The sequence below is a fragment of the Tenrec ecaudatus genome, chromosome 10 (assembly GCF_050624435.1).
Source record: "Tenrec ecaudatus isolate mTenEca1 chromosome 10, mTenEca1.hap1, whole genome shotgun sequence".
Taxonomy (NCBI): Eukaryota; Metazoa; Chordata; class Mammalia; order Afrosoricida; family Tenrecidae; genus Tenrec; species Tenrec ecaudatus.
In genome coordinates this window covers 136522540-136594138 of record NC_134539.1, presented here as the reverse complement: position 1 = coordinate 136594138, position 71599 = coordinate 136522540, and the positions used below count along the sequence as shown (strand labels likewise).

Below are 71599 nucleotides of genomic sequence, written 5' to 3'. Positions count from 1 at the left end.
GTAATGATCAGGAGGAAGAGGAGTATGGAAGTGAATTAGAGGGCATGCCCTCAGTAGATTCATGGGCATAGAAAGAGGATGGCAACATTGCAGGTCAGCACGTTGTTTCTCAGCAAAGCTTGGTGAACAGTTTTCTTTATCACATGAGTAGGCTGTGTGCAAGGGGGTGGTGGAAATATGGTGTTCGGTGGGTGCTCAGTCTGTGGCAACTGGGTCTTGGGCCAGTCCATTAGCAGCAGGAAGTTTGGCAGCAGGTGGGCTCACGGCAAGGGCTGCAGCAGCAGGTTGGGCGGCAGCAGTTGGTCCTGCAGCAGGTGATTAGGGAGCAGGTGGGGCGGCAGCAGGGCTGGCAGCAGCAAGGTTGGCAGCAGCTGGAGCCACAAGAGCTGGACCCACAGCAGGTGGGCTGGCAGCAGCAACTCGGGCGGCAGCAGGGGGTGCAGCAGGATGGGTGGCAGCAGGGCTGGCAGTACCAACTAGGGCAGCAGCAGGGCAGGCAGCAGGTGGTGCAGCAGCATGGGCAGCAGCAGGGCTGGCAGCAGGTGTTGCCGCAGGATGGGCGGCAGCAGGGCTGGCAGCAGCTGGACACACAGCAGGATGGGCGGCAGCAGGGCTGGCAGCAGCTGGACACACAGCAGGATGGGCGACAGCAGGTGGTCCTGCAGCAGGTGGGCTGGCAGCAAGGGGAGCAGCAGGAGTGGGTCATGGTGTCAGGTGTGGAAGGTGGGCTTCTGTTCAGAGGTGAGTTTCCCAGATTCTGAGCACTCCTCCTGTTTGGGGGCTTTTATACACTGGACCCCCAATAATGGGACCAATGAGGCAAACCTTTCCTTGTTATTGTTTACAATGCTGTTTAGCAAGATCCACAGTCATTTGCCCAAGAAGGAAGCGTTTCTTATGTAGTAGGAATCTTCTTCATAGAAATGACTGCATCTATCCTAATTAATAGAGAACTCATAATCATTTCCTTCCAGAACAGGAGAGGCAGCCAATGTCCATGGCATCATTTGACTATGAACCATCGATTTAAAGGAGAGGATGTATCATTTCATCACACGACAGTTCAAACTTGTTTTGGGAAGAGGATAGATGACCAATTGGCACCATCGACTTTTCTCTCTTGGGGTCCCTTGTATTGGGATGCATCTCTGAGCATCGATCTTGTTGGTGAGTCTGCATTTATGAATCTGGACCATATTTTATAACAGTTAGAAATTAAAATATACTTTATAAGGGTTTAATCTCTGGGTGGCCCAAATGGTTAATGGGTTTAGCTACTATCAGAAAGGTTGGAGGCTTGTGCCCACCAGGAGGGGACTCAGAAGAAAGGCTTGGAAATTTACTTCTGAGTTGTCAGCCCTAGGGGACCCTCTGACGCACATTTCTACTCTGACAAACATAGGGTCACCATGAATTGGAATAGATTCAAAGACAACTGGTTTGGTTAACTGGTTTGGTTAACTGGTTTGGTTTGCCTGCACACACAATCCTGAAGCAGTTATCAGTAACGAGCACTTGATATCTCCACTTCCGTATCTCATTTCTTACTACAGGGGACTGCGCTCAATTGTGATTGATGTAATCACTTCTAAGTTGAGCTCCAAATGTCTACAGAAACTTGTTACTGGACCTACCCTTCCCTCCTCCTCCTTCACTGTCAGTTCAGTGAGACAGACATTATAGCCTCTTCAATGGGCTCAAACTCATCAAAAATGAGGGTGGTGGGGCAGGAGAAGAGCTTACTCCACCCAACTAACAAGTGGCAGGACAGTCACCCTGATAAGAACTTGGCCTTGAATTGTACTTTCGATATGCAAAGACCAAGGTTTGCACATGGGTCACCGTATCCTATGTATTCACAGAGCCAAGGCAGAACAAGGTGCCTATTCTCATTCTTATTCTCGGATGCTTCGTCCAGTCCATATTTAACTAACTTCTTGATAGAAAGCGCTTCAAGACATTGCTGGCACACCTGGCCCTGAGACAGCTTTATTAGCTCTGATTGAAGCTGTGGCAAAGGATCTTGGCAGTGCCTGTTGTTGCAATATTCTTGGCCTTGGCTGCCCAGGTGGATGATCTCCCTGTTTACAGATCACGCCGAATAATCTGCCGCTGTTCCCTGAGTAAGGTGCCCTGGCGGTGCAGTGACTAAACCTATACAAGGGCCAGTGCTTTGAATCTACCAGCAGCTCTGTAGAAGTAAGAAGCGACAGTCTGCGTCTGTCACGATTCTGCACCCAATCCAAACCCACTGCCATTGGATTACAGCCAACCCACAGCAACTCTACAGAGGCCTCCCAAGACCGTCCGTCCCGCGGAATGCTCCTTTCTCTAAAGATTACAGCGTTGGAAACCCTTCCGGAAAGTTTGACTCTGCCCCATGGGGCCACCGTGAGTCAGAATAGACTCGCTGGCAATGGGTCGTCGTAGTTGTTGCAGTAGGTTTAGTTAGATTAGAATCATATTGAGGGAAAGGATGAGATGGAGCATTATTCACCTCTCTGTCCCTTTGTCAAAAAATGGTGAGTCGTGGGAATCAATAATGAGGAGAATGAAGTTTCCAAGCTTGAAAACTTGTACTGATCATAATTGGTACTGGGATTGGAGAACTGAGTCTGAGAAGTGACAGAATAAGCAATTCTACTTCAGACAAGTTAAATTCAAAGCCATGTGTCTTACACCTAGTACACTGTGTTTCTCAGCTTCTTCACAGTTACAAGTCTGTTGTGGTAATTTCACTGACAGCTATAATGTGGAATCTGTTTCAATATATTAACATATGTTTGCATGTAAATATTGCCCAAATGGAAGGCTACCTCTATATTAACATCATGTCCAAATCAGTATGTCTGATGATTTCTCTTTAAATAAGATAAACAATTGCAAGAAAATCCTAGATATGGCGACAGCAGATCCTTAACTAAATAACAAACTGAAAACAACCCTCTCCCTTGCAGTTAAGTCCATTCTGATTCACCATGTTCTTCTCCAGTGGACTAGAACTGCCCCGTGGGGTTTCCAGGGCTAGAGAGTGTTTATGGAAGCCGGCTCCCAAGGAGCTGTTGGTGGGTTTGAACTAGGGACCTCTCAGTTACAGCTGAGTCTTCAGTCATTGAGCCTCCAGGGTTCCTGTTAGCATCTCTGTACCCACCCCAAGCTCACTGCCATCTGATTGAAACACAGAAGAGGAAAGAGGGGGACAATGACAACATGGCTAATGCCATCCAGAAGGGAATAGTTTCTCCCATCAGATGCAGAGTACTCCATACAATTGCCTACATTGGACACATACCTTCCAAAGCTGATAGACAACAGCTGGGAAAATGTACAATTCAACATAATCTTCACGTATCCTTTCATCTACAGTGGCCGATGAAATGGCGGTGTCTACCAAATGAAAACTGTGCTCCCGGAAGAGGTTATCTTCTACAAGTGCACTGGAAAGAATGCCTAACCAAGAGGCAGAAGTTTACTTGTCCCAGAAGAGATTATATAGCTAATATGTGTCTCTCACACACACACCCTCCAAAGAGGGAGGGTGGGTGGGGGTGGAGGCAAAAGGAAGGCCACATGAACCTGATTTTTAAAGATTAAAACACATTAGGTCTAGAAGATATTTCCTTCGTTCTACTTCTAATACTTCCCAAGAACAACCCATCCGTAGTTATTGGCAATTGAGGCTAAGGCGTAACAAAGAAAGAGTACTGCATACTATCAACTCAGTCCTTGAGCAGAGTTTGTTTATGGGAGGGCGTGGCCAAAGAGACTTTCAAAACCAGCAAACCCTCTCAGGAACTTATACCCAAGGCCTCATACCACTGACCAAATCCGATTGCACCTCTGTCATCTCTCTGATCAAGGATCTTGCTGAGATCTCTCACAAAAGACCCGCTGTGCATGCCTTGCCAGACCACCTACTTCAGAATGCCCTGTTGCCACCCCCTCCCCCTGCTTCCCCTTCAACGGCTGCTACCTAGTCTGTGGCCAAATCACCTGTTGCCACACCACTTGCTCCTATCCCAACAGCTGTGGATCATTTTTTTCTTGCTAAACTTCATGCTTGACTATGCACCAAGTTTCAGTCAACACGATACCAATGGTAGTATTAAGCTGTAGGTTTCTTCCCTAGTCTTGCATTAACCTTCCATGATCTTCACCAACAGTTATCATATAGCCCAGTAACTCTTCATAAAGCATAAACTCACATACTAATAACTGAATACCTCTTCCCTATCCAAATGATTTGAAACAGAACCAAACATAACATTTCTCAAAACACAACTTTCCTATAAGCACTTGCACTAAGTGTCAGTCACTATTATAAATACATTGGAACACAATAACTCTATCATCACTGCATAGCCTTAACGCACTATCTACAATGGTCATTTGGAGAAGAAAAAAATAGTGTGGTGAAGCGAAATTGCTTGGTATGACTCTTCTATCCAAATGATTTGGTGGGCGCATGTCGATAGGGTGTATGGGGCTAATATAAGGGGACTGATCAGTTTTGCAATTCCACTGGGCTTAAAGTGAGCCATTTCAGAAGCAAGAGCAGAGAATCTCATGACCACAGAGAATGAAGAGACACAACCGATGAGCATGTCTGAGATCCCTGTGTGAAGAATCAGAAGCGGCAGGGGACAGCATGAGACGGAGAAGTGGGCTTCCTGGCCTATGGGATGAGTTGAGTAGCCTTGGACAGGAGGCTGGCTTGCAGAATGCGGTCCCCTTTGAGCATTTGTAGTACTGAGAGACTGTCACACTTGCCTGAGCAAGACAAATGCCAAGAGGCTGTGTGGTTGAGACGCCGAGAACCAGAGAGAGAGAGAGAGAGAGAGAGAGAGAGAGAGAGAGAGAGAGAGAGAGAGAGAGAGAGAGAGAGAGAGGTGCCTATGAGAAGTGGTGCCCAAACAAAAGAACTGTATCTGATCCTTGTTGTAACCTGTTAAATTCCCTCATAAGCCCTTTAATTGTGAGTATTGTCTTTGATCTTGTGTGGCCTTGGCAGTGAATTAGCAAACCCAGCAGAGCAGGAGAGAGTCGTGGGAGGGATGCTTGGTATCAGAATAGGATGGAGGCATATCTGATCTGTGCCTTGTGAAGATCAGTGCTGGGCTGATGTGCAGTTAAAGTCTCCTTCCTCTTTCTCTTTTTGTAACTGGAAAAGATCAGATGTGCTCCTCAACCCTATTTCCTCTAAAAAGGATAAAGAAGAATTTTAGTAAGGCTTGGACATAATGGATATATATTTTTAATCATTTTATTAGGGGCTCATACAACTCTTATCACAATCCAGACATACATCAATGGTGTAAAGCACATTTGTACATTCATTGCCCTCATAATTCTCAAAACATTTGCTTTCCACTTAAAAAATTTGCTCTCCACTTAAACCCCTCATTTTCCCCTCCCTCCCTGCTCCCCCTCCCTCATGAACCCTTGATCATTTATAAATTATTATTTTGTCATATCTTGCCCTTTCCGACGGCTCCCTTTAACCACTTTTCTGTTGTCCATCCCCCAGGGATGAGGTCACATGTAGATCTTTGAAATAGGTTCCCCCTTTCCAACCCACCTTCCCTTCGCCCTCCCAGTATCACCACTCACCCCATTGGTCCTGAAGGGATCATCCACCCTGGATTCCCTGTGTTTCCAGTTCCTATCTGTACCAGTGAACAATAATAGATATTTTCATATGCAATTTTATGTCAAATGAAAATTGAAGGTTCTAATTATTCTGACATATGCCCAGAATATTCACACACAAAAAATGTTTTAGTGGTGTCTGCATAGATAGGGAAAACCTATCTACCCTTAAGAGTGTACTTCATTTCCTTGTTATTGAAATAACTGCAGAAAAGTGGCAAGCATATTTCAAAAAACTTAAGAGCTTTTCTCCTCTTGATGAAATAATGTTCCATTATCTCTCTGCATTTTGTATCTGTTTCCTTTCTCAGAGGCATTCTGTTACATAACCATGAAACCATAATCAAAAGTTGCCTTTCACTATATTCCAAACAGTGCTGCACTGAAGAGCCTTAATTTTAAACGTATGTCTTGAGACTCCACACACACACACACACATACACACACACACACACACACGTGCACGTGCATGCTCGTTTATCTACTGAGTAAATTTCCAGTAGTGAAATTATTACTCTAAGGGACCAGACCAAAACAAAGTCACTGCTATCCCATCAATTCTAACTCATAGCGATCGTATAGGGCAGGGAAGAACTGCCTTTGTGGGTTTCTGAGACTGTAACTTTTTATGAGAGTAGAAAGCCTCATCCCATGGAGTGTCTTGGTGGCCTCAAACTGCTTACTTTGGGGTTAGCAGCTCAATGTGTAACGACTTCACTGCTAGGGTTCCTACTCAAAGGGACATACAGGCAAACTACCATCTAAATCAGCTAGACCAGTTTAGATATCTTGTCTATGTATGTGGGTGTCTGATTTTCCCCTATCCTCACTTATTTACCAAAGTTTTAAAGATTGTATTTATATATTTGTCATTTCAAAGCACAAGAATAACGATTCACCTCTCTATCCCCAGAGTACAGGGTAGAGCCTGGCACATAGTAAGTGTGCATGAGGTGGCTTGATGAATGGATACATTGTTCAGTTAAATACATTTTTTAGTTATGAGTAATTGAATTCCTTTAATAAACTTAAAGGGCATTTATATTTATTTTCGTTGCATTGCGAATGTCCTTTATTTAATTTTCTAGTTGTTAATATGTAAGAGATATATCACACAGTGAGGAAATCAGCTTCTTCTCTGGTATATTAGTCCTAAGTGCCCCTTGAACTTTCAATTTTGAGATTTCTCCCTCCCCCAGTCATTACATTTTTTTCTGCTGTCAGAATTTTCAACATTTTCCATTATTACTATGAAATTTTCTAACATCTTATAAAAGCCATTGTAGTTCAAATAATTTAAGAAAAAAAGACTTCCAAGTTTTCTTCTAGTGCTTTTATAGTTTACTGTTCTCAAAGGTGTCTCTAGAAAACAAACAAACAAAAACATTGCTCCCAATTGAGGAATGACAGGAGACACAAAGCTTTAAGGATGACACATAAAACGCCGAGTTCCAATTGATCTATCACAAGATAGCCAATCTGATGAAGCTGCGGAAGATGCTTTGAAATTAGATGATACACCTAAGAAAACAAGAGATGATTCAGTTGGATGGACTAGTTTGGGTAAACCCTAACACAGAGAAAGGAAAAATGCATTCCGTCTAACTTTTATATACATTCACACACAATTAACTAACTGGTAATTGCCTATGTGATCATAGAAATAATTACAAGGAAACAGCCATTAACAGGGTGACGGTGGATCTCAGCAGGGTATAAAAGGGGAGCTGGGGCAAGGAGACTTCCAAATTTCATAGCCTCCTGTAAACACACCCAGAACCTCCATCCTCTGTTATCATGGTCAACCCCTGTTGTGGCTCTGCCTGCTCTGACCAGGGCTGTGGTCAAGGCCAGGAGACCTGCTGCCGGCCAGCTTGCTGCCAGACTACCTGCTGCCAGACTACCTGCTGCCAGACAACCTGCTGCCGCCCCAGCGGCTGTGCATCGAGCTGTTGCCGTCCAGTCTGCTGCCAGACCACCTGCCGGCCCACCTGTGGCTCATCTAGCTGCTGCCGTCCAATCTGCTGCCAGACCACCTGCCGGCCCACCTGTGGCTCATCTAGCTGCTGCCGTCCAATCTGCTGCCAGACCACCTGCCGGCCCACCTGTGGCTCATCTAGCTGCTGCTGTCCAATCTGCTGCCAGACCACCTGCCGCCCCAGCGCCTGTGTGCCTAGTTGCTCCCCAATCTGCTGTCAGACCACCTGCTTTGGTACAACTTCCTGTCGTCCCAGCTGCTGAATCTTGTTAAGCCTCAGTCCTATCTGACATTCAACCATGAGCTTCCCACTGTCTTATCCACATAAGCCAGTCATTCAGATACACTTTTCTCTGTTTTAAATGGCCACCAGCTTGATTATCTTGTATTAATAGGCAACTGGAGAGAGGCCACCCTCTCACCCCGCTAACTACCACTCACCTCTCCCATGCATTCCTTGAATATGTGATATGGCGGACAAAACCCCTGTGCCCACGAGGGTGAGGCTTGCCTCGACCTTCACAGTTGTATGTCCGTGCTGTCTGTCTCAATAAATTCTACTTTGGCATCGGAATCCTTGCATGCTTTAATTGCTGTTGAGAGTCGATTGCTACTTTCTCCTTTAGTTTTGTTTTTTCCAAGATGAAGAGAGCTTGGGTTTTGTGAAAATGGAATAAATTTTGCAAATCTTATCTAATATTCATATTATAGACGTCCTTTGTGTATTTTTCAAAATACAACAACCCATTTTACTTGTCTTATTTAGTCAACAAAAATAATTGATCACCTGCCATGTCTATGGCACATTCATGCCTCCAAGAATCATATCAAGATATGTGATCCATAGTTCCTTCCTCCAAGGGGCCTGGAATTGAATCTTGGAAATAAGAGGAGGGTCCAAGGGAAGTAGATTATAGTATATGGGTACTATTGATCATAAGGGGACATTTTTGTTTGGAGGAAAGTTAATAGAGGGGGGTGTGCTTTTTAGAAATAGAATGTGTTAAGTTAGTAAACTCAACGAAAATGCACACATCTACAAAATAAAGATGAAGCAGAGGTGACAAGGACGTGCTTGAATTCATGTGATGCCAAGAGCAGATGAGCCCATGAAATCAAGTGCAATTGACCAACTATGGCAGAGACTCAGCCTCTCTGGCCTCATCCAGCCCCTTTGTTTGATGGTGTTCTTTTTAGCTGCTGTCGAGTCAGCTTTGACCCATGCTGACTCAGATACCACAGAACAAACATTGCGTGATTCCTCACCATCTTTACTACCCTGGCTGTACTTTGCCTTCCACAAAAGAGGCTCTTCCAGCACTGTATTTGACAATACGCTGTTGCGGTCCGTAAGATTTCCCTTGTTTAATTGTGGCAAGTAGATGAGGCTTTTCTTCCCAGCCTGTGTTCTTCTGGGAGCTCTGCTAATATCTGTCCACCATTGGTGACCCTGCAGATCATTTCAATACCAGTGCCATGGTGTCACAGAAATATGCAAACAAACATGGTGCAACCAACTGACAGGTGGGGTAGCACTTTAACGATGCTCTGCAAAGATGTCCTAATTAATGGGGAGGCTAAGAGTCAAAGGAGAACTCATACATGGCCAAGTAAACACCCCCTCCTGGGAAGTTGAGGGAGATGGAAGCAGGGTTGACTGGCGGGCAGGGATGGTTTGTAAGAGGGAAGGATTTAGGCTGTGCTTGAAAGCTGCGCACAGAGACTGTGCTCTTGGGGTGTTCTGAGATCCTGCCGATTTCCTGTGTCTCAGGCAGACTCGGTCATGTTCCGGTAAACAACCCCAATGCTTCCTGCAGTTACGTTGCTTCACTTGTCTTATCGGATGCCATTTCCACGCGAAAAGAAGACGCACGGACAGGAACTGAATAAGCCGATAGAAGAAGGCAATCATGAGAGGAGAAGGACCGAGCGAACACTAAAAGCCCTTGTCATCGCATCCACTGACTCACAGAGACTCCGTTGGCCAGAGCAGGGCCTCCTCCCTCAGGATTTCTCAGTCTGTGAATCTTTCACGGAGGCAGGCCGTCACACCTTCCTCACACGGAGCTGCTGGTGTGTTGGAACCAGTAACTTTAGCACTTTAGCCACCACACTATCAGAGATCCTAAGAAAACACTGTGGACAGTGTAAAATGGGAAGACTATATCCTTTCCGAACAAATGCTCATCATTTTGAAAAATCAAAAGGTATGGGTAGGAGAGCAATAGGCGGTGACCCGGGAAAACAGCAAGCGGAAGCACAGCTGTGGTGGAACCCCGCTGAGTAGGACTGGTCAGCCGTGTACAAATGACCGATTTCGAATTTAATGGGCTGGATAGTCACAATAATGGGTTCATAATGTAACACCAGTAACTGTCACAATGTGTCTGATGGGCAACGCATGTTGTTCAGACACGTTATCCATTCTGGCTCCACTCAGTTGAAGATGCAGTGCTGCCAGTGGCCTGGCACACTGACAAGTGACGCGTAGGCAAGTGTCTCAGTCCATGAGTACAGCCTGACACTGAGGCAGTCATCTGATGGTTTTCCTTTGCAATGACCCTTTCTTTCCCAAGTACCATTTAACCACTCCTTACGTTTTTGGAAGACTCTCCACTCCATTACCAAATGATGCTAATAGGCCCAAGAGATAAGGGTATTCATTCTAAGTGAAGTTCTACATTTAGTTGAAAGAGAAAATAACACTTCAACAATTTTGGATATCAACAGGAAAATATGGCACTAGGATCCTGAAGAAAATCACAGCCTTAAATTTAGTGTCACGTTATTCGTCCCAATCCGAGCAATAATTTCTGTCTGTGTAGGTTCACATCACAACATTCCTCTCTCGTCAGTGTGTGTGTGCATGTGCACACACACACACACCTAGCATGCACACATGTGTCTCAAATTGTGAGGATAGAAAGCATTGTTAAAGCCATCTCAATACAATTGGATTTTGTTCATTATAACTGGCAGTTTTCAGTGCCTAAAAAATACTCCTAAAATGTTTCCATTTTAACTCTGTCATTCCTTATAATGATATTACAAATCAAGAAACAGATTATTTCTAATACCACAAGGATTCCTCAAGTTGCCCTTTTTAAAGCCACCCTTGACCTGCCCCATAACTGCTGGAAACCATGGATGTATTTTTCATTTTTAAAATTTTGTCATTTTGAGAACATCATAACTGGATTTATAAATGGAAAAGTAGGTAACTTTCCCAGATTTTCTTATTTCTGCTCAGCATAATTCTTTGGAGATTCAGCAAGTTGTGTTAGGCATTAGTAGTCATTCTGTCATCCATCCATCCATCCATCCATCCATTTAGCTGAGTAGTATCCCATGATACATCTGGTTTGTTTCTGTCATTGCTATGGATTTCCACTCACTGAGACCCCATAGGGCACGGTAGAACTGCCCCTCTGAGTTTTTGAGACTGTATCTCATTATGGGAATAGAAAGCCTTGTCTTTATCTCTCAGAGTGGCTGTTGGTTTCAAACCGCTGACCTTGCAGTTAGCAGTCCAACATGTCACCATTAAGCCACCAGGGCTCTCCTACTCTTGGGCGATTATGAACAAAGCTGCTATAATTAAAGTAGTTATTGAATAAGAGACTGAACAGAATGACCCAAACTATAGAACTTTTTTAATATAAAAGAAAATATATTTTAACACCAAAAAGGTAAAACAAAAATAAAAAGGGCATCATATACTTGTAGACCAGAACAAAAAGGCACTCCTAAATTAAATGCATAAGTTATATCAAATATATACCACATTCTTTTTTCCGTTCTCTCTCTTTCATTTAACTTCATGACTATGAAAACACTGTCACAGGCTGGTCCTGGGTCATAGACTAGTATTTGGAATCTGTTTCTCTAGTTAGACAGAAGTGGTGCAAGATGACCACATGGAACAGTGGGTTATGCATTGGGCTGCTAACTGTAAGGTCAGCAGTTCAAAACCAGCAGCCACTCCTCATAAGAAAGATGAGGCTTTATACTCCCGTAAAGAGTTATGGTCTTGGAAATCCACAAGGGCAGTTCTGCCTTGCTTCTATGAGTCAGAATCGACTCAATGGCTGAAAATTGAGCGAGTTTTATAGATGCCAGTGGGGCAAATTTAAAGAGCTTCCATAAACATAAAAATAGAATTATCTTCTGAAAGTTACTTATAATCACTTTTGACCTGGAGTTGATTTCAACTCACAGTGACTCTAAAGGACAACATAGAACTGTCCCACAGAGTCTCCAAAGCTGTTATCTTTAGGGAAGCAGGCTGCCACATTGTTCTCCCAGCTGGTGAGTTCAAATCACTGGTCTTTAGGTTAGCAGCTGAGCGCTTGAACCACTGTGCCACTGGAGGTTCTTTGACTTAGAGCAGAGAAATGCTTAACCATACACACAGAGAGAGTGACTCCTAAGAACCAGTTGTAGATTAAGATACTGATATGCCTAACATATTCGGTTGATGACATGAACGGGGGCATGCCCATACCGGATAGAGGATTCAAGGATAGAGTTTGAAAGCAGAAAGAGGAATATGTTCAAAGATATGTGTCCCAAGGAGTTGGCCTAAGGATGTGGCTTCTAAACCTAGTTTTTTAAAAAATAGTTTTATTGGCATATAATTCACATCTCATAAAATTCAATAGTTCCTTCAAATCAAGAAGACTTGTACAGTCATGATCACAACCCATTTCAGAAGAATTTCTTCATTCTTGTCCTTATCATTATTAGCTTGCCATTCCTGCCCCCCAACCTCTCCTGTCATACCCTGAAGGAAGCATTAATCTTGATCAGTTTATCTATCTTGGATTTCATATCCAGAAAAACATTCAAAGAAAGCCCAGCTAACAATAATAACAGAGGAAAACCTCAATTGAAAAGAAAACAGAAAATATTAAAAACTAGAACAATTTAAAATGAATCATAAGACCAATGAAATGATAAGGTATTAAATTTCAATCCTATTGCACCTGCAGTCATCCACTTTCCAGTGTATTCTGCATAACAGCAAGGCAATTCACATCTCTTGTCCATGCTCAGAGGGGATTCACCAGAGGTTTCATCCACCAGCTCTAAATCCAACATCAGTATTTACAAAGTTTTGCTTTTAATACGACTTGTTTAGAGATTAAAATGCAACTATATAGAAAGTGTACATACATATGAGAGAGTACCCCTCCCCCGAAAACCGGACCTTTCCAAAGCTTTGTATTTAAATTTATTTTATTTTTTTACAAAACAACCTTATCACCTTCCAAGAAGTACTCTCCATTACACTAATACATTTGGTCAGTCTGGGATTCCATTCTTGGGAACATTTTTCAAACTTCTCTTAGGATGGCTGGCAGCATCTCCCTCATTTTTTTCCCCTTCACCTCTTCTACATCGTCAAATTGCTGCCCTTTCATGTCCCTCTGAATTCGAGGAAACAAAAAGAAGTCATGCAAAGTGAGGTCAGGTGAGCAAGATCCATGGGGGCAAGAGAGGCATGCCATTTTTTAAAACAAAAACTGGCACACTGAGATGGCTGCATGAGCAGGAGCATTGTTGTGGTAGCAAAACCAGTCCCCGTCTGCCACAAATCAGGGCTTTTTTTGTCACATACTTATGTAATCTTTTCAGAACCTCTAAGTAGAAAGCTTGATTAACAGTCTGACCTGGTGGGACAAACTCCAGATGCACTGCGACTCGACGTTTCCATCCGTTTGGGAAGTTGATGGACGTCCAGAAAGAGGTTTGTTATCAATGGAACTTTCAGCTTTTTTGAAATGAGAAAACCACTAGTCCACTTGAGTTTTTCCCATAGAGCTGTCCTTGTAAGTTGTGTTCAACATCACAACAGTTTCTGCAGTATTTTTCCTGAGCAGGTAACAAAATTTCACAGCTGCATGCTGTTCTCTTAAATCGGCCATCATCAAAAGCAAGGTTGAGTGAAACTGCCTTTACAAAAAGTTCACTGTGACCAGAGAGAACCTTCCCAGGTGACACCACTGAGTGCACTAACTCAAAGCGAGTTACTTGCTTAGCAGGAAAAATGTTTACTACCAAAGCTCAGCTCTGACCAGTGCAATTCCCAGTTTTTTTATGGGGTACCGCCTCGTAGTATATTTTCTGGGTCCTTACAGGCCTGGAAGTAACTTTCTTTGTTCCTTTCATATGATAATTGCCTGCTTATGGCATTAATGGCTACTTATCTACCAAATATGCCTTCTTCTCCTTCTATTGAGTAGAGCTACCACTTGGAAATAGCTCCCAGCCAAGAGTACATTTCCCAGCACCTCTTGTTGAGAGGCCATCTATTGCCTGAGTTCTAGCTAATAGTATGCAACTAAAACTTAACTTTTAGTTTCCAGACTAGGTTTAAACAAAAACATACAAACAAGAAGTCCCATACAACACTCTGTGCAAAGTAGTATTATTTTACTTCCTTTGGCACGTTAAATTTTGAGGAGCCCTGGTGGTGTAGTGGTTATGCATTGGGCTGTGATCCACATGGTTTGCAGTTCGAAACCACCACTTTCTCTGAGGAGAAAGACAGGAGAAAGAAAGGCTTTCTTGTGTGGTACACTGAGGGACTGGATGAGAATGTCCTGCAGCTAAGGGAGTTTCAAGGTCAACTAGCACTAGATCAAGACACTGACTCACCTCAGTGCTTGTTTATTATGTTACCTGCTGATGACATTACCTATTAGCTATGTAATGAAAGGTCTGTAAGCCCCACTATATATACCCCTTGGGAAATGCTTTCACACTCTCAGTCTTCATATGGCACGAGGAACCCCATGCCCCACTGTCTGTCTGTCTTTAATATTTGCCACAATTTCAAAGTTGCTCATGAAGACCCATTCGAGTGTTGAGGACCCCTCACCCTGACATTTCTACTCCTGTAAAGAGTTACAGACTCAGAAACCCACTGTAATCGCGTTGATGCCTATTCATAATGTCCTTTTAGGACAGGATGGAGCTACCCCTGTGGGTTTCTGAGACTGAAGCTCTATGGGTGTAGAAAGCCCCAACTTTCTCCTGCAGGACAGTTAGCGATTTCAAGCTGCAGACCTTGCTGTTAGAAATCCAACGCGTTCACTATTATGCCACAACCTTTGCTAGAAATAATCAAGTAACATATGCACTGGGGTAAATCATTATTATTTTAAATTATGTATTATAAACAAAAACCAAAACAAGCAAACCCATGTCAATTCCATCTCATAACACCACTATGGGACAGAGTAGAAGCATGTCCTAGGGGTCTCAAGGGCATGTGTAATCATATGGATTGGAACCAACTCAATGCCACTAGACGACAACAGTCTCCATGGAAGCCGACTGCACATCTTTCTCTATGGATCTGTGGTTAACCGTCTAGTGCCGCTGCCTACTCAGGTCTTTTTGTGTTTTACACTATCCCAAAATATTCTAACTGGAGGACCCCCCCCCCAAGAAGTACTAGTCCATTCTCTTTGGGGCAGAAATTTGCACAAAACTACAAGACATCAAATTACTTACAAAAATTCCAAGGGAAGAGTGTTAATACAGCCGACTGTATTATTTGGTTTGGCTCACTTCGCATATGTCAAGTGAAGGGGCATTTCACTTTGAATGGCAAACACAGACATGGCGACTGGTGCTCCTGTGGTGGTGGCCATCGAGTCAGTGGGTTCTGACTCAGGGAGCCCCCACTGATGCAGAGTAGACGTGTGTTCCAGAGGGCGTGTGAGGCTATGTCTTTAGAAAGTGTATTTCCAGGTCTTCCTTCCAAGGTGTCCCTTGGTGTCTTCGAGTAGCCAGTTTCTGATGAGTAGACAAGGGTCTAATCATGTATGCCATCTCAGCAGGTTCTATTCTTACTCATTAAATTGAATCAGCACGAGCTGCAGGAGAAAGGCATGGCCACAGACTCTCCATGCTATCTTCCCGACCAGCTTATGAACAATAAACTGCCAATTCTTGATTGCAATACCAGAGATTCTGATGGTTTGATTTTTATGACTTGGGTTATTTAGTATTTGGTTATTTCAGAAAGAAGAGCTGGCATAATTTCACATGAAACCTTGGTTCCTAAATAGAGCAATACTGTGAATTAGAACAGGTTAGTACCATGAAGATATATGCCAAAGGGTGTTGCCTGAAATTCCTTTCACCAACTCCTGATTTCTTACCGACACTTAGAGCCACCCCCCTCTTAGTGATGGGACATCTCCTCATCTTTTTAAGCCTCGCTGCTGAAATGGGAATGACTTCATTCCCAACTGCTGTGTGGTGAGTTATGATGACAAGAGGAACATTGAACATCTAAGAACAAACTATCATGCACATGATTGCCACTTGACAGAAAGAGCTGCCTTGCTGAAAATTAGGTGAGACATACATTTAATTAGATGATACATGAAGCAACAGAAGAGTTGATTTGGAAGATTAGATTCAATCTACAACACACAAAGGAAAGACATATGCTATCAAACTGTTGCAAGAGAAATGATCTAATTTGATAAGTGTTTATCGACTAGGATAACCAACAAGGAAGAAGCTCCCCCAAAGGGCTATAAAAGGGGAGCTGGACTAGGAAGAATCCCAAACTCAAGAACCTCACTCTCCTGTAAATACACAGAACCTCCCCTTCTGACGCCATGGTCAACTCCTGTTGTGGCTCTGCCTGCTCTGACCAGGGCTGTGGTCAAGGTCAGGAGACCTGCTGCCGCTCCAGCTGCTGGGTGTCCCCTTGCTGTAGACCCAGCTACTGTGGCTCCAGTTGTGGCAGACCCAGCTGTTGCCGCCCCACCTGCTGGGTGTCCAGCTGCTGCAGACCCAGCTGTTGTAGACCCAGCTGCTGCAGACCCAGCTGTTGTAGACCCAGCTGCTGTAGACCCAGCTGCTGCCGCCCCACCTGCTGTGTGTCCAGCTGCCATCGTCTAATCTGCTGCCAGACTACCTGTTGTCATCCCACCTGCTGCCGCCCCATCTGCTGTGTGTCCAGCTGCTGTCGTCCAACCTGCTGCCAGATTATCTGTTGTCGCCCCACCTGCTGCCGCCCCCCCACCTGCTGTGGGTCCTCTTGTTGTTGAACTTCATGCATGGCCACCAGCACTGAGTCAGCCACAAGGATGCCAACTTATTGATCTCATTCACATCTCCTTTCTTCACAGCACCTCCTCGCTCTAAACTGTCACTGTGCGTATTCATCATTTGGGTCATGCTACCAAGAAGCTAGTAAACAGGTAACAATCTAAAGTACAAACCAAACAAAGCCCAACTTGACTTTTGTTCTGTCACACGAACAGAGACAACTGGTTTTGTGAATATAAATCAGAGCCCAATAATTGAGTTCCTCCCCAGTTTCATCTCTGAAGTTCTATTTCTATTGCCCTGGCATTCATTCAGATGCCAAATGGTGACCGGTCTCAGGTGAAGAGGCGCCTCCTCTATGACTGCTGTGCATGGCTTCACAATAAAGGATGTGTGACAAATACGTCTCCATAATGTGTAACAACGATGTCTCAATTAATTGTACTATCCTGGCATCAGAAACGTCGTGGTTCTTAATTACTTTCTATTTGCTGATTGCCTATTTAGAGTTAAATCTGTGATTCCCTCACATAAACAAAGAAAACTAGTTTGCAAATATGAAGCGATGCCAAATAAATAATTGCCCACCCCACATCAGATCGTCCCCCTTGCTGACTGCCAAGACCCTGGAGAGAAAACAAGAGCTTCCTGTTGTAATGAACTAGGGGTCACCTGGTAGAGTCCTTTCACTGTTTGGCTCTGGGAGCACATCAGGTGGACGAGACCTACTTCCCATTCTGAAGGTTACTCACAATGAGATCTTGAACTTAAGAGGAAGATAGATGTGTGTGTGTGTGTGTGTGTGTGTGTGTAATTTGAGCCCTGGTGGTGTAGTGGTTGAACAGAATATCAGCTACCAGTAGTATATAAAAATTGATTTAATGAAAAAAAACTATGTCAAGTCTGAAAAGTCAAGGGAACAGCTCAGAAACACACTAGACAAAGTGTGCGATCAGATACCAGAAGGGTGTCTGATTGTCTTATGAAGACAATTACACAAAGAAGGCATGAAGAAACATTGTAGCCATTTTAGGAGAGGGGTGTACTCTGAGAACTTCATGGGCTGGGGCTCATTATGACGGACCCTAGGAAAAGACGGGATCCAGGGCTCCCGGGCGGATGTTGCAGATGCACAGGGAAGCCAAGGAAGGACCTGAGAGTTGAGCTGGACACACGAGTTGGGTGTTGTGTTGGACTGGCTGCATGCCCTCTCTTGGGGGATTGGTCAGTCTCCATGAGTCACATCCTAGCTTTCTCCATGAAGGCCTGGGCCAAACTGACAGTCTCTGATAAGGAGGCTGTGAATGGGGTCACCTCTCCCACTGCCTTCTCCTTGGAGATGCGTCCCCCTGTTGTGGGTACACAGGAACTCTCTCTGTGTCTTGCACAGTCACAGGCTCCCTATGGCCCCAGGACAACCCTACTTCCACATCTGTCATGGTGGGGAAGGACATGGGGTGGCTCAACCAAAGCACAAGAAGGGCGAAGGCAGATCGTCTGCCATGCACTCGCCCAAAGTTGACTAGTGAAGCTGATCTTGCTCTGAGCCTTCTCTGAGTTCCATGCACAGTTAGCACACGTGTGCGGTCTTTTGCTGACAATTGTGCATCCTGCCATGATAGACACCTTAAGGCCATTGTCTATTCATGCTCCATTCATCTCCAATTGCATACACGTCTCAGTATGACACTGCAAAGATCACCACCGAGCCTGCTTTAGAAGACCTGGCAGGGAGCCATCCCGCTGCCCCGGTCTCCCCGTGATTCTGGCATTCCTGTTTTGCATTGGGAGTTCAGTTGAGTCGGACTTCTTGCATCTTTGCGAGAGTTTTCCTTCCTTTTTGCCCAGTGAGATCAGTAGGTTCAAGAGCTGAACATTTTAGAACTAGGCACACACTGTTGGCTTGGAAAGAGCATCAAAAAGGGAAACAAGCGGCAATAAACAAAGGCAACATACTAGGATGTGAGTCATATGATACAAGAATCATAGCACTGAATGCAAGTTTCGCTGCCAAGACTTCCTCTAAGACAGTAAGTGTTCTATGAAGGATATTTCTCACTGTGGCATTTCTCAAGTGCTCCACCCTGACAAATGTACTAGAGCCTCGAGCTCTGCTCCTGCCCAGAACAGAACAGCACTAAGAAGAATGACGAAACCCCAAACCACCAATCTTATTCTCAAAGAAACGAGAGAGGAAGCTCCTCTCGGAAACAAGAACAAGCTGTAGGAAAAGGGAGCAGTCAGAGAAGTAGAATAAAACCCGCTTTTCTAAGAATAAAGCTTTGACAAACAAAGCTAGACAACATTTCAGGAAACGATTTGGACAATTAAACAGAAGAAAAAATGCAAGATATTTCTTTATTTTGTTTTTCCTACTTTTATTGGGGGCTCTGACTTCTCTTATCACAATGCATACAGTCATCCAGTGTGCCAAGCAAATTTCCATATATGCTGCCATCATCATTTTCAAAGCATTCTCTTCCCACTTGAGCCCCTGATGTCAGCTCCCCATTTCTTCCCCCTCCCTGCCCCTGCCCACCCTTCCTCATGAATCCTAGATAAGTTATAGATTATATTTTGATATCTTATATCATCTCCAAGAAATTTATTCAACAGCATTAAAGAAAATAGAATAATAAAAACTCATTGTAAAGAGATCTACCTTACAACGAGGGGGAACTAGCGGTCTTATGGCAGAATGATCGCTTTGCATGAGGAGCCAGGGGTTCGATTCTTGGCCAATGACCCTCAAGCATAGACACTGATCAGGTCTCAGAGGAGCTTCCAAAGTACAACAGACTAGAAAGAAAGCCCGATGACCTATTTCTGATGAAAACCCAGTCGGTGACAATGGTCTTGTCTGTTGTATATGGATTTGCAATGAGTCGGAGTCCATTGTGACAGCAATGGACAAGAGCTGCACCCCCACAAACCCAAACAGCGAAGGGTCAGGGAAAGGGGGGAAACTGTCAACACAAACAAAAGCATCAGGAAACTCGAATGGCATGAGGATATGAGATAGAATATAAACCAGCATCCATCGCTTAGGGAACGATTTGCCCACTGCCTTGCCCAGCGGATGAGTGTCCGAATGCAGGCCCCCTTGCTGTGTGTCTAACTGTTGCAGGCCTCAGTACTGACACGGTGTGTGTTGTCAGTCAACCTGCTGCCACCCCCATTGCTGCGTTTCTAGCTACTGCCCCTCCAGGGGCTGTGGGTCCAGCTGCTCATGTACCACCTGATGCTGTCCCAGTTGCTGTGGGTCCTGTTGTTGCTAGTTCCCCATCCTATTCCCATGCATATTCGTCTTATTGAGTAAGGAGATTCTTTCAGGCCACTGGAGCAACAGAACCTGGCCAAGCCAGTCCCAACTACTGTATCTAATCTCTGAATTCTTTCTCACACTGGCGCTCAGGCTCCAGTGCACAGCGATGGCTCACTGAGTTCCCCTCTAAGGTATCAGAACGAGTTCCACGTTACTGTTTGCTCCATGCCATCCAGATACCATCCGCCATAACTCAAGAAAGATGGATGAAGAAAAGAAAACAAATTACGGGCCAGGTTTAAGTAAGCACAGATAACAACAACAACAACAAAAATCCCTGCCACTGAGTTACTGTCAACTCACAGTGACCCCACAGGACAGCATAGAACTGCCCCTGTGAGCTCCTGAGACCTTAACTGTTCTTGAGAGTAGAAAGGCCCATCTTTCGCCCAAGGAACAGCTAGGTGGTGGTTTTGAACTACGGACCTTGCAGACAGCAGCCACTGTGTAACCACTGTGCCACTGGGACCTGCATAGTTGCCTAAACTAGCAGGAGTTATTATTGACACGTCACAGACATTTTTCCTCTCAGAGCGATATTTCTGTCTGGTTCTACTTTTATATTTGAGTACACAAAGGAAAATGACTTACTGCTCGTTCCCTTTCATGTTTCCAAAATGAGACTGAAGAATAGCTGATGTGATTCTAGACCTGAGGCACAGCACGATGGAATTTCCAAACCAATTGCCCAATCGCATCTTATTGCTCCTTTACAGAACTACCAACCACAAGAACACTATTCTTCTCACTCATCCCAGTTGGAAGAGACCCCCCCAGGGGAGCAACAGCCGCGGGAAGCTTGTGGGAAGAGTAATTCTCCATTCCTATGCCAATGAGCACTCCGGCTCTTTTTCATGTTTCTGTCTTTACATGACCCAAGCGACAGAGAATAGTTCGCGTCTCTTGTCCCACTCATGATGCTCTCTGACACTCCAACACTCCTGAAGGTCTGTGTCCTCTGGAGGCAGACACAGACAGTTTGCCTCTGTTCCTCTCGATAACGACGTTCCCACCGGGCTCACTTTCTGTGCCGCCCCCCCCACCGCCCCCCCCAAGGTATTTTCCCTCATGAAGAGATCAGCCAGCCACCAGGATGTTGCACTTCACAATGGCCTCCCCTGGAGATGTTGGCTTCTCTCAGCTCCACGTATTTGCAGACTGGCTATATGCACCAGTCTAGGATACTGGTGCCTCTTTTCCAAAGCAACAATGACTTGTGGCTCAAAGCCACGATGGGGCCATATCATCTGGCTCTATTAGCTGGAACAGTCATTTTCCCAGTGAGCGAACTGGAATTTCACCGAGTACCTCGAGCGCTACTAGACTGTGGTTAAGTGTTGGGTCCCCTTCTATCCATTCAAACACCTACATGCCATGTGATTTTTAGGTAGCAAATCTCAAAGGAACAATTCAAAAACATTTGAAAAGCTTAAACACCATCAAGCTAAAGCAAGAAGTTTACACCAATATGGAAACTGAAGCAAGCCGTGAGAAGGCAGCGTAAGTGGGAGCGGGCTCTGTGTGTGTGTGTGTGTCTGTGTGTGTGTGTGTGTGTGTGTAAGTTGTATGAGTCCCTAATAAAATGTAAAAAAAAAAGAGGAGAAAAAAAAAAGAAAATGATTAGGGAAAAGAATGTACAGATGTGCTTTATACAATTGATGTATGTATATGTATAAGAGTTGTATGAGCCCCTAATAAAATGTTTTTTAAAAAATAAAGAAAAAAAATACAACACTATTCCCTCGTCCGTGGTTTCATTGTTGCTGCGGGGAGGATGGAGCGCATTGCATTCTGCTCTTTCTGATTCTGCTTTTCCATCTAAATCAGAATGCTCTGTGGGTACATTTGGGCTAGGGACTAATTTCTAAATTTAAAACACACACATACACACACGAAAAACCCCACTTCAATCGGTCAACCAGAAAAAGACAAGTAATCCAATTGGCAAATGGGCAGCAGGCCAAGCATACATTTCACCAATGGAAATATTCAGGCAGTCAGAACCATCTGAAGACATGCTCATGCTCATTTGCCCTTCGAGAGAGGCACATGCAAACCACTATGGGATGCCACGTCACTGTGGCGTGAAGAGTCAAGTTCAAAATTACAGGAAACATCCATGCTGGTGGGGGCAGGAGAGACTGCTTAAGGAGCGGTACCACCCTGTGGAAAGCAGCCTGGGCCTTTCTCAAGGAGTCGCGAGTAGAAAAACCACGTGGCCCTGCGGCCCCCCCGACTTAGAATATATCCTAGATATATTTATTATATATCCAAATTTTTTTGGTCTTCTTAAAAAAATTACTGTGCACTCCCTGGCAATTAAGGACTTTTGAACAACAGTCCATCATCCAATATTAAAGATAGCTATCTGCCTCTGCAGCCTCTCTGGGTCATTCTGGTGCCCCTCCAGGGGTGGCGTCACTCACTTTGGAAACACCGCCCTAGAGAAATGAGCCTCTACACAAATAGATAAATGCACATTTATATTAATTGCAGCGCGATTGACAATAGCAAATAGATGGAAGCAACCTAAATGTCCAGATACATAAACTGGTAGAGACACTCCAGGCAATACCATGTGCTCCGTGCAATACTATGCAACATTAAAGAATAGCAAGGCATCGGCGATACACTTCAAAACCTGCATGAACTTGGAGAATATTGTGTTGGGTGAAATTAGTCAGCCATAAAAGGACAACTATTGCATGAGGCTACTATTTTAAAAAGCCAAAGAGGGGTTTTTTTTTTTTTACATGAAAATAAATACTCTTTGCTGGCTACCAGGGAGGGGAGGAAAAGCAGGGAAGGGGAAGTCAGGAGTTAAAAAGTAGACAAGTGCTAACTTGGGTACAGGGGAAAGCAATACACAATAAGAAGTAAGTCAGCAAAACCAAAACAAAAAACCCACAGATGTGAGGGAAGGGAAGACACTGGAGACTTTCAAGAGTAAAATGCAACAGAGGTAAACATTATTGTACATACAATCCAGCAATAGTGATGACCAATGAATAGATGCCTAGATGGATATGCAGGCTGAACAAGTGTGGGAGGGAGAGGGGATGAGACCAAGAGATATATATCGGTTTGACAGAGTGTGAGTGTGTGTGTGTGTGTGTGTGTGTGTGTGTGTGTGTGTGTGTGTGTACACACAGATATACATTTGTCTTTGCTGCAAATACATCCATGAATGTGCTGGAGCATAAGAGGGGCAAAGGTGCAAAAACTTGTTCAACATAACAAATTACCTTGAGGGAATAAGTTTTGGGGCCTGGAGACTCTGGGTCAGTCTTGGGGGCATCAAAGTCAATTGGCATAATACTTCACAAAGATAATATTCTATATCCTACCTTAGTGAGCAGCGATTAGGGTCTTAAATGATCATGAACAGCCATCTACGATGCACCCGCTGGCATCTCCCTGCCCAGAGAAAAGAAGGGTGGTTAAACATGGAATGAAGACACATGGAAAAATTGATCCAAGAAATCAGCAAAACATTAGTCCCCACAACGTTGAGACCGGAAGGACTATGGGGTGTGCAACTTCTACCACCAACTGCTCTGAAAAAGATGATACTAGAAGGTCATGGCTACAAGGGGAGAAGAATACGGAATAAAATTCAACATAATAAATGAGACCCGACTTATTTCTTGATAAGAGAGAGACCGGTGGAACTTCCAAGACTCTGGCCTGTAGTCACTCTTCCCATTGGAACTGAATGCAATGCCATATTAGAATAATCTACCATTTAAGATCAAGGGGTAGAACTCACCAAAGGACACGTGGTATGGAAAGCAGGCAGAATGGAAATAGGGGATGTGTGGAAGAAGGGCGGTGAGGATGGTAAATCTAGGGGAGTGAAACTGATGAGTTAAAACAAAATGTGTCTACATTGTTGACTGTGAAACTGATTATTTCTTCTATAAAGCTCACTTAAATTAAATAAGTTTTTTTTAAGAAGGAAAATTCCCATGTTATGTCTAATTTCTCAAGAATATTTAGGAGCCAGGCTAAGGATTTAAAATTAATGTCAATGGTCACTTTTATGCACATGGTATAAAAGAATCCCTGTAAATTCTCAAAAATCCCTCAAACTCACTGCCACTGAGTTGATTCTGAGTCACAGCATCTCTGTAGGACTGGGTAGAACTGCCTCTGTGGGTTTCTGAGATGGGACCTGTTTAAGGGAACAGAAAGTCTTGTCTTTCTCCCTCAGAAGGGCTTGTGGTTCCGCCCAACATGGAACCACTACACCAACAGGGCTCCTTCCATAAATTCTTCCAAGAACATTTCACACGCATGTAAAGCTTGTCTGCAAACATGAGTCTGCTCTTGATAATCCCAATTGTGAGTCACTCATGCCAACGCAACCCTGACATGCGCTTGTGCCACCTTGTGACCATGAAGACTGTAGGGTCACTGGCACACTTTGGTTCTCAGGAAAGTGACTCTGAAGGCATTACACGTCCCTGAGAGTGATTTGCACTGGGGCCATCATTTATGACTTGGTTGACAGATTATCTGAATCACCAGAAACTGATTAGGACAATGGCCCAAATGTCTTCTACACCCTCTAAATCCCCTACTATAACACTTATATAATAAAGTCCCATTAATTTTTTTCACAATCCATTTGGGACATGTGTAGACTAATTTGCTCTGGTCTATACCCAGGAGAAATTTGGCATGCTCCATAAAATAATTATTTACAAGGCAAATTGAGAAGATAAATCTAATCTTAGAAGATATATTTAACTCAAAATGGATTAGCTTTATGCTAATTATAAGTGAATCACATAATTGGGAATCCTAGCCCTAGAACTAATTCATCAAGCCGAAGCATTCTTCCACTATGATTTCTAATTACGCTTTAAACATGTTCAAAAGAGACTAAAAGGTGTTGGGTTTTTGTTTTAAAGCCCTGGCCAACCAAATTACTCTAGCTTGCGTTTTAATTCTGTTTGCTAAACGAATTTCAGTATACTGTTTCTATAAGAAATTTTGCAACCTTGTATTTTATTATAATGCTTACTCAAATTTCAAGAACTTATATTAAATATCTGTTGTGCCCGAAAGACATTTCAAGATGCAGGGAATTCTAAAAGGAACAACATGGTTATAGCTTCAGAGACCAGGAGGCATTGCCTTTAGGGAAACACCAAGCGTATAAAGGAGCATGGGTGGCCTAATGGGTGACACACTGGGCTGCAAGGTCAGCAGTTTGAACCCACCAGTTGCTCAGCAGGGGAACAATGAGGCTGTCTGCTCCCATAGAGATGTATAGGCTCAGAAAGCCTAAGAGCAGTCCTACTCTGTCCTATCGGGCCTCTGTGAGTTACCAGCAACTTGATGACAATGAGGTCAAGAGAATCACTCCAAACAACTGCTTCCAGAGGAAGTGCGGTGTAATGGAGAGTGGTGTCTGTGCGGCTCTTGCTGGGTGGGAAATAAGGAGCATGCGTTCCAGTTGGCTGTGCTTCGGGCTGCTAACTGAAAGTGAGCTGTTGGAACTCACCAGCAGCTCCCAGGGAGGAAGATGAGGCTGTCTGCTCCCTCAGAGACTGACAGCTTCAGACACCGTAGGGAACTGGATTCAACTGGATGGCAGGTTTGTTTTTCCAGATAGAATTGCAAAGAACAGGGTTTAGAATGAAGAGGGGGTGTGTGTAGAGGAACCAAGGGTTAGGTTGGACAGATAGGTTGTAAGAAAAGTGTTAACACTGAAGAGTTGGCGCTACATCCTGAGGGCACCAGGGAGCCCACATAAGCAGAAAGTTTTTCATTTTCTATAAATTATTTTGGGGGGGACTTGTTCATCTCTTATCACAATCCATACACCCATCCATTGTGTCAAGCACATTTGTACATATGTTGCCATCATAATTTTCCAAGCATTTTCTTTCTACTTGAGTCCTTGGTGTCAGCTCCTCATTTTTTCCCCTCTCCTTCCTTCCTTCCTTCCCTCCCTCCCTCATGAACCCTTGATAATTATAATTTTTTCATGTCTTGAATTGTCCAATGTCTCCCTTTATCCCCCTTGTCTGTTATCTATGCCCCTGGGAGGGGGTTATGGGTAGGTCATTGTGATCTGTTCTCCCCCTCTCCCCCAACCTTCCCCTTTCCCTCCTGGTATGGCTACTCTCACTATTGGCCCCGAGGAGTTTCTCTGTCCTGTCTTTCCTGTGTTCCAGCTCTTATCTATACCCATGTACATGCTCTACTATAGCCAGATTTGTAAGGTAGAATTAGGGTCATGATAGTGGGGTGGGGAGAGAGGAAGCATTAAAGAAACAGAGGAAAGCTGCCCCCTGACTGGCCCACCTTCTCCCCACAACTCTTCTGTAAGGGGATGTCCAATTGCTTACAGATTGGCTCTGGGCTTCTACTCCACACAGAACAGCAAGGGGAACAGAGCAATGAAGTCCCCAGGGAACACCAAAAATAGACCGTGGAGCCAGGGTGTGGTGCCCCATCAGACTTGACCAGAAAATAGTCATAGAGGACAACAAATAGACATTGAACTATTTATAGGCTTCTCTCCTTTTTTTGTCCTTGTCTTTTTGTTGTTGTTGTTGGAGCTATTGTTTTATTTTCTATTGTTGCTTTGTTTTGTTCTGTCTTGTGTTTGTGCATATTATTATCTCCGCATGTCTATCTAGATAACATAGGCGGGATAAACAAGATGGAGGAGAAAACAACTGGACGACAGTTCCGGGGGGACATGGGAGAGGGGGAGGTGGGAGAAAGGAAGTGGTGTTAACAAACCCAGGGACAAGGGAACATCAAGTGATCGAAAATTGATGGCGAGGTGGGTGTAGGGATTGATCAAGGGCAATGTAACCGAGAGGAATTACTGAAACCCAAATGAAGGCTGAACATGATAATGGGACAAGAGGGAAGTAAAAGGAAAATAGATTAAAGAACTAGGAGGCAAAGAGCATTTATAGAAATCTAAAAACAGGCATGTACATATTTAAATAGATTTATATATGACTATGGAGAAATAGATCTATGTGCATAAATTTATAGGTTTAGTATTAAGGTAGCAGATGGACATTGGGCTGCTACTCAAGTACTCCCTCAACACAAGAATACTTAGTTCTATTAAACTGGCATTCCATGATGCTCACCTTCCTGACAGGATCGCTGAAGACAAAGCAGGTGCATAAGCAAATGTGGTGAAGAAAGCTGGTGGTGCCCAGCTATCAAAAGATATAGCATCTGGGGCTATAAAATGACTGTCTAGCTGAGAAGCAACGAAGCCCACATGGAAGAAGCACACCAGCCTGTGTGATCATGAGATGTTGATGGGATCAGGTATCAGACATCAAAGATCCAGAGCAAAGTCTTTCATTTTAAGACCCTGCCCTAAGACTGGCCATGCCACACAACATTTACCAAAAGAAGCACGATTCACAAGATGCATTTCTTGACTAAACCAATCCTGGTGTTTGTTTTAAATCTGATACTATTTAATACTCACAAACAATGGAAGTGTCTCCAGAATGCCAACATTTAAAATGTCATCTAAAGTAAGAGGCGAGAGCCTCCCTGATGGCCTTTCTCCGACCCCCCTTTTTCCATAAAAATTATCTTGTGTAAATATACTTATATTTCCCTGTCTCCAAAAATGGGGTCATGTTGTACATTTATGCAATTATCTGCATGTCTACCCTTACCATGCACTGCTGGAACTTTCCGATTTATTGGAAACAGTGTTGGAGACATGGTGAACAGGATTGATCGATGGCCTTGGCTTGACGAGTGAGTCATTCTAGAAGATGAAACGATCTCAGATTCTAGAAAAATGACACTGACAAGAAGCATCAGAACAAACAAGGTCACTTAAAACAAGGGTGAGCAATAGGAAGGGAATTAAAACAAGAAAAGCACAGTGTGATGGGAGAGATAAAGGTGCGGGAAGTGAGTTTCTTGAAATCAGGAGGTCATGAGTGGTTTTCTGAGGAGAGGACCATGTGAGTCAAAGAATGAGAAATGCTGAGAAGACCTATGTCACGGGTCCTAAGTCACGGTCAAACATTCAGGCACAAAAAGCGTCAAGTGGGGAGAACCTAGCATGCGCACAACTTGTCATGTGTCAGGAACAGAGGAGCAATCCATGTGGCTGGAATATAAGGTGTTGGGAGTGAGGAAAAATGCAAGGAACACATCATCATTCAAAGTAAGAACTTGAGATTGTTTTTTCTAAGTTTAAAATAAGCCACACAAGTCTTTTTGAAAAATATCGTTTTATTGGGGGCTCATACAACTCTTATCACAATCCATACGTACATCAATTGTGTAAAGCGCATCTGTACATTCATCACCCTCATCATTCTCAAAACATTTGATCTCCACTTTAGCCCTTGGTATCAGCTCCTCTATTTTCCCCCTCTCTCCATGCTCCCCCCACCCTCATGAGCCCTTGATAATTTATAAATTATTATTTTTCACACAAGTCTTTTAAGGATAAGAATAATGTGCTTTGATTTGGGCCATGAAAATATAACTGTGCTGCTCTGGGGAGGATGGATTATAGATGAAGAAAGAAGAAGAGAAATTAATTGTGAGATGATTGATTCATTACAAGTGAGATGGGACATTGCTTGGGCAAAACTAGTGGTGATGAATATGGAGATAAATCATTTATTGGGAAATGTTTTGGAGACATGGTGAACAGGACTTATGGCTGGCCTTGGCTTGAAAAGTAAGAGAATGGAATTAGTCAAGGGTCATCTAGAATTTCTGTGTTAACAATTCAGCCTATGATAGTGCCAATCTGGGGGTGCAGGGAGACTACAAGTTCTCTGTTGTCAATGTCAAGGCACAGTTGTATAATAGTCACCCCCGGTGAAGAGATAAGGTAGAAAGTCTATAGATCTTTGGACATGTCAGGGCTGAATGTATAAATATGATGTTCCCAAGGATGGGTGAAGACACAGGGAGAAAGAAAAGGTAAACAACAGACATAGAACGAATGGATAGAATCATGAGATCTCTCTACATTTAGAGGCTAGCGAAGAAGTTGTAGTAGAAGAGGCTAAGTAGGTGTAAGGAATTCTGGGGCGCAAAACAGAACCAAAGATCCAATTGGCAAAATTAGAAGCAGACTTTATTGGGAGGCTTGCGGGCAGATTCAGCAACTCAGGGAATTGAGCTATTGAAACCGCACTTTGGGAAATTTGGGCTGCGTTTTTATACCCCTGCTGGCAGGCACAGGTGGGAAGAATCCAAACTGGGGAGGATCTGTGCACACAGGTGCTTCAGGAGGGAGAAGGTCTTTGACCTTATCTATATGCCAAGGACGGCTAGAGTGGAGTGTGCATATCTTCAGAAAACATTCTGGCTCAGGGAGGAGCCGGCTCCAGGAATATGAAGGTTGGGCAGGGACGGGGAGATCAGTGAGAGAGGGAGGTCAGTGAAAGGGAGGTCTATGAGAGGTGAATTCTGAGAGCCAAGCTGAAGGCACCGGATTCAAAATGGAGTCCCTTTTGCCAAGACCAGGCAGTAGGGACTGCTTTTAGAACTTTAAGTGGGCCAACTCACTAATTTTCCTTTAAAAATTAATAAATATTGAAACTCACTTTCCAAAATATGGCTCCAAGTTACACTCTCATCATCCACCGTCCAGTTCCTATATATTCTCATCAGCCTTGATGATGATCAATCTTTTTTTGTCATTTAAAGAAAGTCCTTTTATTGAAGGCTTTATTTTATTATTTTTAATTAAAAAAATAAATCATTTTATTGGGGCTCAAAAGAAATAATAGTTGATTGCTTATCCCCTCTCGTTCACCATTCACCCTATTCCTGCTCCATCCTACTCCTTCCACTTGGGTCTTCTGTTTCCCAGCTTATCTAGCTTACCTCCAATTTTGCCATCTGAATGTGGAGAGTTGAAAGTCCCACCATGCATCAGAATGATCTAAGGACAGAGCGAGCAAGGGTGGGCTCCTCCCCGATCTCCTGAGTCAGATTCCCTGAAGCTGTACGAGAACCTCAGCCTGGTGCTGTGTCTCCTGCCCAAGATTTTAGTTTTCCTCTTCCTATTCCTAGAGGCCCTTCCCTCCTCGAGAGGCATCGTTTCCTAACTATTAAGTAGTGGTTCTGTGTGGAGCTGTTAGCCTCCAGGTCAACAGTTTGAAACAACCAGCTGCCCTGTGGGAGAAAGAAGAGATTTTCTACTTCCGTAAAGTTACAGTCATGGAAACCCACAGGGGCAGTTCTTCCCTGTCCTCTAGGGTCTCAACGTGTCAGAATGGACTCGTGGCAATGCGTTGTGAAGCAGTTTAAAGGCATGATTATCAGTAGATTATACTCTTGTGAAATATACCAATATGTATATACCAATTTGCAAGACTTCAGTTAGTCTCACCATTCAAGGGCAAGAGTGAGAGTCGCAATGCTTAACAACCAATAGTTCAAGGCCATCAACTTATCAGTATGGAAATCAGGCTTATGCTCAGAGCATGGTCTTGGAACTTTCCTTCAATTGGTAGTTTTAACTCATTCATGCTGGGTCATGGGGATGTGGCCTGAGAAAGGGGACTCAGAGCAAGGCTTGTTTACTTCAATATCATTGATAGCATTGCAACTAAACTAGCTAAACATCAGGCTGTCCTAAGAGCCACCTTCAACCTCAGCCCGGCATGGTCTCAGTGGAGAGCTCCAGGGAGGTAGTCACATGAAAAAAATTCCTTGAAAATGTTGTTCTGTTTACCAAAGTAAAGCAAGTCACCATAGAAAAAGCAACGGGAAAATAGCTCAAGCAGGAAATTTCAAGGTTCTATGATCTCATCAGTTAGCGATGACTACTAACATTTCCAATGGTTACATTAATCATTTCTATAGATTCATATAGTTGAGGTTATACTGTACATTTATTAAAAAAATATTTTCAGGACCCTAAACAGATGACCAACTCCAGCGGTGACCCTGACCTGTTTAAAAAGAAGATATCTGCCCATGTTTTCAAGTCTAGAAAATCAATGAAAATAAGATCCAGGTGTCTTGGAGATTCATCTATATTAGTTCAGTGGCCATTATCACTTATAAACTGATCACCAAAATGGATATCTACCTTGTCTTCCAACGCTAACATCTTGGTGAGATGTCCTTACATCTGCACCAGACTTCCTGTTTTCTGTAAGGAATGGTGCAAAGATCACGGGTGTGCTATGGCCCACACCTGCTGTGGGGAAGAGTGACACCTGGACTCCATGTCACGACTCACATGACAACTAGTCTGTAAACATAGACGATGCCCTTGACGTGGAAGGAATGGCAAGAGATGATTCAGGGGGAAGAACAATGAAGTGAGAGTCAACACATCAGCTTGGACTCTTTCACCAGCATCTGAGCCAAGAGGATGCGCACAGAGGAAGACACACAACCTACGATGGAGGAAGGGCCAATGAGACACATCCTAATAGAGGAACCAAAGGACACAATGTTTCCTACCATGTTGGAAACTATAATTGCCTAATTTAGTAATTGCTTATACTCATTAGAATAAACAATAAGGAAGGAGCTCTTTCAGAAGGGTATAAAAGGGGCATGGGAAGAGGAGCGTTCCAAACTCAAACCCTTCACTCTCCTCTAAACACACCCAGAACCGCCATCCTCTGACACCATGGTCAACTCCTGTTGTGGCTCCGTCTGCTCTGACCAGGGCTGTGGTCAAGGCGAGGAGACCTGCTGCTGTAGGCCCAGCTGCTGTCAGACCAGTTGCTGCAGGCCCAGCTGCTGTGTGTCTAGCTGCTGCAGGCCCAGCTGCTGTGTGTCCAGCTGCTGCAGGCCTCAGTGCTGCCAGTCTGTGTGCTGCCAGCCCACCTGCTGCCGCCCCTCCTGCTGTGTTTCTAGCCGCCCCAGCTGCTGTGGATCCAGCTGCTGCAGGCCCAGCTGCTGCATTTCCAGCTGCTGCCGCCCCAGCTGCTGTGTGTCCAGCTGCTGCAGGCCCAGCTGCTGCATTTCCAGCTGCTGCCGCCCCAGCTGCTGCAGACCCACCTGCTGCAGACCTACCTGCTGCATCTCTAGCTGTTGCCGCCCCAGCTGCTGTGTGTCCAGCTGCTGCAGGCCCCAGTGCTGCCAGTCTGTGTGCTGCCAGCCCACCTGCTGCAGACCTAGCTGCTGCATCTCCAGCTGTTGTCGCCCTACCTGCTGCATCTCTAGCTGCTGCCGCCCTACCTGCTGTGTGTCCAGCTGCGGCCGCCCCAGCTGCTGTGGTGGTTCTTGTTGCTGAGTATCCTGCCCTACACCCATGAATTACACATCAATCTCCCCAGTCCTCAGTCCAGTCAGGAAGCGTGAATTCAGCACAAGTGGCATTCCCTGGTGCCATAAACCTACCAGCAGTATCAGAAGATGAATTTGAAAATATCCAAATGTCTGATCTCTGTATGAAGGCTCCTTTAATCTGTCTTGTAGAAATGTCTTATTATTGGTGAATCGAATTTATAGTGAGATGCTGTATTAATTTATTTTATGTCAGCTTGGAGGGGAATACAGGGGCCTTCAAGCATTCCCTTTCTCTATTCTTTCTCTCTAATAATGTTTTTCCTCATGTAGAATTGCTACTTATTACCCAATAAAATATTTAACATGTAAAAACATTAAACTTTCTCATCTCTCATCATTTATTGCTGCTGAAATATTCTATGCATCTCACCGCCTTCACAACCTGGCCCCATCACACCCCCACATAACATTGAAATATGTGTTTTCAGGGGACTTAACATCAGGGGAATTAAATTGGCACTTATTCATGAGATTTGTATCAAGACCACAAATTAGAAAAAGTTTAAAGGGTTTTGAAACTCAAAGGATTCATATGAAAGTTACAGATTGCAGCTCCCATTAACTATTTTAAACTAATTTCAATAAAAGCAGCATGATACAGAGAAAAGCCAATAGACTTGTGGTTGAATAGAGTTAAATCTGAATTCTGACCCGATTACATACAAACTGTGGTCTTGGACACTACTTAAACTGCTGACCTAAGATTTCTTTGCTACAAGATCACAATACCTCTCACCTTCTGGTCTATTCTGACTCACAGAGATCCTACACAGGGCTCCTAAGATTTTTAAAATCTTTATGGGAGTTCCTAGCCTCACCTTTCCCTAAGGAGTAGCCAATGAGTTTGAACTGTCAACCCTCCAGTTAGCGCACCAGTAGTGCTCACCCAACAGCACCACCAGGGTTTCACAGGATCACAACAGTCGCCTATTAAGCTTGTCATAAAATTTCAACACAATAAAGGTACAAACTAAATAAATAAAAGTGGCTTTCATCTTAAATTAGCATCAATAGATTCTTCTTCTTCTTTTTTTTTGTTGTTGAAGAATGATAGATTCAAAGGAAGTTCCATAAGTATACAGGGAAGTCCCATGTATCCCTGACCCAGCTTTAACCAATGGTAACATCTCACAGAACAATAAAACCCCAAACCAAATCTGCTGTAGTAGAGTCCCTTCCAACTCATAGACCCCTGTAGGACAGAGGCAAGTTCTCCAGAGAGTTTCCAAGGCCGGGATCTTTGTGAAAACCTCCGGCCCCATCTTTCTCCCACCAGAACAACTAGTGGGCTCAAACCATCAACCTCTGGGTCTGTGGTTAAGGGCTTAACCTTAATTCCATCGCAACGCTGGGATCAACACTGGTCCCACCCACGGAGCTCCTGCAGCCTGCACCAGTTCTGCATGCACTCATGTGTGTGTGTGTGTAGTTCTATGTAAGTGTGTATAGATGTATGCGACCACAGTCATCATCAAGATACATAACTTCCATTTCCATAAAGTTCCCATAGGGTCCCTGCTCCCACCCCTCATTCCCATTGAGGCTGGTAGGTGGCAGTGGTGGTTTCGTCTCATTCGTAGCCACCTGTTGCATAACAGGGTGAAATGCTGTCTAGTTCTTGGCCGTCGAGTTGTTTCCATGCTGGACTCCACGGCTGTAGTCCCTGTGCCCATCTCATCAAGGGTCATCTTCTTTTTCTCTGACCTTCTCTCTTACCAAATATGATGTCCCTTGCTTAGGACTCGTCCATCTTCATATCATGCCCAAAAGGATCATCACTCACTCACTTACTGCCATCGAGTTGATACTGACTCATAGTGACCATGTAGGGCAGGTTCGAACTCCTCCTGTGAGTTTCAGAGACTGTAGCCATTTACTGGAGTAGAAAGCCCATCTATCGCCCATGGGACAGCTAATGGTTTTGAACTGTTGACCTGTGGTTAGCAGCCCAGTGTGTAACTACTACTCCACCAGGGCTCCTAACTATATTATATAATATATAATATATTATATATTAATATATATTATATTATATATATTACACACACACACTGGTTTTGCCACTCCAGAGGACTCTGCTGATACCCCATATGGCTACAAGGGACTGATATGGGAGAAACAAACTTTGAGTCACCATGTGACGATCTTTTATGGAATGGACTATTTCCATATTGAGTCAATGTAGTGGTCTCAGTGTAAGTTGATGCGACAAAGGAAGATTCGAGAACTACTTGAAGGAGACTGCATGAAATAACTTTGACCCTGAGGTATCAGAAGGCTAATCAACTGAACTATTTATGATTTTCTTTTATTCTGAGGAAGTTTCTACCCCTGTCCTAGCCCTGATGTCCAGATCTAGACAACCAGGATGACCAGAGGGTGGGCTCCTGAAAGGACCTTTGTTTGGGGGTTCAGCTAGCATTCTGACCCCACATGCATTCTATGCCGACTCGGATGAATCTGGATACACCGTTTCATTAGAAATGTAGTAAGCCACGTTCTTCATTGCAGGGCGATGAAAGAGCAGAACTGGTTTCCAAGCAGTGGTGCAATGACCTGCCAAGCCTTCTTACACAGCATCAGAACAAGGATAACACTTCCACTAGTATTGTATCTTGGGAAGACGGTGGTAATAGCTGATGATCTCTGAGACATGATACCTCCTGATGAACACAATGTGATATTTTTATGTATGTTAACTGATATTTTTCTTTCAAAATTTCTCAGTATGTAATGCTTTGGATAAGTTTAAGATTGTGTTTAGAAATCCTCATGATTTCTAGTAGTATAATAGTTTTATTTTATACTGAGTTTCTCATCCAATTTACATATGTCCAAAGAGAGATTTTTATCAAGAAAATGACTCATGTGGCTGTAGAAGCAGGTAAATCCAATCCTGTTCCAGTCCTGGGATTTGAACTGACCACTGATGGCCCCTGGGATAAAGAGGCAACATGACAGGCCACTGACTCAAGTTCAAAGAATTGGAGATTAACAAACCAGCAAAAAGCAAGTTTCCCATAACATCCATTTATATAGGAATCAGGCTACTCTCCCGATGAAACTTCATTTCAATTGCAGAAGGGCTGAGCCCTGAGTAAAGGGGTTACACCCCACTCTAATCCTCCCACTGCTGCTTGGCTGCTGATGAGAGAAGTGGATACATTATGGTAGGGTACATCACCGGAGATTACTGCGCCTCAACTGTGCCAAACCACTGAGAATCCTGGCCAGTCAGGGTGACACAAGCGTAAATGTCATGTGGGACATGCCCGGTCCCTCACACACTGCCTTTCTGTGCCATCCCATCACTTTTTTAAAATGATAGTTTTCTACTCTTTAGTCTAAATTTCACAAATGTTTCATCTGTTATCCATTACAAGGTTTCCATCCTGTCGATCTTATCTCCTCGTTAAAAATTTTTTTAATCTTTTAATTTGTGAATTAGGTGAAGGTTCATAGATCAGATCTGGTTTTCATTCGTAATGCATACATGTTTTGTTTTGCCCGATTGATTGCAGCCCCCACAGCGTAACATTACTTATCCCACATCTCCCTGTGTTTTCCTTCTCCATTCCTTCTTCGTTCCTTTTGAATGTCGTCTTTGGGTAGACACGCCCCTTCTGATCTCACATGGTAGATTATCCTCGGGTATATTCCACTTCTTCTGTAGCTTGAAATGAAATGCACCCCCCACGTGCTTCTAAAAGCTCAGGGCTGGGTAGGATTGGATCTTTCTTCTCCTTGTAAACACTATCGGTCCATGAATTCACCCACGATGGAACACAGCGTTTGTTGACAATAAAACTTTTTGAGGTTATGATCATGAGAGGTGCCTCAGTTTTTCATTTAAAACTACTTCAATCTCCTTTGGTAGATATTTTTTTCTGGACCAGCAGTTCTCAATATCTTTTTCCAACCAGCCTGTGGAATTATATGGCTTATCTGGTGACAATATTGTAATGGGTGAAGAAATATAGAGGGTGGACACAACCTAGAGTATGTGGGTGGTTAAAATACATTCTCTGCCCCCTCCAAATTTAGATGGATTTACTCCTCCTCAATGTATGCACTGTGCTGCATTAATAACACTTTTATTTTTAAGATCTAAAAGTGGCTCTGATATTTTGATATTCTATTTCCTCCCATCCATGCACACTTGGAACCATGAGACCACTACAAAACATACCCGAACAAACACAAGAACCTCATTGCCATGGAATCCAACCTGACTCATAGTGACCTACAGGAAAGAGTAGAACTGCCTTTGGGTTTCCGAGACTTTAAATCTTTTCATTTTATTGGGGGCTCGTACAGCTCTTATCACACTCCGTCCATTCATCCATCCATCCATTGTGTCAAGCACATTTGTACATTTGCTTCCCTCATCAATCTCAAAACACTTGCTTTCTACCTGAACCCTTGGTATCAGCTTCCTCTTTCTCCCACAGAGAAGCTGGTGAGTTCCAATCAGTCACCTTGCGATCAGCAGATCCGTGCAAAGTCCGCTAAACCACCCGTCTCCAGATATTTGGATAAACCGATTTTATAGAAAGACTGAAATGTGGAGACGAGTCCAAGTTTGAGGAAGACCCGAGGATCACCCTCAGGTGGAAAATGACACCCATTTGGGATACGGTAAAGCAGAGCCAGAATTTCCCATTAAGCAAGTGTCCTCTTCTTCTCTTGGTTTCCCCAATCTATCAGAAATCACACACACACTCACACACACACACACACACTCACACACACACTCACACACACACACTCACACACACACACTCACACACACACTCACACACACTCACACACACACTCACACACTCACACACACACTCACACACACACTCACACACTCACACACACACTCACACATACTCACACACACACACACTCACACACACACTCACACACACTCTCACACACACACTCACACACACACTCACACTCACACACACACACTCACACACACACACTCACACACACACACTCACACACACACACTCACACACACACTCTCACACACACACACACACATACACACACACAGCCTACATGCTTAGACACATTAGTCTTGTGGCCTTTTTTGCATCCCTTAAGCTTTTGTTTCATCCCCATTATGTAAAACAGTAACAACAATAAAACAATAAAAGCCCAGAGGGCGAAATCACCTTGAAGTGGAAGGATGTAAGGGTTCTTCAGAGCCCGATAACTCAACAGACATATACAATGGTCATGTCTGAGTTGCGTTGGCAAGCAAACCTTGGAAGGCCTGTGTATGAGTTGATATACGCTGTGACAACTCTAAGGGCTCTAAGCCGGAGTCAGAAGGAAAATCAGCCCCACAAAGCTCAGGATGGACCTGAGCCTCTTGGACACCCACTAGCTGTCTGCAGCTAACTCCCCAACCTGAGACCAAACAACAAAGGCCAAAAAACCCAAACATCTCACACTTGTCAACCTGGTGCTGACTCAAGTGATCCTTTAGGATAGAAAAAAATTCCCACAGTGTTTCCAAAGTTGTTCCCTTTAGGGTACCCTATCTTTATCCTAGGGAGTGGCTAGTAGATTCGAAATGCTAATCTTTTGGTTTGAAGATGAATGTTTAATCACCATGGCACATTTTCTGACAGGAAGTATAAACATGAATTTGGAAATATAAAAAAACATAACTATTTTATTATTGAGATTTTTTTCCTTAAAACATTCACTGAGATGAGGTGCTTTGTCTACATGATCTTCTGGTTCCCATTTCATTGATAATGTTTATCCCTGCAAACCATTGCCAGCTAACCCACAATGAAGGAGCCGACATAAGAAGAAAACCTACTTCATTATATACATCAAATATAATTGTAGGCCTATAAGAATCCTTATCACCCAAGTGTAGACACATCGTGCTCTGCAAAATGAGACTGACACACAGACACAGAATGTTACCTGAGGGCTCTCTGGGAGGAAGCTAGAGGCACAGAGGAAGTGACGGAGGAAGAGGGGATGGGAAGGACCCTCACTCATCAGGAAAAGAAAACAATCATTTCCACCCTTCTTGGAAACTTGAACCAGGTAAACAACCTTGTCTGATTTGATAATTGCCTGTTTACTAGGACAAACAATATCTAGGAAGAGTAGCATCCTTGATGACAGCACCCCCAGCAGGGTATAAAAGGGCCCTGGAGGGAAGAGACTCCCAAACTCAAACCCTTCACTCTCCTCTAAACACACCCAAACCTCCATCCTCTGACACCATGGTCAACTCCTGTTGTGGCTCTGTCTGCTCTGACCAGGGCTGTGGTCAAGGCCAAGAGACCTGCTGCTGCAGACCTAGCTGCTGTGTGTCCAGCTGCTGCAGGCCCAGCTGCTGTGGTTCCAGCTGCTGCCGCCCCAGCTGCTGTGTGTCCAGCTGCTGCAGACCTAGCTGCTGTGTGTCCAGCTGCTGCAGGCCCAGCAGCTGTGTGTCCAGCTGCTGCCGTCCCTCTTGTGGCTCCTGCTGCTGCCGCCCCAGCTGCTGCATCTCCAGCTGTTGCCGCCCCTCCTGCTGTGGGTCTAGCTGCTGCCGCCCCAGCTGCTGTGTGTCCAGCTGCTGCAGGCCCAGCTGCTGTGTGTCCAGCTGCTGTAGGCCCAGCTGCTGTGTGTCCAGCTGCTGCCGTCCCTCTTGTGGCTCCTGCTGCTGCCGCCCCAGCTGCTGCATCTCCAGCTGTTGCCGCCCTACCTGCTGTGTGTCCAGCTGCTGCAGGCCACAGAGCTGCCAGTCTGTGTGCTGCCAGCCCACCTGCTGCCACCCCTCCTGCTGCATCTCCAGCTGTTGTCGTCCCACCTGCTGTGTGTCCAGCTGTTACAGACCCAGCTGCTTCGGTGGCTCTTGCTGTTGAGTGAATCCAGGAGTTATTCATCAGTCTCCTGGCTCCCACTTCCCATGTAGGCAGAGTGTGTACTGAGCACAAGATGTGACATTTCTTGATGCCATAGTTTACAAGTAGGACCAGGGATGGACCTTGTAATGTCTGATGTCTGTATGCTCTCCCTCCTTGTAGAAACATCTTATTACTGGTGACTCAGAATTTACAGGGAGATACTGTATTCGTTTACTAGAATTTCCCATTTTAAAAGGTCTCTTTGCGTATGATTTCTTTTTAATAATGCTTTCTCTCATTTGGATCAGCGACTTGTCTCCCAATAAAATAAAATAAAAATAAATATTTAGCTTTCAAAAGGATTGAAACGTTTACTCTCTCGTGATTTATTTTCATGGTAATATTTTAGGCACAGTAGTGACTCCTCACTCTCTCCTCACCCTCCTTGCACCATATCCAAAGCAACTAGGGAAAATTATTATCAAGGGACTCAACAATAGGAAAGCTGGATTGGCACTAATTCATGAGATTTTTCTCAAGACCTGAATTCAATCTGACAGCAGATATAAGAGAAGGTTTGAAGTGTTTTCTGTTTCTCCTCCACCACTATCATCATCCCATTTCTACATTACAAATCCAGCTAAACCAGAGGACGTATACTGGTACAGATAGGAACTGGAAACACAGGGAATCCAGGACAGATGATCACTTCAGGACCAGTGGTGAGAGTAGTGAGACTGGGAGGGTGAAGGGAGGGTGGGTTGGAAAGGGGGAACTGATTACAAGGATCTACATATAACATCTTCCCTCGGGAACGGACAACAGAAAAGTGGGTTAAGGGAGACATTGGACAGTGTAAGATAGGACAAAATAATAATAATTAATAAATTATCAAGGGTCCACAAGGAATAGGGTTTGGGGAAGGAGGGGAAATATGAGGAGCTGATACCAAGGGCTGAAAGAGAAAGCACATGTTTTGAGAATGATGATGGCAACAAATGTACAAATGTGCTTGACACAATGGATGGATGTATATATTATGATAAGAGTTATAAGAGACCCCAATAAAATAAATTTTTAAAAGGGACATGTAAAATAGAGCTACAGATTTGAGCTTCTTTAACTCACCCAATGGCAGCACAGTACGGAACCCATGTGGATAATTAGATCTGAGTACTGATTCGAGTATACACAGTCTTGGACAGTTGACCTTGGTTTTCTTCAACTCTTGACCTAGGATTCTTTTTCTGAAAGTGTCACAATACCCAATGCCATCCAGACCTCCAACTCACAGCAATTCCATACAGGGTTACAGAGGCTTTGTCAACATTGACAGGAGTACACAGCCTTACCTTTCTCCCAAACCAGCAGGCAAGTTTGAACTGCCTCCCAGGTAGCGCACCAATGCTTACCCAACAGGAGCATCAGGGTGTCAAAGGATCACAAACACTCACTCACTGATCCTGAGTCAATGCTGACTCACAGAGACCCTGTAGGACAGAGTGACACTGTTATTTATTGAGAATAGCTCTTTATGGGAGTAGAAAGTCTCATCTTTCTCCCAAAGAGCAGCTGATGGTTTTGAACTGCTGACCTTGCAGTTAGAAGCCCAATGCATAACCACTATAATGCCCGGGCTCTTAAAGGATGGCAATAACCACTTATTAAGGTTGTCACAAACATTCAATAAAATAAAGGGCAGAGGAGAGGGATAGGAAATTATAGAGGGAGGAGAAAGGATGGGACGGGTAAATGGAAAGAACCACATCTATGGGAGGACCGGTTAACAGCCTGTGATTCCAGATTTCATCTGTTGAGATAAGCTGTGTAATTATGTCGGATATAATTCTTTAAAAATCAACCAAATAAGGAACGAAAACCGAGAGCAAAGACTCACAGTCTTAAAGACTGCCGGTTTCTTACTCTTCACTTCTAGATCCTGGTCTGAGTGGCTGACAAAGGAATAAAGGCAACCTTGAAATGAGCTTGGGGTCTGGAATGACATACGAGTTCATTTCAAACGTGTGTGGGGGGCGAGGCATAATAGACAAATAAAGGCACCTTTGATCTGAAACTAGATTCATTAGATTATTTATTTACTGATGCTTTTTGTTTTGAAAGAATGATCGATTCAAAGGAAGTTCCATAAATGTACAGGGGGGTCTTCTGTCCCTCTGAACCAGCTTTAACCAAAGGCAACACTTCTTACAGAACAAGAAGACTCCAAACCAAACCTTGTTGAGGCCCTTCCACCTCAAAGACCCCGTGGGACAGAGGTGAGTTCTCCATGGGTTTCCAAGGCTGGGACCTTCAGGAAAGCAGATGGCCACATCGTTCACCAGCTGGAGAAACTAGTGGACTCAAACCATCAACCTCTGGGTCTGTGGCTGAGCGCTTACCCTTAGTGCCTATCACAACCCAGGGACTGACACAGGCACAGCCCACAGAGCTCCTGCAGCTTGCACCCGCTTTGCCCACACTCGTTTGTGTGTGTGTGTGTGTGTGTGTGTGTGTGTGTGTGTGTGTGTGTGTTTCTGGGCAACAGTGAGTACAGATTTATGTAATTGCCATCATCATCTACGGACCAACTGTTCCTGCTTCATAGCTGTCCCTTGAGGTCCCGGTGAAAGACACACTCACGTCCCTCACTTCTCTGGAAGCCATTAGGGATTGGCATTATGGAGCTGTTCTTTTTGTGAAGTTCAATTTTATTTGAAAACAACAACTTTTTATTGTGAATTGGGTGAAGGCTTACAAGGCAGATCAGTTTTCTATCCCACATCTTATACATAGTTTTAATAGCATTATTGATAACAGATTCACAGATGTACAATTCACACATCCATATTCAAGTCACTTTTAACAAGAGTTGCATGTCCATGAGCACAACCAGTTCTAGTGCCCCCCTCCTGTATTTACTGTTTGCTTTTCCATTCCCCTCTCCCTCTCTACCCCTGCCCCTGACCACCCATCGCATCAGTTACTGTCTCTCTGCCTTCACTCCTTCTGTGAGTCATAAACTAGGAAATGTAACAGAAACAATAAAAAACAAAATGAGAAAGAAGAAAAATATGAAAAAAAGATAAAGAAAGAAAAGATCACCAGCGATATTTAGAAAACCAACAGAGAAATTTCTGTCATGGAACAAGTGAGAAATATTTAAGATTAGAGCAATTTCAGTTTGGGTCAAGGGAAGTCAACTGACCAAGTACCATACTATACCATGGTTCCAGCCCTCATAATCAAGTTCACAATCATCTCTGTCTGGGAGTAAAGCTGTCTAGGCCTTGTCCAAGGCTGTAGGGGATCTGCCGGGGCTTCATCTGACTAAATGCTCGCAGATGGGTTTGCGGCTCCCACTCTCTTCCATGGCCTTCGACAAGTTGAGTGTTCACAATTATTGCCGTGGCACTGTTTCCTTCATCGTGTTTGGATTTTGTTGTTGTCATCTTTGCATCACGCTGGCTGGTGTGCTTCTTGCACATGGACATAGTTGACTCCTCACTGAGATGGTTGCTTGTTTGAAAACCAGCCTGTAAGACTCCAGGCACTCTTCCAGTTGATAGCTGGGCACCATCTCCTTTCTGCACCACCCTCTGCTGTAGCACCCTGCTCTTCAGTCAACAGTCCATGACAGCGAGTGTAGGGCAGGGCCATGCTGTCTCAACTCGCTGCTCTTGAATTGGGGCTAGAGTTAAGTGAGAGCCCAGAACCATCTGCTTGTCCACAGGCTGTGAAGGAATCTGGGTTATTTTAGTGGTCATATTGTGACAAAACAAATCAGAAACAAACAAAAAAGAAAAAAAAAACATTGTCAATCATCCCCCTGGAGTATAAGGTGATTTCATTGAAAACATAAGTAATTTGTCCAATGGCATGGAATTTAAAGTGCAATCAAGATTTGGAGTGTTGTGCCAATATACTCCAACTATGAGCCGTAATCCATGAGCTGTTGAAAATTTAAATATATGGTGATTCTGGGTCTCCTTTCACTGGATGCCCACTAAGATAGTTGAGGTTTATTGTGTTAATGTGGCTGATAAACACATGTGGGATTAATTGAAGGGCAGAGAGATAAATGGCTTGGTGAGTCTCAACCTTGTAGTTCTCAGGTCTCTGCTCTTTGACGGCTGGACCAGGGTGCAGTTGCCTTAGCTCATTCCCTGCTTTAGCTGGCAAGGCTCACTTGGTGCAAGACACACCTGAGGGGAAGCCACATGAACTTACCCTGATGCAGCCCTGGGTGCTGGAGCAGCCTCCTGGAGACCCCTGCCAGCGCTCAGGTGCTTACACCACCACTGGATTCAAAGACGTTCTACCTACTGGCCTGTGATCATCCTGCATTCAGTGTCATTGTGTGTGTCTTGTGAGTTTGAGGAGGACTTTGTTGAGCAGTGTCAGACATATGGGCTAGGTCGGACGTTTTGGCTTGGACTGGACTGGGTTGGGATGCTTTCTGAATGTGCACTTACCCCATATATAAAACTCTCTCTTATACATACCATATGTGTTCCTGCATAAGTCGAGTTTTCCAGCACATTTTCTACACAGTTTTTGTGGTAAAATTAGGTGCCTTGGCTGGCAGGTATTCAGGTCAGCTTGTACTCATGTATATATGGTATAGGAGTTTCTATAGATTTCTCTAGTTGACCCAGAGTAACACTACACTACACCAAGTGTCCCCTCCATGGTCCAATGACTTCTATTTCCACAGTCTTGGGATGGCCATCCTTTGCTTCCTCTCTCACCAGAGAATTTCAATACCAAGGCCAAGGGTTACAGGTACTTTTGAGGCAGGGCTGAGTTTGTTTAGTTGGGCTTCCACATTGAGTCCATTGTTTTGGCCCTTGGAGGATGCCATCTGTCCTGTAAGGCCAGTGTCTGAATTCATCATGCTTAGTCCATGGCATGGTCTACCTGGGGTTGGGTAGAAATGTATTCAAAGAGTCTTCCAGGGAACACAGAATCAAGTTTCTCCTCCATGTAGGCTCCCTACAATTATGGAGTTGTTCTGATTCATAGGTACCCTGTGTTCAACAGAATGAAACACCCCCAGTCCTGTTCCATCCACACAATTGTTTCTGTGCTTGAGGCCATTGTTATGTCCCCTGTGTCAATCCATGTCCACTTTACCAAGCCTAGCCCTCCAAAGGTTTTCCGTTGGACTGTAATCTAGATGGACTTGTGGAACATCCCTCTCAAAGGAAGACATCGGAAAGAGCACACAGAAAAGAGATCTAGAGCCCTGTTTCTCCGTGGAAAGGGTGGCTCATGGAGCAGAACACACTGACCAGAAGAGCAGGGGGAAGACCCCAAACATGGATATAAAGAGACAGATGCTGAACTGATGTGCCTTGCCCACAGTGCCAGGCAGACTCTGGTCCTTACAACTGGAAAAGGGACTGATATTTCTACCCTGGCCAATCACAAGCTGGTTGGCTCCACCTGTAGTGCAGGACCATCTCTAGCACTTGATAGACAAGAGAGGTGGGGTCCCGCTGGCTCTCACACCCCCAGAGAATGCTGCCCATCCTAGTTCACTCAGCAGGTGGCTCTCCCCTCTACCTCCTACCCCCTCTGCATCAAGTTAGGGTGGTCCAGCTGGAAGGCATACACAGCACAGGACATTATCTAAGTGGAGTGAATAACCCCAGGTCTCCCATGGCAACCAGGTGCCTAGAGAAGACACTAATCCACACATTCATGCACAGGGAGACACTGGAGACTGGCATCACTGTCCAGCCTGTCTGTTTGCTCCAGTGGAGGTACAGATCCCCAGGAATTCCCTTAGACTTTTTCTTTTCTTTTTCTGTATCTTCTTTCTTTTATTTTGAGAAAGTACCAGCCTAGCTCACAATAGGGGTGGAACCAACCTTATCTCCCACACTTCCTGATATCCTTGGGGGCCAACCTTTAGATGAGGGTCTTAAGAAGAAGCAGGGGCCAGTTTAGCCTTTGGACTTCCGGTGCTGTTGGTTGTTTGCTGGGTTTACTTGTTTCTCTTCTTTCTATGCCTTGATAAATCAGCGGAGAGACACAGCACACAAGATGGGTGGAAACATCATAACTCCCCCCACACCCCTGTTGACCAGATACATTCCCTCTCCCAACCCACCACCACTTGTGGCTACACTCCTACCATGGGCACTCTGGGTAGAAATGTCAGAGGGCGAGAATTCAACAGAATTAGCACAATGGCCAGGCTTGAATTAGACAAGGCGACTAGAACACTGGGCGATGTTATGTGGGTTGGAAAGCAGAACTTGAAAGCCGTGAATATGAGTTCATAGACTTCATTGAATCCCGAAGGTCTGTGAGTCAGAGCCAGAAGGAAAATCAGACCCACCAAGCAGTGAGTTGAGGAACTTCAGACTTATGGAAAGCTGCTAGCTGTCTCCAAAGCCAACTCCCCAAACCTGAAATCCCACTTTTGTCAAGGTGAATGAAGTCCTGGTGGCATAGTGGGTATGCACTGTACAGCTGACCAGAAGGTCAGTGGTTGGAATCCAGCCGCCGATCTGCAAGAGAAAGACGGCTACACTCCCATAAAGAGTTAGTCTTGGAAACCCACAGGGCAGTATGACTCTGGGCTATAAGGTCACTATGAATCAGAAGTGATTCGATGGCAGTGAGTTTGGTTTTCTGGCTTGGTTCATAGTGATCCCAAAGCACGGGACTGGGAACTTTTGGGTGAGCAGATGAGGGTTTAACCACCACACAATCTTCCTCCAAGAAGTTCTAAAACTGAGTTTTGTGGGAAAAAGACACATCACCATTTTATGACTTTCTTTCCCCTTAAAACCGTTCCTATCCAAGCTCTGGAAAATGAGTAATGCTTCACAACAGGGAGGGGCTTTCTCTTAATAATCTTCTGATTCACTGGCCAGGCAACACTTGTATGTTCAAACCTTCTTTGTCCGCCTGACCCACAACAAAAAGTTACTATCGGAATGAAACATATTTCTCCTCCTGGGTCACCAAATATAATTGTAGGCCTATAAGAATCCATGTCACCCAAGTGTAGACACAATGTGCTCTGCAAAATGAGACTGACACACAGACACAGAATGTCACCTGAGGGCTCTCTGCGAGGAAGCTAGAGGCACAGAGGAAGTGATGGAGGAAGAGGGGATGGGAAGGACCCTAACTCATCAGGAAAAGAAAACACTCATTTCCACCCTTCTTGGAAATTTGAACCAGGTAAACAACCTTGTCTGATTAGATAATTGCCTGTTTACTAGGACAAACAATATCTAGGAAGAGTAGCATCCTTGATGACAGCACCCCCAGCAGGGTATAAAAGGGGCCTGGAGGGAAGAGACTCCCAAACTCAAACCCTTCACTCTCCTCTAAACACACCCAGAACCGCCATCCTCTGACACCATGGTCAACTCCTGTTGTGGCTCTGTCTGCTCTGACCAGGGCTGTGGTCAAGGCGAGGAGACCTGCTGCTGCAGGCCCAGCTGCTGTGTGTCCAGCTGCTGCAGGCCCAGCTGCTGTGTGTCCAGCTGCTGCAGGCCCAGCTGCTGTGTGTCCAGCTGCTGCAGGCCCAGCTGCTGTGTGTCCAGCTGCTGCAGGCCCAGCTGCTGTGGTTCCAGCTGCTGCCGCCCCAGCTGCTGTGTGTCCAGCTGCTGCAGGCCCAGCTGCTGTGGTTCCAGCTGCTGCCGCCCCAGCTGCTGTGTGTCCAGCTGCTGCAGGCCCAGCTGCTGTGTGTCCAGCTGCTGCAGGCCCAGCTGCTGTGGTTCCAGCTGCTGCCGCCCCAGCTGCTGTGTGTCCAGCTGCTGCAGGCCCACCTGTGGCATCTCCAGTTGCTGTCGCCCCAGCTGCTGTGGCTCCAGCTGCTTCAGGCCTACCTGCTGTGTGTCCAGCTGCTGCAGGCCCAGCTGCTGTGGCTCCAACTGCTGCAGGCCCACCTGCTGCATCTCTAGTTGCTGCCGTCCAGTCTGTTCCCAGACCTCCTGCTGCCGCCCCAGCTGTTGTGGGTCCAGCTACTGCAGGCCCAGTTGTTGCATTTCTAGTTGCTGCCGCCCCTCCTGCTGTGGTTCCAGCTGCTGCAGACCCAGCTGCTGCAGCCCTGTCTGCTGTGTATCCACCTGCTGCCGCCCAACCTGCTCTAGTGCTTCTTGCTGCTGAGCATGCTGACCTGTGCTCACCTGTTTTTTATCCACCCATCTGCTTGATGTAGACCACCTGTGAGCTGAATCACATGCTGCCAGTTGACAAGTGTCCATTCCAATGATGCTTAGACTGACCTTGGCTTCTGCCCCTGCCCCCCATGCTACTCTCTCTCTCCAAGATCAACATAACATTTGAGTGTTCCCTGAGACCCATCAACCAACATATTACCCCCAATGCACTATGTGTTTCCTTGGCAATTGTTTTCCTATGTCTTTAATAAATCATCATTATTCAGTTGCAGACATACAAGCGCATGGTGTCTCCTTATTTTCCCCTCATTTTTGTCATTCCTGGCTGTCCCTTGTTCTGTTGTCCTTCTCTACAGGAAACCTAGACTGTACAAGCGAGTCAGGGTCCCCACCTTTCTTTGCTCAGTACTCTCGTCAGGCACTGTAGAAAGATGCTTTCATACAGCGAGTGTCTGGGGTCCTGCCTGAGGACCGTCTCTTGGAGATGGAGCAAGCCCCTGGCGGGGCATGTCAATGTGGGATGTTACAGTCTCAGGATCAGCCTGGACCAAGGGATGGGAGTTTGCAGATAAAGGCCCTTATTGCTTCTCCTCCTGTGAGAGGCATGAGGCAGAGGCTTTCCCGAGAAGGCCCCCATGGGGATGAGTCCCAGCTGCCTCTTGGAATCACATCTCATCACGACCAGTTACCAGTCACATGTGTCAGAGCAGACCCGTGCTCCATGGCATTCTCAGTGGCTGGTCTTTTTGCAAGTCGATCTTTAGGCCTGGACTCTGTAGCCAACCTTTTAGTTAGTAGCTGACAGAATTAACTATTTGCATCACTCAGACAGCCCAGTCCACGCATGAATTCCCTCTGCTAGCTTCCTTAGCGCCGGCCCCCCTCACCTCCCTGTATCGCTTTCCAAGTTTACTATCATGCTTTTTGGGATTCTTTCCCAAAGGACCTGCTGGCCCATTCCGTGGTCTGCTCCTGCGGGAACCCGATCTGAGACATCAGCCCTGCAAATCTCTTCACCACACTTTTTTCAAGTCCAGTCTGACTCCCAGAGACACCACAGGATGGAGAAGAACTGTCCCTTGGGGATTCCACAGCTGTCCATCTTGACAGGAGGAGCAAGTGTCATCCTTGTCCAGCCAAGTGCCCACTGGCTTCAAACTGCTGACCTTGTCCTTGGCAAAGAAATGCTGAACCCACAAGCTAGCAGGGCTCTTTCTCTCCAGAAGGAGGGGGCTTGTAAGCTGGGTGCTCTACAAGCAGGGCCTCTGAGTGGCATTCCTGGGGAATGCTTTCTGAGGAGAGTGCTGCCAGGTGAGAAGCCTGCGAGACATGGAGGGAAGGACAGGAAGGTAGGAGATGCTGGTGCAAGACGTGGCCTCCGGTGACTTGTGCCCTTTAGTTGTACTAGGTGGTGCGTGGTGCCACACTTGCACCTGTCCTTCTGGAACAAGGTGACTGGACCTTTGTATTCCCCATGGTTGTTAGCCATGGGCCATTCTCAAAGGAGAAGGGATAACGTCCCTGAGCTGAGGTGACTCCTGGAGCAGTGGACAATGAGCTGCAGAGCAGTTTGGAGGGACGAGGTGAGTCACCAGCAGTGCACACTCACTCCAGCAGGGAAGAGTCATGTTTCTGACCAAAGGGAACTGGACAGTGTCTCATCAAGTCTACTTAAAATTTTTTAAAATCATTTTATTGGGAGCTCTTACAGATACCTTAACTTTCTATAGTTTGATCATATCCAACAGCATTGTACAATTGTTACCACAATCCGTTTCAAAACATTTCCTTTCTTCTTGAACATCTTGATATCAGCCCCCTTTTATCCCCTCCCTCCTCCACCCTAACCTTCCAGGACCCACCCCCCTTTTGCCATATTTTACACAATCCAATATATCCATTCGCATACAATTCTGTTGTTAATCTCATAGAGTGGGGTTATACAGTCACCGGTGCTATCAATTCCCTGTCTCCCCCTTTCCTTCCCCTCTTCCCATACCCACAGGGAACCATTATTCCTGTTACTGTTTCTGAAGGCTTATCTATCTTGGCTTTCATGTTTCAAATGATCTTAAATAGCACTGATGAACCACATAACTATCCTCTACTTCTCTAATATTTCCTGCCCTCACTTTTATGGTTTGTGTTTGATTCGCCCCATTAGTTATGTTAGATTTGCATATGTTCATAAAGTCTACTCTTGGCACTGTGCAGACATGCCTACTTCTCTTTAAACTCACTCCAACTGGTTTGGCGACATTTCTAGAAAAACAAGTAAGAGGAGGGTTAGCTCTGCAAATACAATCTGTAACATAAAAATACAGGAATACGAATGTGGTAAAAAAACACCGCAAGGAGTCTGAGCTTTAAATGGACCTAATTAAGTTTTGAAGGGTGCTAACATGAGGTGGCCCACTCATCTCTGTCTGCTTTGGACTTTCCTGACTGTAGCAGTGGACGTCTCATGTTCTGGGCACTGCCGCTGCATCCAGACCTGGGCAAACAGGGATGGTTGGTTGTCCTCACATGACCATCCAGTAAACCAAGCTCATGGACATCCGGTTGATTCTAACTCACGACAACTCGACAGGACACAGTAGAACAGCTCCCGTGGGTTTCTGGGCCATCAATGTTTATGGGGCAGAAAGCCTCATCTTTTCCAGAGGAGTGGCCAGCAGCTTTGAACTGCAGCCTGACACGTGACGCACTACCCTGCCAGGGCCCCTACTCTAACATGAAGAGGTTGGGAAGTGGTGAGAGCAAGCCTTTGTAATTCATCTGTACACTTCCAGTTAAGCTAGGGATAGATGCCGCAGGGTTGGTGATTCCTACAGACACAGGCCAAACTAAAGACGCCAGACAGAAAAGAAAATGAGACTGTCCACCTCCGTGCCTTTGAAGTCCTAGATCGAACACAATTAGTCTTCTGTAGAGAACTTGTTAGGTCCGTGGTTGGCTCTGTAAGTGGTGAGGAGTTAACAGAAGGCACATGGGAGCACTTTCTGGGGGCACTGGGGATAATCTCTATGCTGGCGGGTGTGGAGATTACATGTCTGCAGTCATTTATCAAAACTCATCAAATAGGACAAATCAGAGTTGTGCAGTTCATGGATGCCAAGTTATGTAAAGCTAAAAGTAAATCAAAACAGCAACTAGAGCTATCTCTTTAGGAATAAATCTATAGCATACTACCAAATTGTAGAGTTGACTAATTAAAAAAATCATTTTATTGGGGGCTCATACAACTCTTATCACAATCCATCCATCCATCCAGTGTGTCAAGCATATTTGTACATTTGTTGCCATCATTATTCTCAAAACATTTGCTTTCTACTTGAGCCCTTGGTATCAGCTAATGACTAATTTGTGTGAAGTATAATTCATTTAATTTACACTATTATGAATCCCTTTGATGTTGCTTAACCACACTGCATTATAATGGTACATAGGGGAAGTGGGGCAGAAGTCGGGGAGTGGAGGGAGGCAGTACTTCCCAATATCACATATGTATCCCCAGCGACTAGCAACAGGTGTCTCCCAGCATACCCACTGCACAAGTCTTCTATAAGCAAGGCAGGCAGGAAGTTGACGTGGGCACCTCTTTCTCCAGGCTTGAATGAACAGAATGAAGCAGGACTCAAAGCATGGTCCTCCGACCTGACTCGCGGCCAGCATCTGGGCATTTGTAAACCACAGCCTCGACCCTGGGAGAGGGGCTGGCCCCCTGGATGATTCTCAGTCATGCCAAAATTAGACTGCTATTAAATAGAGGATTCATAATCAGAGTAATCAGGTCCAATGAGGCTGAATTTACTAACATTCACGGACATTTCCAATTGATTAAAATACCAACAACTTATGCTGTAGATTTCCCAGCTCTGGAGATCGATCGGGAAAGATGTACATTATAATTCTCGCGCATTTATATTTCTTAATCATAGAAGAGATACTTTTGATTAAAAACGAAACAAGGGATGCAAATGAGACTTTATTTTCCAGGATCTAAGCAACCAGATGGAGAGACCGGACACAAACGAAAAATAGAGGAGTGACCGTTGAAGAACGGATGTGACCTTGCAGTCACACAAATGGTATGGATCAGTTGCCTGCCAGATGTAATCATACAGACAGAACCTAACCCAAAGTGTGAAGCATCCGCAGAAACCAGTTCTAGAGATGTAAAGGTCACGTGGGTCATGCACACGCAGGGATGTCTCCTTCCTCATTGCTCAAAAATGACCCTGAACACAGGGTCTTTCTTCTTGTCCGAGTCCGGTGTCACACGATGAGAGGAGCATTGGAAGAAATGTGGCGAGGAGCTGCATGACAATCCAGATCCCCTCCCGGGGGAGGGTACAGGAGGAGAGCGTTCCATATTGAATCCCAAAGGCAGACCGTCACATGACAGCCGTCCAAAGAGGAAGCCGATGAGAACATGGTCTGGAAGGTCCCAGCCCGGTGGGAATCACAGGGAAGTGAAGATGGAATGGAAACATCTGAAAAGGAAAACCTGGTGTCTGACAAAGTTAATCAATTAAGTAACCGGATCGTTACTTAATGCACAGCAACGAGGAAATCATGTGGACAGCGGACCTGTTAGGGCGGTACGTAAAGGCTGTGGTACAGGCGACTTTCCTACTAAGGAGCTTCCCTTTCCTGCAAACACCCAGAACCTCCAGTCTCAGACACCATGGTCAACTCCTGTTGTGGCTCCGTCTGCTCCGACCAGGGCTGTGGTCAAGGCCAGGAGACCTGCTGCTGCAGGCCCAGCTGCTGCATCTCCAGCTGCTGCCGGCCCCAGTGCTGCCAGTCTGTGTGCTGCCAGCCCACCTGCTGCAGGCCCAGCTGCTGTGTGTCCAGCTGCTGCAGGCCCCAGTGCTGCCAGTCTGTGTGCTGCCAGCCCACCTGCTGCCGCCCCAGCTGCTGCGTCTCCAGCTGCTGCCGCCCCTCCTGCTGCCCCTGCTGCTACCTCCGCCCAGTCTGTGGCCAAGTCTCCTGCCACACCACCTGCTACCGCCCAACCTGTGTCATCTCCACCTGCCCCCGCCCCACCTGCTGTGCCGTCCCTGGTGCTGACCTCTGCCTGTCATCTCTGTAATTATACTATGGAAGTCCTCCCAAGTGATCTAAAACTCGTGGGAGCCAGTCAGTGACAGGGACATGGACTACCAACCCCTCTTTGGATTTGTCACTTAGAGTTTGCATCCAGCTCTTCTAGGAAGTGGCAGATATGAAATGGTTGTGGAATAATTCCAACCCAGGCCCAAAGGAGTCTCTTTTTAGACCAGTGATGCTTTTACCCCACCTGATGCTTTCATTCGACCCTGATCGTGATGAACGCATATCATTTCCACGTGTCCTTAATAAACATCCACATTCTGTGATGTTGGAAGGCCTGCTTTGTTAATAATTTGGTGTGTGTGTGTGTGTACGTGTGTGTGCGGTTAGCTACTTCTTTACAACCAGGGTCAGCTCTCTCTGAACGTGAGAGAGCCTGAAGAGCATGCAGAAAGCCATGGGCTCTTGATTCCTGTTACCTGTGTCAGATGTGCGACGAGGTGTGTAATGGGCGGAAAGGTATTGAACCTCTCCAAGCCTCAGTTCACTTTCTCTGGGAAAGGGGACATAATGAGGGAGCTTCCAACACTTCATGGAACAATGCCATTATCTTTTAATCCCACAAACGTTTTGAAGCCTCCTTGTACATCATCTTCTGTAGAGCCCAGAAACATTATGCAATGGACTTAATTATCTTGAGATATGTCCCTTGAACTCTCCAGTGAGCTGCATGTGAACGAATCTCAAATTCACCTAATTGTTCTCACTTTCCGAATGTTCTATCTCAGGGTGTGTCCATTAGGAGTGTTCTATGTAGCTAAGGGCTGCCCCCCTTCCTACCTTTCTATACATGACACTCTCTCGGGACATGGAGTCTGCTGGAAATTTATGAAGTCGTGGCAATCGTCCCATAAAACACTTATATTTTTAGTCATCAGTCTGTAAACAGTCAGCATCTCCAGACTGAAATCCCTTTATCATTTTAGCCTGTCATACTCTCAAGGTCTCACCATTTTCATGATGGTTTATTTTCCTGATCTGACTTAAGAGAACATGGTAGACCATGTCTTTGAGACTCAGTTTCCCCTGAAACCCAGGTTTCCTCCTTAGCTTGGAAAATGGGTTCACATTATATAAGGCAAGATGTTGATACCATTGTAAGGGTCTATAAGTTTTGATTCATGATCTGAAGTGTATTACAAACAACTGACAAATATGAAATCTTGCACACCTGAATGCTATAAAAATGGTTCACGATGTGCTGTTGAAATGAGTCCGACTCCTAGCAACCCCACAGGGCGGAGAGAACCAACCCACCATGTTTCCTAAGCTGAAGTCATGGAGGGAGCGGATCACCATGTCTCTTTACCAGCTTGGTTTGAACCCATGACTTTTGGTGAGCAGCTTATCTCTTCCCCATTACGCCACGAGGACGTGTTGTTGCTGTTGGGTACCATGGCGCTGCACTGACTCTTAGCCACCCTACACAGGATACAGCAGAAGCAAACCCTGCCTGGTCTTGCTCCATCCTCACAATCGTTCGGTTTAAGTCCATGGTTGCAGCTACTGTGTCCATCCATCTCACCTAGCGTTTTCCTTTTTTTCTCTGACCCTCCGCTTTACCAAGCATAATGCCCTTTGCCAGGGACTGGTCACACGGGTAACATGTCCAAAGGACGTGAGCTGGAGCCTTCCCCTCCTGACTTCTAGCAGCAATCTGACTGGACTTCTTCCAAGAGAGATTGGTTTGTTCTTCCAGCAACCCATGGCACTTTCAGTATTATTTGCCAACACCATAATTCAAAGGCACCAATTCTTCTGACGTCTTCTTTAGTCATTGCTCAACTTTTACTTGCATCTGAGGTAGTTGAAAACGACATGGCTTGGGCCAAACCAAAAGAGCACCAAACTCACTGCCATCAAGTTGATTGGGACTCGCTGTGACCCTATTGGGCAGCATAGAACTGCCCCCGTGGGTCTCTGAGAATGTAAAAAGCCTCATCTTTCTTCCCAAGGAGTGGCTGGTGGTTTCAAACTGCTGACCTGAGGTTAGTAGCTTAGGCACACCTTAATCCGCACAGTAGGCTAAAAGTGCTCTTCAACACTTCAAAGATACCCTGTGCAGCAGATCTGCCCAATGTAATAAGTTGTTTAGTTCCCTGACAGTTGCTTCTGTGGACTGTGATTGTAGATCCAAGCAACATGAAATCCTTGACATCTTCAACATTGTCTCATGATTTTGCTTATTGGCTCAGTTGTGAGAATTTTGGTTTGCTTTACCTTGAGTTGCAAGTGATACCACAAGTTGCAGTTTAAAATTTTCCTCAGCAGGAGCTTCGTTGTCTCCTCACTTTCAGCAACTAGGTTGTGTCGTCTACATATCACAGGTTATTTATGAGCCTTCCTGCAATACCGATGCTGAGTTCTTCTACATGTAATCCAGTTTGGGGGGTTCTTTGCTCAGCATATGAATGAATAAGTAAGATGAAAAGATAGGATCCTGGGAGACAATTTCCCCAAGTTTAAACTTGTTCTGTTCATACAACTGCCTCTCACAGATTTTCCATGAGCACAAAGAACTATTCTGCAAGCCTCATTCTTCTCAATATTATCCATATTTTTTAATGATCAACTCAGTCAACTGCCTTGATATCGTTTATAAAACATACATAAACATCTTTGTGGCATTCCGCCAAGATTCATCGGGTGTCAGCAATGATCTCTCTCATTCCCTATCCTCTTCAGACTCCAGCTTCAATTGCTGGCAGCTCGCTGATGATAACCACATTTTACTTGCATGTGATACTAGTGCTGTTGTTTGATCATTTCCGCATTCGGTTGGTCACCTTGCTTTGACATGGGCACATAGGGATCTCCTCCAGTTGCTTCACCAGGGGAGCTGTCTTCCAAGTTCTGGCCCGAGACAAAGAGGTGATTCTAGCGCTCGTTTGGGCATTTCATTTGATATACCATCAATTACTGGAGCTTTGTTAGTGATGCTATATTTCTGAATAACTTACGTATAACTAGAAATCAACTGTCACTTGTTTCTAGTTAAAAAAATATTAAGATGTTGAAAGACAAAATGGAGACATTGACCAAAAAAAGTTGACTTCAATCCAACATGAAAACTGTCTTGCAGATGTTTTCGGCTTCATCCCTTTTGACTTCCTCTGGATCACTCTGTACAGCAAAGATCACTCTGTACAGAAAAGATCACTCTGTACAGAAAAGATCAACACATCTTTTATCCTGCCAGCTGTTTCTTCTAAACAGCTGCTAATTACAGGATACAGGGTCTGGTTTTAGCATCATGTTTTATTGGCTAGAGCTAAATCAAAGAAAGTAGGTTTATATTGTCTTTCCCAGTGTTAAAGACTATAAGCTTATAATTTGCTGTTTTTACAACAAGAACTGGATCACAGCAGGAACAAGAGGGAACACAGAGTCTTAGAGATAAAAGCGTTTATAAATGTGTGGACAGAGTGGTGGGAAAGCAACAAGGGAAAGTTCACTACCCAGGGCTCATAACAGGAAGCCCTGACAATGTCTTGGGTGAAACCACCAAAGGACCACATGACCAGAAATGCAAACCAGATGGCTGTCTACAGACTTTCACTGTAGTCATCAGGGGAGGTGTGCCCAACAAGAATGTGGGAAAGAAAGAACAAAGAAATGTGAAACTGTTCACTACAGATGAGCCAACACAAGTAAGCCCGTGCTTACCTTGGTAACAGGGTACTCTACATTTGTTAAGGATGGTAAATGTGAAAAGGAATCTTTATTCGATAGAAAAGATGCTTGGGGTTGGGAGAGCCAGAAGGAAGCCATATCTAAAACCCGAATCATCAATGTGGTGAGTAAACAATGTGAAACCCTTCACCACAGATGTGCTTTTGCTGACATTGCTTCTTTAGTAATCCAGCACTGAATTCAGAAGTGTGATGTCTGGTGAGTAGTGGCTGGGATCTTAAAGGCTTATGCATGACCATCTAAAAAGTAACTACAGGTCTCTTCCCACCTAGAACAAAGGAGAATGAAGAACACCAAAGATTCGAGGGAGTGATTAGTCCAAAGAATTCACGACCCACGTGAACCACAGCGGGCACAGAAGAACTAGATGATGCCCCGCGACCACCACTGACCCCTCTGACCAGGACCAGAACAGTTATAATGAATACAAGTTGTTGAATAACAATAGTAATAAAGACCAGACTTACTGGTCTGAAAGAGACTCAAGGAGCCTGAGACTCAAGTCATAGAGTCATGGTTTCACTGGAAACCAAAGACATTCCTAGAGGCTCCCTTCCAGAAAATTAGAGATGGGCCTATAACATAAAAAATAACCTATGGAGAAATGTGTCCTGTAGAACAATCACTTGTTGTCGGGTGTTGCCATTGAGTCAGTGCCGACTCGTAGTGCTCCTTGGTACAACAGAATAAAACACCACCTTGTCCTGTGCCATTCTCCCTATTGTTATATTTAAGCCCATTATTGCACCCTCATGCAGAGATCATGGAAGTTACAGGTGCTGCAGCAAAGTGTGGTGAAGCAATTAGATGGTGCCCAGCTATCAGAAAGACTAGAATGTTGGGTCTTAAAAGCTTATCTTAAAATAAACAGTCATCTAAGTGAGGCGTCAACTAAATCCACATGGAGGAAGCACACCAGCCTGTGTGATCCAAGGATTGTGTGGTACTTATGTAATTTCATGTCAACTTGATAAATAAGAATGAAGGGGGTAGGCTAGCCTGTCAATCAGGTCACAGTCTGGTGGTCCCTCCTTGTGGGCATGGCCTTCCCATCTGAGAGAGAATTCTGAGAACTTCGCTTCTTCCTCCCTGAAGCTGGGATACATTCTCTGTCTGTCTAACCTTCCTGTTGACAAGCCACATGGAGGCATGCTGATGGCAGCCAGAGCCCTGGAGATGCGTCCACACCATTGGATGTACAAGACTTTCTACCCACCAGCTGGTAATCTTCCTGCACTCGGCATCATTGAATTTTCTGTGTGAGTCTCAAGAGGAATTCACGGGCCACTATAGAACTTACAGGCTAATATCAAACTTACGGACTTTATCTGGAATGAACTGGGTGTTTTATTGATACATAATTATATCTTGATATAAAGTTTGCTTCTTTAGTCAACCCAGACTAACACAGATTGTAAATAATAAAATCCAAATCTGGAAGAGGCGATAGTATCAGAGCTTCAATTCTGAACATCTTCTGGTTTCCAAAATGTCTATGGATGACAGTGGACATCCCAAATCCGTCTGCAGGACTAAGACTTGCATGGATGAAGACTCCAGGAAGCCCCCTCTGCCCATGGCCCAGGGACAAGAATAGCCTTGCTATGAGACATAGAGCCTCCTCAACACGTGTACAGATGCGCTCGATGCAATGGACGGATAGATGGATTGTGATAAGAGCTGTATGAGCCCCCAACCAAATGATTTTAAAAAGAGAGAGAGAGGGAGAACTAGAGCCTTGTGATTTTAGCAGCCACAGTTAGGTTAAAACATAAACCTTATCATTTGATCTCTTTTAAAATTTATTCATTTTTAAAATCATTTTATTGTGGGCTCTTACAGCTCTTATCACAATCCATCCATCCACTGTGTCAAGCACATTTGTACATGTGTTGCCATCATCGTTTCAAAAAATTTTCTTTCTCTTTGAGCCTTTGGTATCAGCTCATTTTTCCCTCCTCCCCCACCCATCCTTCCTCATGAACCCTTGATAATTTATAAGTTATTTTTTCCATGTCTTACACTGACCGCTCTCTCCCTTCACCCATTTTTCTGTTGTCCATTTCCCTGGGAGGCAGTTATATGTCAACAATTGTAATTGGTTCCCACATTCTCCCCACAACTTATCCTTACATTTCTGGTATCACAACTCAAATGATTGGTCCTGAGGGGTTTATCTGTCCAGGATTCCCTGTGTTGCGAGCTCTTATCTGCACCAGTGTACGTGCTCCGGTCTAGCTGGATTTGTAAGGTAGAATTGGGGCCATGACAGGTGGGAGTGGGGGGAGGAGAGGAAGACTTAAAGAACTAGAGGAAAATTGTATGTTTCGTCAGTGTTATATTTCAGCCTGACTGACACATCTCTTCCTTGTGGCCCTTCTGTAAGGGGATGTCCCATTGTCTACAGATGGGCTTTGGGTCTCCACTCGCCTTCTTCCTCATTTACATCGATAGGATTTTTTGTTCTGGATTTTTGATGCCTGATACCTTGATCTCTTTTTTGTAACCCATTTTTAAGTTGCTTCAGATTTTGGTATTTTCTGTTTTCTTTTTGATTGAGGTTTTCCTCTGTTCTGTTTCGGTTTTTTGTTTGTTTGTTACTTTTGTTTTGCATAACTTTGTATATAAGAAATCCGAGACAGGTGAATCTTTAGCGATAGTAACTGGACTAACAATTATCTAGGGGACGGAAGTGGAGGTTAGGGGTAATGGGAAGCCTACAACATGAATAGAAGTAAGAGGAAAATATTCTGAAATCAATTGATGATTACACAACTCTTCTTAATATAATCGATCTATTATAGGGTATGATATTATATACCAGTAAGTCCATTAACAAAAGAAACAATAAGCGAAAAATATGTTTTCAGACATACCAATCAATGATAACACGCTGATTAACTTCTGCCTTAGGTTTATGAAATTATATCGCTGATAAAAGTAAAAATATTATTGCTAGTTCTTTTCACTCACTGTCAACGAGTCAATGCTGACCTACAGGGCTCCTGTGGCTTTCCGAGACTATGACTGCTTCCTGGGAGAAGAAAGCCCCATCTTTCTACCACAGAGCTACTTATTTTATGATTTGATATTGTTACATAGGGTTGTTTCAATTAAATAAGCATTGCTTGGAAGGATAAAATGTTTCCACATAAACAGAAAAAGAAAAACCATTCTAGGCCAACAGCTTAAGGGTGGGTCCAAGATTACAGTAAATATGTGGTAGATTCAGAACTTGGATGGAACTCTGTAGAGCCCCAACATCCATGGGATGTGCTCTATGCTGCACCGCCTCTACTCAAATTCAATTAAAATAGCCCGTGCATTATAGAGGGCATACGAGTATTAAGAGCAACTTGGGGGGGGGGAGGGAGCTACAAACGGTGACTCTCACTTACCCGCTCAAGAGTCAAAATCCACCCGTTGTGTTATGTCTGCCATCTGACGGAATTCTGTTCTGTGTAGAAATGTTATTAATCCGCTTCCCATCGCACAGTCCCCTGAGAAAGCAAGGCAAAGCCATTTGAGGGTGAACAGCCTGCCAATATTTTAACGTCTATGAGAAATATGTACTCCAATGCTGTATAGGGAGAAAGGTAGAACATTTCAATGACAAAGAGAAATCGTAGCACTTTTGAATACTAAAAGATTTTATTGGGGAACATCAAGTAGTTGCACATGAGAAGTGCATTAGAAAGATACAATACAGGAAGGGAATATTTGGGGACACCTATCTTTTTTGCATCAGGCTTAGGAATTCTAAAATAAACTAATAGAGCATCTCACTAAAAATTCGGATTCATTATAATACGATGTTTTGACAAAGGAAAATAAAGGAGACATTAATACAGAGATCAGATAATTGGGCATTTCCACATCAGTCTCCTGGTCCTGTCAGTAAGTTTATGGCACTAGGAAGAGTCACACATTGTGCTGAATACACCCTCTCTGCCGGGACTGAGGATGGATGGACAGTTCCTGGGTCTAGAGCAGGACACTCAGCAGCAAGAACCACCAGAGCAGCTGGGGCGGCAACAACTAGAAATACAGCAGGTGGGACGACAACAGCTAGAGATGCAGCAGCTGGGCCTACAGCAGATGGGCTGGCAGCACACAGACTGGCAGCACTGGGGTCTGCAGCAGCTGGACACACAGCAGCTGGGGCGGCAACAGCTAGAGATGCAGCAGGTAGGTCTGCAGCAGGTGGGTCTGCAGCAGCTGGGGCGGCAGCAGCTGGAAATGCAACAGCTGGGTCTACAGCAGCTGGACCCACCGCAGGTAGGGCGGCAACAGCTGGAGATGCAGCAGCTAGGGCGGCAGCAGCAGGAGCCACAAGAGGGCCTGCAGCAGCTGGACACACAGCAGCTGGGCCTGCAGCAGCTGGACACACAGCAGCTGGGCCTGCAGCAGTTGGGCCTGCAGCAACTGGTCTGACAGCAGCTGGGCCTACAGCAGCAGGTCTCCTCGCCTTGACCACAGCCCTGGTCAGAGCAGACGGAGCCACAACAGGAGTTGACCATGGTGTCAGAGGATGGCGGTTCTGGGTGTGTTTAGAGGAGAGTGAAGGGTTTGAGTTTGGAACGCTCCTCTTCCCATGCCCCTTTTATACCCTTCTGAAAGAGCTCCTTCCTTATTGTTTATTCTAATGAGTATAAGCAATTACTAAATTAGGCAATTATAGTTTCCAACATGGTAGGAAACATTTTGTCCTTTGGTTCCTCTATTAGGATGTGTCTCATTGGCCCTTCCTCCATCGTAGGTTGTGTGTCTTCCTCTGTGCGCATCCCCTTGGCTCAGATGCTGGTGAAAGAGTCCAAGCTGATGTGTTGACTCTCACTTCATTGTTCTTCCCCCTGAATCATCTCTTGCCATTCCTTCCACGTCAAGGGCATCGTCTATGTTTACAGACTAGTTGTCATGTGAGTCGTGACATGGAGTCCAGGTGTCACTCTTCCCCACAGCAGGTGTGGGCCATAGCACACCCGTGATCTTTGCACCATTCCTTACAGAAAACAGGAAGTCTGGTGCAGATGTAAGGACATCTCAGAAGGATGGCATATTTGGTAAAGACATATCAGGTGGTCAGCCTGCCAATACTTTCAAGTCTGCAAAGTCATTGGAACATTTCACAAGAGAATGCCCTACAGAAAAATATGCCTTTGACCTGCTTAGTAGACAGGAAAGTAAAGCCTCACCAGGAGGGAAGGTCTCTCTGAACAGAAAGAGGAAGCCCCAGTGTCTCAGGCAGGAGAAGTGCCGAGTATAATTCAGAAGGTGTGAATGGAACATCAACTAAGCTGAGCCCTCACTCAACTTGACTGTTAAATATCTGGAATTACCTAAGTCCTCCTACAGAGTAAGCATCAAGTAATAGAGAATTCCAGGACCTTAATTGAGATGATTCTTTTATGAAAGAGAGAGCTGGAAAAAAAGAGTTAATTCCCATTGACTCTCTTCCACCCCGAATCCTCAAAATTGAAGTAGAACAGACTCTCAGTCATATTTTGACTCTCGTGGACTTGTCTTAATTTTCTTCAGTTTCAACCTACACTTACATGTGAGTGATGGACAGCCTGCTCTACAGTCGGACCCTGGCCTCGTTTTAGTGCTGATCATTAATTGATGTCTGAAGCTGTTTGTTGTGTCTCATCAGCAAATGACAGTCCGCGGTTTACTCCCGCGGGAGTCTCTCTAGCCACGTCAACACAGCCTGCTTTTCTTTGAGGAGGCAAAACTTCTTCAGTCGTATTTTGGGTGTGTTCCAACTGGAGGGGCTCATCTCTGGCACTATCTCGATGCTCTGCTTCTTTTTATGAAGCTTTTAGTAGCTGACATGGTTTTGATTCTGTCCATAAAGTTTTGCAGTGGCTGATTCCTCAGCGGTGGAAAATCTGTTCCTTTTCCATATGAATCACCGTGAGAAGAATGGGAATCCCAGTATATTACATGGTGCTCATGCAACGTGTACACGGATCAAGAGGCAGTGGTGAGGCCAGAACAAGGGCATACTGCATGGTTTATAATCAGGAAAGGTGTGTTTTGGGGCTTCATCCTTTCACCACATTTATGTGAGAACTTGGATTACATGAAGAAGAACTCTGCATGAGGATTGGAGGGAGGCTTAGGAACAACCCTGACACAACCTTGATGACTGAAAGGGCAGAGGACTCAAAGCACTTGCTAATGAAGATGAAGAATTGCAGTCTTCAGCATGGAATGCAACTCAGTGTGAAGAAAACGGAAATCTTTACAACTGGACCAGTAGATAACGTCCGTGTAAATGGAAAACAAGATGGAAGTTGTCAAAGAGTTCAACTTGCTTGGATCCATAATCAAAACTCATGGGAGCAGCAGTCAAGAGATCAAAAGACTCAATGCATTGGATAAATCTGATGCACTGGATCTATTTAAAGTGTTGGGAATGCAAGGATGTTACTCGGAGGACTATTGCTTCATATGCACTTGAAGTTGGACACTGAAGGAAAACTGAAGAAGGGATGCATTTGAATTATGTTGCTGATAAAGAATCTTGAAAGCACCATGTACTGCCAAAAGAACAGACAAATCTGTCTGGAAGACATAGAGCCAGAATTGTCCTTAGAGGCAAGGATGCCGAGACTTTATCTCACGTACTTTGGACATGTTTTCAGGAGAGACCAATGCCTGGAGTAGGACCTCATGCCTGGTAAAGTCAGGAGATAATAACAAAGAGGAAGAGTTTGACAAGATGGATTGGCACAGGGTCTGCATCTATGGGCTCAAATACAAGAAGAATTGTCAAGATGGCACAGGACCAGGCAGTGTTTGGTTTACTAGTACATCAGGTTGCCATGAGTCAGAAGCAACTCAGTGGCACTAACAACAAGAACCACAACAAATCTTACACCCATGCTGTCTGCCTAGTAGGTTAGGTCAACTGTTCTTGGAGGTTGGCAGTCAACACTTGGTTGACCGAACAAGGTGGTCCCGCCAGTTTCTTCTGCTGTACCAAGCATGTGAGGCATTTACACCAAGTGCAACAGTCCGGGAAACTAGTTTTCTGTGTAGACTGAGCTACTACCTTCTTTCCCACTTCAGTTTCAGAGTCCAGAGAGCACAATGAAAAATTTTAGAGCTTAGAATCTAGAACACATTTACTCTTGTGCCACAGGGATATTTGAGTTAGATTTAACAGCTATTCAAAGCCATTTCTGGGCATAGATGGGTGAGTGCTTCCAGTGCTTCATCAGCTGTTGAAACATCAATTCCCAGAACCTTGTTTTTATCTGATGCTTTCAGTGAAACTTGAACGTCTTCCTTCGGTCCCTTTGGTTCTTAAGCATGCTACCTCCTCCAGCGGTTGAATGTCAACGAGTTCTTCTTGGCACAGCGACTCTGTGTGTATTCTTTCTATCTTCTTGTGATGCTTCCTGCATTGTTCAATATTTTACCCATAGAAAGTAGGAGGGCTTGAAGAGCTTGCTGATGAAGATCAAGGACTGCAGTCTTCAGTGTGGGTTACAACTCAATGTAAAGAAGACCCGCATCCCCACTAGACCAGTGGGTAACATCCAGGTAGAATGAAGTTGTCAAGGATTTTGTCTTGCCTGGATCTACAATCAATGCTCAAGGAAGCAGCAGTCAAGAGATCACAGGATGCATTGCATTGGGTACATCGACTGCACAAGACCCCTTAAAGGGTTGAAAATATAAAACATACAACCTTGGATTTATATGGCTAAAATTAAGATAATTTGTTCTTGCCTCAAAGAAGCACCTCTCCCAGCAATGCCTATGATACTAAAGAAGCCTCCTTCCTTAGGACCATGGGCATACGAGGGCTTGATTCTCCAACGCTTTCTGGATGTCATTTCTGTGTGAGCTCTTGTGAGATAAAGAATGTGTCTTCTAGGATTCCCTCAGCACTTTAAAGAAAACGTTAGACATAAGTACCATGACAAAATCAACTGGATGTTTTAGCTCAGAATATATGAAAAATATTTTCATAAAACTTCCATAAACTATAAACCCTGATGCATGCTGTTACTGCTAAGGCAGACTGACAACTATTGTCCTAAGTCCCCTGCTCCGTTTTAGAGGACATTTCTGAAGACCGATGACAAAAAAACAAGCCAGGCTCCGCTACACCAGTGTGATTAGAAGGTGCTAGAAATCTCATCAGCTCACTGACCACCCCTAGAAGACATATGCATGTAGGCCATCGTCTTGTCCATTCCAACCAATAATAACCTTGCAGAGCAAAGTAGAAATGCCCTACAGCAGCAGTTCTCACCTATGAGCGGAGACATCTTTGGGGGTCGAATGACCCTATCACAGGGATTGCATAAACATGTTTCCAATGGTCTTAGGAACTGAGACGCTGCTCCTCTATCCGTCTTCAGGTGGGCCCGCCCACTTGCGATATGCCCACATAGGAGTACCCAGCGTGAAGACTGTTACCCATGCTACACCATGTTTCAAGACAAAATGTCATTTATTTGTCATTAGAAATAAATATTTCACAATATATAATCACGTATTGTTTTTTGTCATGAATCATTGTGCTTTAGTTAGGTTCAACTTGTAACAATGAAAATGCATCCTGCGTTTCAGATATTTACATGACGATTCATAACAGTAGCAAAACACAGCTATGACGTAGCAACGAAAATAATGTGATGGTTGGGGGTCCCCACCACATGAGGAGCTGCATGAAAGGCCCGCGGCATGAGGAAGGTTGACAAGCACGGCCCTGTAGGCTTTCCAAGACTGTGATCTTTATGGACGCTGACTGCCACGCCTTTCCTCTGTTGAGTGGCTGGTGAGTTTGAACCACTGACCTTTCAGACAGCAGCCAAGTACTTACCACCACTCTTAGAATATGCTCACAAAGGTACAATTTTCCTCATCTCATTCACTCATAGAAAAGAGTCTGTTTACATTTTCCTACTAGCATTCCATCTGTTTCACCAGGCAGTTCTCCATCAAGCATCTGTGTCCTTGGAACTTCTTCCCAAATTCATATCAAGGTGAGAAATAGACAATTAATCTGGTAGGCATGGCTTTGCTGCTGTGAATGGCTATTATTGGAAGATTTGCCCTATTGCCAACCCCTGTTGTGTGTGTAAATAGTGTCCATTTACTTAAGAGTTTAATCTGTACAAATCAACAGTTCATATGTCACAGCTCAGAGCTGGTCTTCACTCATATAATTTCCATTTCTCAGCAGTGTTTTAAATTATATACCATTGGCAAAATGAATGACACTATCAATGCTTAGTGTTTATGCATTGGGCTGCTAACTGCAAGGTCAACAGTTTCAAACCACCAGCCAAATCTGCTGAGGAAGGATGAGGCTTTCTAATCCATGTGAAGATTTCCAGCTAATGAAATTTACAGGGACAGTTCTACCCTGCCCTCTGGGGTCTCTATGAGCCAGCACTGACTTGATGGATGTGGAAGTGATGCCTAGGGGGATGATTGACAATGTTCTCTAACATAAAATGACAAGGATGTCTCTAAAGTAAACCAGAGACATATATACACCATAGAAAGAATCATGAATGGATTTTGGGTTTGCACTTAAGTCTAGCCCCCATCTAAGAACAATTAGTTCTTATGACCTGGCCCTGCTTGATGCTCATGATGACATCACTGAAGATACCGTGCTATGGCAAAGTGTGGTGAAGAAACTAGATGGTCTTAAAGGTGTGTTTGCAAACAATCAGCCATCGAAGTGAGGCATCAACAAGTGCACATGGAAGAAGCCCACCGGCCGCTGTGATCCAAGGATTGTAAATAATATAATCCAAATCTAAAGGAAGGAATGGCATCAGAGCTTAAGTCATGAACACCTTGTTTACAGAAGGCTATAGGTAAAAGTGGAAGCTCAAAATCCATTTTTGGGGTTCACATATAGATTAAACCTCTGGTGAACCCCCTCAGGTCAACAATTGAGGGATGTGAGTATCCCTGTTATCAGACAGAAACATTGCAAACTTGATAATGGCCAACATAGTTAGGTCAAAATGTAATACCTTATCATTTGATTTCCATTTTGACCCATTTTAAAACTGGTTCGGTTAAAAAAAGTGAAGGGAAATAAAGGTGGATTAAGTCCCTAGTCAGACCCTTCTGGCCATGGACCAAGGATGGGAAGAGCCTGGCTAGCATGCAGAATGCATTGGCAAGTGGATTGTTGCAGATACAATTTGGTTAAGATTTAGCACCCTTACACTGCTACAGATAAGAGCTCAAAACAAAGGGAATCCAGGATAGATAAACCCCTCAGGGTCAGCAATGAGAGCAGCGATACCAGGAGGATGAGGAGAGGGGAGGGGAGAAAGGGGGAATTGATCACAAGGATTGACTTATAACCCCCTCCCAGGGGAACAAACAACAGAAAAGTGGGTGAGGGGCAACAGAGGATGATGTAAGATATGAAAATAATCATCTATAACTTATCAAGGGTTTATGAGGGAGGTCGGGTGAAAGGGGGAAGGGGAAGAAATGGTGAGCTGATATCAGGGGCTCAAGTGGGAAGAGTGCTTTGAAAATGATGATGGCAGCATATGTACAAATGTGCTTGACACACTGAATGTATGGATTGTGATAAGAGATGTAAGAGCCCCCAATAAAAGCATTTAATTAAAAAATAGCTCCTTTTCATTTGGTCTCTCTTATACTCTATTTAAATTTGTTCTAGTTTTTTCAGTTTTCTTTTCTATTGAGATTTTATCTATTTTCATTTATTATCCTTATTATATTTGTTGGTTTGTTTGTTAATGTTTTTCTGTATATGATATCCAGGATAGTTAAATCTATAGAAATGGTAACTGTATTAATGGTCCTTTGGGAGGATAGCAGGGGAGGGTGGGGGGACAGGAAGTTAATAACAATGAGTAGAGAATGAAGAAAATGTTGTAAAATTGATGGTAGTGATGATTGTACAACTTTTCTTGATGTGATTGATGTATTGAATTGCATGATATGTGAATTCTATGTCAATAGCACTGGGGGGGCGGGAAGAAGAAGGCAACTAGTAGAGTTTTTAAAAAGAATAGCTATTTGAAAAATTAAAGGGCAGAATTCTATTTTCAGCTGACAAAGTAGATCGTATCGGCACAACCTCTCACTAAGGAAAACTATGAAAGTTGGATAAAATGCAGAAAACAGTCCTGTAGACACAGGATTTGAAGATTCATCATCTCAGAAGGAAATTAAATCCTCACAAGCGGAAGATAAAGTCACCAAGAGCTTGTATAGTTTGCCGTATGTAATGTCTGGGGCTCAATAAAAATAAGCAGCCGTGCCAGAGAAGAAACCTAGACTACTCAAATCAAGCGGAGGCAATGCAAGAGGACTCAACACAGTTGATCCTGTGTAAGTTTTAACACTGACTTGAGAATAAAGCAATGAAATGCAGGTAAGCCTCTCTCTGGTTATTCTCTACTTTCAGCCAAGATCTGCCTGATATGTTCATGCCAAGTCCTCTTCTGACCTCAGATTATATTGGGCAGTTTCCTGTTGATGCCGAAACTGTGTTTCAAAGTACATATAGCAACATCTTACTAGCAGGAGATATTCCTGATATTGTTGGATAACGTCAGCATTCCGGTCCATCACCTTTCTTTAGAATAGGCACAGGTTGGAGTCTCTTCTAATTGGTTTATTTTGGGGGTCTGATTTCTGGTCCCTGACTTGTGATGGCCTGAAATACCATTTCTTGTGCTTGTCTGGGTTGTAAACCATAAGACGCCAACTCCCAGAGCCTCTAACAAGATGCCAGACCTTCGTATGCCAGACCGGTTATTGTTGACCATCTTATTCCTTGTGTGGTTCTGAAAAAAAATGAGGATTTAAATTTTTTTTCTTTTTTCAAGTTCAGCTACAAAGTGAATATATTTAAAATGAATAGTCAAGTACCAGTATTTCTATTTTCTCACACCAGGAACTAGGTCCATCCATGTCCACTCCACCAACCAGGTTTCTGGAAGTTCTCTAGCCTTCTCAGATCCCATGAGCAGATGAAAGCTTTCATGAACTAGTTAGATATTTCAGAAAGAAAGTAAAATGTATGATTTCCTTTAGCATTTACCTCCAAGGACCCAAAATACCCTCTGTGTGTGCATGTGTGTGTGAGGGGGCGGGGTAGTGGTTGGGGCCCAGGATGGAGATCTACGGCACAAATGTAAATTAAATTAAAAGCAATACAATTCGATTATCTAATATGTATTTCTACATTCAAAAAGTGGTGTTGATGAAAAGTACTGAAAATAGTATTGACTGGCGGAAGGATGAACAAATCAGTGTCAGAAGATACAACCAGAAGGCACCATGGGATTTCGGCTCACTTATTTCAGACGCCATCTAGAGAGACCAATCCCCTGAAAAGGACAGCACATTTGGTGAAGTAAAAGGTCAGCAAGAACGAGGGGAACTTCCACTGAGGCACAATGTCAAATTAGTCACATCTAAGTTGTCCTGCCATGAGTCAGAGCTGACTGGACTACAACTCACAGCAAGGACATGTATTACATACTCGAATGTGGCCGATTGTCCCAGTGATGTCCTGTACCACAATTTTCCATCAGAAACACTTCCTTAACCCGTCTTTGTCTTTAATTGCAGTGATATTTTTGAGGATAACAGGCTACTATGTGGAATGTCTGTCTGCCTGGTGTTTCCTCATGATTCAATTCAGGGTGTGCATCAGTCGGGGCATAAATGATGTGTCCTTTCAGTGCATGACTTCAGGAGGCACGTACAGTCTGTTTGTCCCATTATGGCTGACACTAAAACATCCGTCCTTTGAGTTAGGGCGTTTCCTCAAGTTTTCCCAGAGTGAAAACTCAAAATTCACTGCTATCGAGTCCATGGTACTCATAATGACCCTGTAGGGCAGCATAGAACTGCTGTGGGTTTCCGAGACTGTAACTGTCTATGGGAGCAGAAAGCCTCATCTTTCTTCCATAGAGCTACTGGTGGTTTCAAACTGCTGACCTGGTGGTTGACAGGCCAATGTGTAACCGCTACACCACCAGAGCTTCTCCTCCAGAGTAAAGCTATAATTTATTTACTTGGATCCATTTCTATTATGATAGCTGCAAATGGTCATTTTTAAACTCCATCACTCTTTTTATAATTACTAGTTTATAATTACTAGTTTATATTCTACTGTCAGGATAATTTATTTTTGTCATTGACTTTGTCTCAGTATAGATTCAGGGATTCAAATTATATCCAATGGGTTAAAATCCACTGGTGTCACTGTTCACTGTGTTGCTCAAATTCCCCCATAAGAGGTCAGTGATCATCCCTTCAAGGTGCTCCGTGTGCCTTTTAGTATTTAAACACAATGAGGTGCTGACAGTAGTTTCAAACTGACCAAGTACAGGAAGGACTACTTAGCCGGTAGGCTGAAAATTCAGTATGTACATGAATACCCATGACTCATAAATAGTATTTGTCTTCCTCATTGTCTCTGAGTGACCCACAAAGATGAGATTCATTCTTTCTATGTTCCTACCACAATTCTATTCCTTTAATATCGAATGAGATCTTGGCATCCTGAGGGCAGTTCCTCAAAGGGCATCATGCTGTGTGAGACACACATCACAAGGGCAAATCAGTGATGGGACCCATGTGATAGACTCTCCTGAGAAGAGACAGAGGACAAAGAATGGTAAGGAAAGTTCTATGAGACAGATGAGATGGAAACCTATTAAGATACCAGGAAAAGGATTCCTGATTTTTCTCATCTTAAAGTATTTGACCAGAAAAATAACCTAATTATCTAATTCAATGACTAAATACACTGAGAGGAAAGTAAACTAGATAATGATCATAGGCAGTGTCATAGCAGAGTTTTGGCAGGGTATAAAAGGGGGTGCACAGGAGAAGACTTTCATATTCACTAAATTCACTCTCCGACTAACACCAGAACCTCCATCCTCCGACACCATGGTCAACTCCTGTTGTGGCTCTGTCTGCTCTGACCAGGGCTGTGGTCAAGGCCAGGAGACCTGCTGCAGCCCTAGCTGCTGCCAGACCACCTGCTGCCAGACCACCTGCTGCCGCCCCACCTCTTGTGGCTCCAGTTGCTGCCGCCCCAGCTGCTGTGTGTCCAGCTGCTGCAGGCCTCAGTGCTGCCAGTCTGTGTGCTGCCAGCCCACCTGCTGCCGCCCTTCCTGCTGTGTTTCTAGCTGCTGCCGCCCCAGCTGCTGTGGATCCAGCTGCTGCAGGCCCAGCTGCTGCATTTCCAGCTGCTGCCGCCCCAGCTGCTGTGTGTCCAGCTGCTGCAGGCCTCAGTGCTGCCAGTCTGTGTGCTGCCAGCCCACCTGCTGCAGGCCCAGCTGCTGCATCTCCAGCTGCTGCCGCCCCTCCTGCTGTGGCTCCAGCTGCTGTGGGTCCAGCTGCTGCCGCCCCTCCTGCTGCCCCTGCTGCTGCCTCCGCCCAGTCTGTGGCCAAGTCTCCTGCCACTCCACCTGCTACCGCCCAACCTGTGTCATCTCCACCTGCCCCCGCCCCACCTGCTGTGCTGTCCCTGACTGCTGAGCCTCCGTCCCCACAGATCCGTATATAGTTTGCTCATCCTTAGGACGTGCGGCGCAGGGTTAGTGTTGCTCAAATGGATCGGGCATCATGGCTTCAATGAGCAGCTGCTCATCCCCTGACTTCTTCCACCACCTCCTTGGTCCAGCTTCTGTCCCTAACTTACTATCCTTTTCCTTTCCAATGTGAATCTGATTACAATCTACCAGCTAACAAACACAAGCTCTCCCAAATTCCTCCCTTCTGTTTTTTGGGAACCAGGTGGCACTGCTTAAGAAGATGGCTAATCCCTCGGCCCTTACATAGAACAGATTTCGCCTATCAGTGGAATAATTCTTTTTACCTTCCTCTTTTTCTAGCTCTTTTCTGTGACTGGATATCTTTCTGTACCAAAATAAAAAATACCGTTTTTCATTAAAAAATTGGTTGTTGCTTCTTTACGATCTGCCCCACCCCCCTGCCCCACCTCCAATTCCTAGAAAATTCTATTTGACCTGCACCTGCAGGGCATGGGACATCGTCCTGTCACTTTTCCATGACGGTCAGATCCTAGTAGTCCCGGTCTGTTTTCTTTGCTAGGTGTCTTATTATTCCATGGGCAGAACAACAAACACTGTCAGTCTGTCCCAAGAAAAGAAGGAAAGGGTAGAAATGAACATTTGGAAGACTTCATGTATATAAAGCCAAATGAACACAATCAATGCTTCTTGGATCCTACCAGCTATTCTGCTTATTCTATATAATATTGAGGACAGCCTGCATGCTTGCTATTCACACTGACATGCAGTGATGTAGGTGTACCCAGGGAGCAAGTGTGTGCTGACTTTGGGCCCCTGTTTATAAGGGGTTCTCAGTTCTTTATCACATTATCTCCCCATAGAAAGGTTCTGTGTTAGTCTGGGAAACAAATCCACAGAAACTCATATTAATA

The 71599-nt window shown here is 44.6% G+C and overlaps 4 protein-coding genes across 7 annotated transcripts; all 4 read left to right on the top strand.

The window, feature by feature from the left end:
- The first annotated feature begins 7446 nt into the window (after positions 1 to 7446).
- KRTAP4-1 (keratin associated protein 4-1) lies at positions 7447 to 7890 on the top strand. Its single transcript, XM_075561805.1, has one exon. It carries the CDS (start codon positions 7447 to 7449, stop codon positions 7888 to 7890), a length of 444 nt encoding a protein of 147 aa, XP_075417920.1.
- Positions 7891 to 31659: 23769 nt separating this feature from the next.
- Positions 31660 to 32268, top strand: LOC142458328 (uncharacterized). Of its 2 annotated transcripts, none has more exons than XM_075559355.1 (2): positions 31660 to 31844; positions 32004 to 32268. In XM_075559355.1, the coding sequence occupies exons 1-2, from the start codon at positions 31660 to 31662 to the stop codon at positions 32266 to 32268; spliced, it is 450 nt and encodes a 149-aa protein (XP_075415470.1). The 2 variants fall into 2 exon arrangements, with proteins under 2 accessions (XP_075415470.1, XP_075415469.1); XM_075559354.1 differs by having other exon boundaries at positions 31660 to 31859.
- A 6304-nt stretch (positions 32269 to 38572) lies between these two features.
- On the top strand, positions 38573 to 39196 carry LOC142458327 (uncharacterized). Its single transcript, XM_075559353.1, has one exon. It carries the CDS (start codon positions 38573 to 38575, stop codon positions 39194 to 39196), a length of 624 nt encoding a protein of 207 aa, XP_075415468.1.
- A 12819-nt stretch (positions 39197 to 52015) lies between these two features.
- On the top strand, positions 52016 to 70671 carry LOC142459845 (uncharacterized). Of its 3 annotated transcripts, XM_075561802.1 has the most exons (4): positions 52016 to 52252; positions 52544 to 52546; positions 70180 to 70358; positions 70419 to 70671. In XM_075561802.1, the coding sequence occupies exons 1-4, from the start codon at positions 52016 to 52018 to the stop codon at positions 70669 to 70671; spliced, it is 672 nt and encodes a 223-aa protein (XP_075417917.1). The 3 variants fall into 3 exon arrangements, with proteins under 3 accessions (XP_075417917.1, XP_075417916.1, XP_075417919.1); XM_075561801.1 differs by lacking the exon at positions 52544 to 52546 and having other exon boundaries at positions 70165 to 70358; XM_075561804.1 differs by lacking the exons at positions 52016 to 52252; positions 52544 to 52546 and having other exon boundaries at positions 70078 to 70477; positions 70550 to 70671.
- Positions 70672 to 71599: the final 928 nt, after the last annotated feature.

What these genes read in the sequence shown, in the direction of transcription:
- LOC142459845 (XM_075561801.1), top strand. Translation starts at nt 52,016, where the DNA reads ATGGTCAACTCCTGTTGTGGCTCCGTCTGCTCCGACCAGGGCTGTGGT. An exon ending in GCTGCCGCCCCAGCTGCTGC is followed by an intron (nt 52,253 to 70,164) that starts GTCTCCAGCTGC and finishes AGCTGCTGCCAG; the next exon opens with ACCACCTGCTGCCAGACCAC. An exon ending in TGTGGATCCAGCTGCTGCAG is followed by an intron (nt 70,359 to 70,418) that starts GCCCAGCTGCTG and finishes CAGCTGCTGCAG; the next exon opens with GCCTCAGTGCTGCCAGTCTG.
- LOC142458328 (XM_075559354.1), top strand. Translation starts at nt 31,660, where the DNA reads ATGGTCAACTCCTGTTGTGGCTCCGTCTGCTCTGACCAGGGCTGTGGT. An exon ending in TCTGTGTGCTGCCAGCCCAC is followed by an intron (nt 31,860 to 32,003) that starts CTGCTGCCGCCC and finishes CTGCATTTCCAG; the next exon opens with CTGCTGCCGCCCCAGCTGCT.
- KRTAP4-1 (XM_075561805.1), top strand. Translation starts at nt 7,447, where the DNA reads ATGGTCAACCCCTGTTGTGGCTCTGCCTGCTCTGACCAGGGCTGTGGT.
- LOC142458327 (XM_075559353.1), top strand. Translation starts at nt 38,573, where the DNA reads ATGGTCAACTCCTGTTGTGGCTCTGTCTGCTCTGACCAGGGCTGTGGT.